This window comes from Symphalangus syndactylus, chromosome 16, assembly GCF_028878055.3.
Source record: "Symphalangus syndactylus isolate Jambi chromosome 16, NHGRI_mSymSyn1-v2.1_pri, whole genome shotgun sequence".
In the NCBI taxonomy this organism is placed as follows: domain Eukaryota; kingdom Metazoa; phylum Chordata; class Mammalia; order Primates; family Hylobatidae; genus Symphalangus; species Symphalangus syndactylus.
In genome coordinates, this window is record NC_072438.2 from 100,746,435 (window position 1) to 100,811,557 (window position 65,123).

Below are 65,123 nucleotides of genomic sequence, written 5' to 3' on the forward strand. Positions count from 1 at the left end.
ATATAAGATAAATCAAAACCACGGTGAGTTATTAAACCCATTTTCTGTATTCAAACACTAAAATTCCGAAGGTGGAATATCATCCAATGTGAGACACATCATAGCCTGGCCCATATGTACACAGCACACAGAGCTCTGTCCATATGTACACGGCACACAGAGCTCTGTCCATATGTACACGGCACACAGAGCTCTGCCCATGTGTACACGGCACACAGAGCTCTGTCTGCGCTCATCTGTGAATTGCTCATTTACATGTCACTGATAGAAAACCTGCAAGGGAACTTCTACTCCTCAGTTCTCCTCTTCCCAATACATCGTCACATATTTTTAAGGAACTTTAGGGATACGAAGAAAATGCATTAAAGTGGGCTTCTGCTAAGGGCTCTCCATGTTTTGCTCTGATCAATTATGCACTACATCTTGAGAAAAACTTGCAGTTCATTTCCAGCTAAGACAGCAGAAAACTCTAGGTCTTTGCCAATATGACATTGTCCAGTTTTAAATGCAAAAAAGAACGCATGGAACTCATCTGGAAGGTGAAATCTCAGTTTCTCTTTTACAGTTCGCACGTGCATCTGTCCTCAGGGACCCCCAGAAAGGAGGAAAAGTCCCACAAAACCAGTGTAGTGGCTGCTTTTATTCCACCTCCCAGTCACCACATTCCACCTTCTCGGTTACCACATTCCGTCGGCACCGCACCTTCCACAGGACCTGAGGAGGAAGGATGGGGGACCTGTCGCTGGCGTTTCCTCCCACTGGAAGCTGCTCTGCTTGAAGGGAAGGCGAGGCTGGGACTGCAGCGCCTCACCCCGTCCTGGCTGCGACCGGCCCTGTGGCCACCGTGAGCCTCGCCCATGCGTTCTGTTCAGGTTCTGAGCAGCGTTGGGCTCAGGGCGCCGTGGCTTGCGCTTGCAGGGGCTCTATGCCCGTCCTACCTTGCTTGAAAAACACAAGCTTAGTGATAAAATTGGTAAGAGTTTCAAGACAGCGACCCTGGAGCCTTAAACCCAAAGTGACTCTTGCCCTCCCCAGGCACAGCGGGGCACCCAGGGGCAGGCAGGTGGTCCTGGAGGTCATCTGGGAGGGGCCAGTGCCTCGGCCTTGATGCCCATGCTGTCCCCTCTCCACACATCCTCACTTATCCCTGAGAGCTGAGCGACTGCCAGGAGCCAGCCTGCACCCCTGCCGCGAGGCCTGGCCCTGCTCCTGGCACTGAAGGCTGGAGTTGCCTGTGGGGCTGCCCAGTGCACAGCTCCTGCACCACGCGGGCATGGGTCCTCATCTCCATGGGAGGGCGGTGCTGATGCCGAGTTTGCGCCTCATCCCGTGCAGATGCAGGGGCGCAGCCCAGCTCCTGCATGGGGTGCTGGGTCCCCCATGTGTGACCCCGTGGTTGGAGGCTTGCAGCCCTTCCTGCCACCTGCTGGCCTCTCCACGGCCATGTGCTTCCTTCCCACTCCCTGGATGGTGCAGGTGTGGCCTGGCCTGTGTCCTCCAATGTTGGGGCACATGAGCAGCCCCCAGGGGTGGCCCCCAGCCTTGCTCTCCCACCCTCTTCCCCCTGAGGTGGGGCTGGGACTCAGGACAACAGCATCTCCCCATGGCCCTCCTCGTCTGCACCACCGGGCCCTTGCACACACTTGCCAGGGTGGGCCGAGCGGGCAGCTCAGCGGGTGGTCCTGAGCCCTGGCCCAAGCCCAGGTGTCTGGTGAAACCCTTCCTGGCCTCAGCTCCTCATCTGTGCAGTGGGCATGACCATCACTCAGCCTCGGGCAGTCGTGGGCATGGAACTGAGTTAATCCACCAACAGGGCTCAGGATGGCACCCACTTAGGTCCATTGGTTTCTTTTACATCGTCTGACGCCATCTCTTGTCAAGTGCCTGGGCCACATCTCTGTGACATGGGGCTTCCTGCCACTGGCATGCACCTGGAAGCACCTCAGGCCCTGTCTGCACCTGCACCCCATGTCCCAGGAGCCCAGGGTTCCCCAGTAGCCTGGTCCGCTTGGCCCACAGGGGCGCTGCCTTGCTCTAGGAGGGCTGTGTGACCCGCTTTGTAATCGTACGTCACAGCTGTCACCGTTACACTGGTCAAGGAGGCAGTGACAGCAACAGTCAGGCCAGGGGCTGAACTCCAGCCACCCATCGGCGCAGAGCGAGGGGAAGCTGGATGAAGCAGCAGATGCGGCCGTGGGGAACTGACTTCTTCTGCCAGGAAAAGGGCTATTTCCATAAGCTGCTGGCTGTCAAAAGGCATTTAGCTCCCCCTGTGTTCCAGAGAACATAATCTATTATTTGTTCAAAAGTAGGTTTCCTGAGGTAACTACAAAACCCCCAATATTGATGCTAAGTCACATGGAGAGCTGCGGGAGGCTGGCTTGGCTTTTTGTAAGACAGTAGCAGGGCTTGTGTGCTCTCTGCTGAAACCTGCCATCCCATCCATTTCCTCCTGGGAAACTGGGCCATCGATGAGGGTGACAGCCCTGCCAGCCAGCGACATCCTCCTATGCTCAGTGCCCAGGCAGCGCGGTCAAAGGGTGAAAATCTGAGTGCTGGAGAGCCCTCTCCTCCCCGCAGTGCCTGCCACCCATCCCTTCCTCCTCCCGACACTGGCTCCCAGTAAGGACAAGGGCAGCACGATGCCCCTCCCTACAGCCCTGCCCAGGTGGGGACCCCGTGGGCGGAGTCCAAGGTCCTCCCTCTTCCTGCCTCCCTCCCATCACTTCCGGCCCTCATTACCCCCTTGACCCTCATTGCCATGAAGCTCACAAGGGCAGAGCCTGTACTGACCCTTGGGGAAGACTGGAAGTGAGATTGGAGGGCTGTGGAGGACAGTGGGCTGTGATAGGTGGGACTGTGCCTGCCTCCAGGTTTAAATGTTCAAGTCCTCACCCCCAGGACCTCAGAATGTGATGGTATTTGGAGATGGGGTCTTTACAGAAAGGATTTCAGTTAAATGAGATCATGAGGATGGGCCCGTTGTGACTGGTGTCCTTGTAAGAGCAGGAGATCAGGAGGCGGACACGCAGAGAGGGGCGACCCGGTGAGGACTCAGGGAGAAGATGGTGTCTGGAAGCCAAGGAGAGGCCTCGGGAGGAAGTAGCCCTGCCACACCTCGATCTGGGACCGCCAGCCTCATGGACTGTACTTTGAGCAATAAATGTCCTGCTTAAGCCCCAGCCTGCGGTCGTCAGAGGCGCTGGAAGCAGAGCGACTCCATCTCGGGTGAGGGCTGGAAAATGAGGCTAGGGCTTGGTAGGCTCCACTCCCAGAGAGTCGGGCATTCCCAGCCTCTCGATGTTTATGGATAAGGGAACAAATAAATAATGTTTATTAAACAGACCCAGACTTGAGAGTCCAGATACCCCGATATCCAGAGAACAAAGGCATTCCTAATTTTGCTTTAAAGATAAATAATATTGATTCTTGCAAAATATACTAATTAAGAAAATTCTTTATCACCAACCCTTGTGGCAGAGCACATCTCCCCATATATACCAGGATTGTACCCTGGGTGGGCGCCTTTCTCCTCTTAGTTTCGGGAGCGTCCTGCTCTGTCTATGGGGCAGCCGTCCTTTCGCCACTTTACTGTCTTAATAAACTCGCTTTCACATGGGACTGCGGACTCGCCCTGTTGTGCGAGATTCAAGAACCCTCTCTTGGGTTCTGGATCAGGACCGCTTTGCTGTAACACAGTGCTGCTCCATGGCCACGTGAGCCGACCAATGCAGAGAGATCCACGGCGGGCTCTTCGTTACCCTGGCCCGCCCAGGCTCCCACGCCCCCCAGCCCTTCTGTCCTCACGCTCTGACGGTGGCGCCATGTGGCCTGCCTGCGCGCTGGGCACTGCTCAGCTGCTCTGGGTCGTGGGCACTTCCTGACACTCTACAGAGAGGGGCCTTCCTGGAGTCATGAGACAGGACACTGAGAGCAGTCGCCTTGTCTGGAGACTGAGTCCAGTGTCAGGGACAAGCAGTGACTGCCTCCCTGACCTCTGCTTCCTCCACGCTGGCAACAAAGGCGGGAAGCAGGAGGCCGGCCTGACACCAAGGAGCAGATGGCAGGGGCCGCATTTCATCCCAACGCCCAGGAGCTGTTCCTGCGAGTTCTGCTTGTACGTAGGTGACGCCCAAACTGCATTGTCCACACTTCCCCAAGCCTACCAAGTCACTTCGTAGGATTTTATTTTTACTGAATGAATCCTACAGGGCTTGTCTCCCAAGTGCTGAGATGAATGGATGATGATTGCTGTCATCCCTGGAGCTCACACATCCCCCAAGGACACCACAGCTGCTGCTGCAAATAAGCCTGTTGTTTTCTTTTTTCTTTTCTTTTTTTTTTTTTGAGATGGAGTCTCGCTCTCTTGCCCAGGCTGGAGTGCAGTGGCACGATCTTAGCTCACTGCAACCTCCACATTCCAGGTTCAGGCAATTCTCCTGCCTCAGTCTCCTGAGTAGCTGGGATTACAGGCGCCTGCCATCACGCCTGGCTAATTTTTTGTATTTTTAGTAGAGACAGGGTTTCACCATGTTGGCCAGGCTGGTATTGAACTCCTGACCTCAGGCGATACGCCCACCTTGGCCTCCTAAAGTGCTGGGATTACAGGCATGAGCCACCACACCAAGCCAAGCCTGTTAGTTTTCATGATCAGAGAACCAGAAATGAAAACACTGAGTTACAACATCTCTCCTATCAGGTTGGCAAAACTCCACAAGGTCACCAGCACACCCTGATGGGGAGGCTGCAGGGAAACACACAACCTCATGCTTTGCTGCTGGGATGCAAACAGCACAGCCCCTGCGGGAAGAAGCTCAGAGATGCCCGGAAAGACGTGTGTGCATTCACAGCTGCATCCTTCAATTCCACTTCTAAGTAACTACCTTAAAGTCACAAAATATCAGAAAATTGATGTTCAAGGTCATTCAATGTAACCCTGCTTTTAATACCTACAGACATTTTTTTAACCAAAGGATATATCCTGGCAAAATATACTATGTATGTATATAACTAAATGGAACCTCTGAGATGAAAAATACATTTGAAATGAAAAATTCATAAAATGAGCTTAGCAGCAGTTTGAAAACTGCAGAAAAATACCAGTGAACTTGAATACAAGTGAGAACTTGAATACAAGCATTAGAAAGTATTCAAACCTAAGCAAGGAGACGGGAGAAAAGTTTCAACATAGAAATAAACAGAACCTCACTGACATTGAAACAGCATCAAGTGGCTCATATACATATAACTGGAGTCCCAAAAGGAAGAGGCAGGCAGAAAAATATTTGAAGAAACCTTGACTGCAACATTTTCAAACTTGATGAATCTTACAGATCGATAAGCTCAGTAAGCCCCAAGCAGGACAAACAAGGCAAAAGCAGCCAGACAAATACACATTAAACACAAAGAAACACGGAAGAACAGCTGCCAATCTGTCATCAGAAGCAATGCAAGTCAGAAGACAATGGACTGAACGATGTGATTTAACATGACAGAAGAAAAAGTGCCCATCAACCTGGAGAATTAGTGAAAATATCTTTCAAAAAACGAGGGCAAATTAAGGATATTTCCATACAAATGACAATTGGTAGAATCCATTTTCAGTAGATCTGCATAACACAAAATGCTAAAGGAAGTTATTGAGGCTAAAGGAGTATATATCAGCTGTATTTCAAGTGAAAGTGAAATGTATGACAATAAAGAAAGGAATAGAACAGAAATGGAACGTTACTGTTTAAAGTCATTAAAATCCATATGAAGGGTTATAATACCATCTGGAAGTAGACTAGCTTAAGTTTAAGCTGCAAATTGACAATTGTAGAAAAAAACACTGAACAAGTAAAGCGAAAAGATCTAGCTGAAAAGCCAATAAGACATATTTGAATCCAAAAAAGATAAATTTATAATTCTAAAGGAAGAAAAAAGAGGAAAAAGAACAAAGAATGAATAGGACAAATAAGAAAACATTGATAATTACATTAAATTTAAATGATGTAACACTCGAATTAAATGGCAGAGATTGTTGATTGAAATAAAGAACTAACTCTAAGCTGCCTACAAGAAACCCATTTTAAATATAAATACACAGATGGTTAAGGCCAAGCATGGTGGCTCACACCTGTTAGCACTTTGGGAGACTGAGGTGGGAGGATTGCTTGAGTCCAGGAGTTCAAGACCAGCCTGGGAAACATGGTGGAACTCCACCTCTACAAAAAATACAAATATTACCTAGGTGTGGTGGTGCACCCCTGTGGTCCCAGCTACTTGGAAGGCTGAGGTGGGAGGATTGCTTGAGCCTGGGAGGGTGATGATGCAGTGAGCCAAGATGGCACCACTGCACTCCAGCCTGGGTGACACAGCAAAACCCTGTCTCAAAATTTTACTTAAAAAAAAAAAAATAGGCTGGGCATGGTGGCTCACACCTATAATCGCAGCACTTTGGGAGGCTGAGGCAGGTGGATCACCTGAGGTCAGGAGTTCGAGACCACCCTGGCCAACATGGTGAAAACCTGACTTTACTAAAACTACAAAATTAGCTGGGCATGGTGGTAGGTGCCTATAATCCCAGCTACTCTGGAGGCTGAGGCAGGAGAATCACTTGAACCTAGGAGGCACAGGTTGCAGTGAGAGTTAGATAGCGCCATTGCACTCCAGCCTGGGTGACAAGAGCGAAACTCCATCTCAAAAAAAAATATGTATAGATAGATAGATACATGTGTATATTTAAGACACAGGTAGGTTAAAAGTTAAAGGAGAGAAAAGGGCATGCCAGGGAAGTGCTGTCAAAAGAAAGCTGAAGTAGTTATGTTGACATGATACAAAGCAGACGTCAGAACAAAGAACATCACCAGGGATAAAGAAAGACAACAGGATCAAGTCATCAAGAGGACACAATGACCCCAAATGAGTATGCTCCTACTAACAGAGCTTCAAAACACATACAGCAAAATTCAAAAACTTTTATCACTGAAACATGATTACGTTGGATGTAGTAAAAATGTTCAACTTTTCTCTTTGAGAGTCACCAGAAGGAGAGTGGTGTTGGCAAGAGGGCTGACTAGAACTGTCTGGCGCTCATCCCCTCCTACCCACAAGGAATGATCAAGGCAACAAACTGACAGTGACAATTTGACTGGAGTGTCGAAGGCGGAGTGCTGGACTGCAGCAGAGGCCTGGAGACACTCCTGTGGTGCTTGGAAGCCCAGGAGGCCTCTGCTGCCCAGTCTTCCCCACCCACCAGTTTGACCTAGAAGCAAAGAGGGACTTCCTGTGGCAAGGAAAAGGTAAGCAGATCTCCGACAGCTGCCACTGCTACAGCAAATGCTGACAGTCCTTGCTGCAGGAGAACCCACAGTCCTTGCAAGCCCTGAGCCCAGTTGGGAGCACTGCAGGGAATTCTCACAGCAGTGTTCCTCCGATTAGGAGCACAAGGTGTGCACCTCCCACCCCACACCCATGCCATGAGCCAAGCTGCTATTGCATCTGGAGGGGCTCTGCCCTGGAGCCAGTAGCACCTGTACCTCTCCAGCACTGGGGCTCCACTTTCATGCCGCCAAGCCCACATGGGCAGCGGAACACCACAACCCCAGCTGCATACAGCTTGGGCCCAGGCTCAGCTGTGGCTCTGGTCCTGCACAGCAGGGAAACCCATCCCCACTGCAGCTCTTCCAGCTGTCTGCTCCTCCCACCTGCAGCAAACCCACCCTTGAGCCAGCCAAACAGCTGCAGGTCTCCTCACGTAGGACCCGCCAGCCTCCAAGCAACTGATAGCAGGAGCTCAGGGCCTGATAAATCAGCCCTACAGCACCCCCACCTGCAGGTACGCCCCTGGCCTGCCTAGTGGCTCTGTGCCTCCAATAAGGGCCTAAGAAAAAGTCCCACAGGCTGCCCCTGGCAATATACAAAAATTAGTAGCAAACAAACAAAAAACTAACTGAAAAAGAAATCAAGAAGGCAATCCTATTTCCAATAGCAACAAAAAATATAAAATACCTAGGGATAAATTTAACAAAAGAGGTGAAAGACCTCTACAAGGAAAACTACAAAACACTGATGAAAGAAATTGAAGAGGATATGAACAAATGAGAAGACATCTCATGCTCAAGGATTGGAAGAATTAATATTGTTAAAACGATTGTGCTACCCAAGGTAATCTACACATTTAAGGCAATGCCTATCAAAATACCAATGGCATTCTTCGTAGAAAAAGAAATAATATTAAAATTTGTATGGAACCACAAAAGACCCCAAATAGCCAAAGCCATCCTGAACAAAAAGAACAAAGCTGAAGGCATCACACTCCCAGACTCAAAATACACTACAAAGCTACAGTAACCAAAACAGCATGGAACTGGCATAAAAATAGACACACAGACACACGGACCAATGGAACAGAACAGAGGGCCCAGAAATTAATCCACTTTCTACAGCCAACTAATTTCCAACAAAGGTGCCCAGCACACTCGCTGTGGAAAGGACAGATTCTTCAATAAATGGTGCTGGGCAGTGGCTCACACCTCTTACAGCTACTTGAAAGGTGGGAGGATTGCTTGTGCCCAGGAGTTCAAGACCAGCCTGGGCAACATAGCAAGACCCCGTCTCTACAAAAAGTTTAAAAATTAGCCAAGTGTAGTGGTGTCTGCCTGTAGTTTCAGTTACTTGGGAGGTTGAGGTGGGAGGATTGCCTGAGCTCAGGAGTTTGAGGCTGCAGTGAGCTATGAGCCACTGCACTCCAACCTGGATGACAGTGCGAGACTCTGTCCCTAAAAAAAATTTGTACTCTAGTGCTTACAGCAGACCAATTCATAGTGACTGAAAATGGGGACATCCTACTGCCTATCAACTGCCCATCAGCATCTGGGTGGCTAGCCTAGCTGTGGTACATTCACACCAAGGAATGCCACTTGGCAATTAAAAGGAACTACTGTTATGTGGAATAATGATGAGTTTCACAAACACCGTGCCAAGTAAAAGAAGCCAGATACAAAAGACTGAATGATTCCATCCACGTGAATTTCTAGAACAGATGCCTCCACAATGACAGAAAACAGTCTGGCTACAAAAGGGCAAGAAGGAGGTTTTGGTTTTTGTTTGGAGTCAGGGTCTGACTCTGTCACCCAGGCTGGAGTGCAGTGGTGAGATTGTGGCTCACTGCAGCCTCCACCTCCCAGGCTCAAGCAATCCTCCCACCTCAGCCTCCCAAGTAGCTGGGATCACAGGCATGTACCACCATGCCCAGCTAATTTCTTCTATTTTTGTAGAGATGGGGCATCACTATGTTGCCCAGGCTGGTCTTGAACTCCTGGGCTCAAGTAATCCTCTCGCCTTGACCTCCCAAAGTGCTGGGATTACAGGCATGAGCCACAGCGCCTGGCTGTTTTTAAGTAATGGAAATGTTCTATTATCTCCGTCGTAACAGGATTTGTATGGGTGAAGACATTTGTCAAAACTCATAGAATTGCACACTTAGAATGGGTTTTCTTTATATAAATTATTCATCAGAAAATTAAAAGGGAAAAAAGGCTAGGTGTAACAACAAAAATACTCTTTTAGATGAATATAAAATAATCCTTAGAGAACCATCATCTCCTTATCCTTGGCAAGCATCCCCTCAGGGAGAGCTGCTGTTCTCTTTCTACCCCTCTGATGTCAGCCCCAGTTCCTGGGAGGCCAGATTCACAGCGTTGTCAGCCTAAGAGAGAGGTTCTCTAGAAGAATAGATGTTAGCTTGAGAACAGAACATTACAAGGAGAGTACACACACCATAGTAAACCATATGCCTATTCAGGGAGGTCAAGGAAGACGAAGGTCTTTAAAGGAAAAATGAGCAGGATCACAATGGTTTTGAGATAATTATCCTTGGCTACAAACATCAGTAACAAAGGTGATTCCAGTCTGAGGTTGGACAGGCAATTGCTGGGCAGTTGTCCTTGCAGAAATATTTTTTGTGTAAGGGTGCGATGACCTCTGTGCCGGGCTGTGGTTTTTGTAGTCCTTTCTGGTATCAGGCATGCAAGCATAAGTGTCCTCTCTTCATGGCCTTCCCCACCACTCTTTGTCAGGGCTTTCGTAACATTAGTGACTCCATTTTGATTCTGACAACTTTCACAGCATGTATTTAGAGCAGCCACTAGGTGTTCATCCACAGAGGTGGCCGTGAGCAGTTCCTGGGATCATAACAAGAGTCCATTCTGCTTGGGGCTTACCACAAGTGAAGTAAAGACAAGCCCTTGGGGAAAGGTTGGGCAGACTGAACCCCACATGAGCAGGACAGGAGAGGGGCCTGCACCCCAACAGAAGTGTCAGGTGATCATCAGGTGATGGTCAAGCTGTTGTTAAACTGTCTAAAATAATTATTGGTTGCAGCTGGTGCCAGGGAAAGGCAGCCTCCCAATAGATAGAAAACACCTGAAGCTGGTGATGAGCCACTTCCCGATAAGAGCTCAGGAGTTGGCACAGGTGGGAATTGAACAATGAGAACACTTGGACACAGGGCGGGGAACATCACACACCGGGGCCTGTTGTGGGGTGGGAGGGATAGCATTAGGAGAAATACCTAATATAAATGACGAGTTAATGGATGCAGCAAACCAACATGGCACATGCATACCTATGTAACAAACCTGCACGTTGTGCACATGTACCCTAGAACTTAAATTAAAAAATAAAAAAAATCTCAGGAGTTGGTGAGTGAGGTCAAGCATGTGCACTACGAGGCAAAGTGGCAAAGTTTAACCAGCATGTGACCTTCCCCTAGGAACTGGTAAGGGCAGACTGCCTCAAGAGGGCACCACACAACTCCAGTAACCACACTGTGCACGTGGCCCTCCCAAGTGCTGGCAGGCCACTGCACATGCGGACAGCCCACCCCAAGGGAAGAATCAGGGGAGAAGGGACGCAGCCCCCCAGAAGCATGCCAACATATAAACCTCAAGTCAAAGGTCAAAACGGTGTACTTGCTCTCTCAAGATGCCCACCTGGCCCTCCTCCAAGTGTACTTTACTTCCTTTCATTCTTGCTCTAAAACTTTTTAAATAAACTTTCACTCTTGCTCTGAAACTTACCTCAGTCTCTCACTCTGCCTTATGCCCCCTGGATGAATTATTTCCTGAGGAGGCAAAAGCTAAGTTGCTGCAGACTCATACGGATTTGCTGCTGCTGACACCAGGAGATGGCGTTCTGGGCTCCCTGTGGCCCTGGAGAGTAGCAGCCTCCCCTCTTTCACCAGAATCCCCCCCCAACTAGGAAATGGCAGCAGGCACTCAGCTCGTTACAGCCCATGCCATCAATACCTGTGTGTGCATGAGCCCCAGTCTCACCCAGGGCCCTAGGAATGAGCCACGGCCTCCCTCTGGCACGAACGGTTAGCCTTTGGGGAACCCTCAGCAGATGCCCACATTCAACTGGCAAGATTCTCAAACACCGGCCCACAAGCCAGCACCTGGAGGGCTGCTCATACACATGGTGGCACTTATCAATCTTTTCAATGATGGAGAAATCTTATCAATAACTTTTTGATGATGGAAAAATGTTCTTGGGTGGGCTAGGAAGTCCTGTAAGAGCGTGTCCTTGCAAGAGGAGAGCCAGAAGCCGGGCACAGGGGTCACACCTTGGGCCTAGATGTCCCTGCCCCTGACCTGCTAGAAAGCTGGCTGGTCTGCCACAGAACGCTTCTGCTTTGCCTCCAGGAAAAGGCCTTGTTATCTGCTAACTCCCAGAGGCACCCATCGCAGGATACCCAGCTTTGCCTGAGGGCTCTTGTCCCTGCTTGCCTATAAATATTTGCACCTGGGACAGAATTTAATCCGGATCAAAACTCAGTCTGAGACTTGCTTTCCTAGAACTACGACCCCAGGGGCAGGTAGTGTGAGCAGTGACAGAGTCCCACCTCGCCCTGCCGACACAACATCTGTTGAATGAGACCAAATGTGGGTTTGTGGCCCTTCATCCATAAATCCTGAAGATGTGCCAGGCACGGTGGCTCACGCCTGTAATCCCAGCACTTTGGGAGGCCAAGGCGGGTGGATCACAAGGTCAGGAGATCGAGACCATCCTGGTTAACACAGTGAAACCCCGTCTCTACTAAAAATACAAAAAATTAGCCGGGCATGGTGGCGGGCGCCTGTGGTCCCAGTTACTCGGGAGGCTGAGGCACAAGAATGGCGTGAACCCAGGAGGCGGAGCTTGCAGCGAGCTGAGATCGCACCACTCCACTCCAGCCTGGGCGACAGAACGAGACTCCGTCTCAAAAAAAAAAAAAAAAATCCTGCAGATGTTAGAACGCGAAACCCAAAGAGAGAGAAACCCAAAGTGTGAACGAATACAGAGAGGCAGGATATACAACACCTTCCTCCCCAGGAAAGCCTGGGCACGAGGTCCCCGAGCTGAGCTGAGCCTGGGGGCGGGCTCCAGTCTCAGGACCCCTCACAGTAGGGTGTGTCCACATTCAGATGCCCTCCTCTCTCCCTCCATCCCCCTCTCAAGGCTGCATGGGCAGCTGTGGCCTCGTAGGGAGAGGTGTGGTTTGGGGGTGCCATTCCTATTTCCTTCGTGTCTGACCACTGCCCGAGGGCCTCACAAAGGAACCAAATCTCTTGGAGCCTGAATTTCCTGTCATCCTAAGTGGCCGTTGGAGTCCTCAATGTATAAGGACAGCAATGTCCTTCATGTTAGCTTTCTGGAACATTCCAGGCACTCCATGTACTAACAGGTTCCTTGCCAGAGGGCCCTCAAATGATGGAATTGATAAAAGCATTTTAAAACGTTGATAAATTCTCTAACCATAGACGTGGAGCTCAGTGAGTACAAATGCAAGATGTGACTCCCCCAGGCCTAGAAAGAAAGCCTTAGCTTCAGAGACGTGGGTAACCTTGGCTCTCCACGGGAGTGAGGCCGACAAGGCCAGCGGAACAGGGTCAAGCAGCCCCTGTTGCCCAAGCAGCCACAGCCGTCTGGCCTTCACTGCATCCAGCTGTGCAGTGGCAGAGAGGGCGCTGAGTGGGGACAGCAAGAGGAGAGGCCTTCAAGACCCAGGCCAGCTAAGCCTGGGGAGATAGAAGCAGCCACCACACTGGGGGAGTGTGGACGCAGGAGTTTGAGGAGTTCTGTGGGGTGCTGAATGGGGTCCTCCTCTGGCGCTTTCTCCAGGGAGTTCTGCAATGATCCACATTCTTTCCAGGGACTTTCTTTCAAGTGCTGTCACATGCTGGCGTGGCACGCCGGCAGCCCAGCCTCAGGCGGTCAGAGTCGGAAGGCGACAGATGCAGGGCTCCCTTTCCTCATCTGGTCTCTCAACAGGGCAGGGGGACGGCCATGAGTGTGCAAATGTGTCCAGACCACTGCAGAACCTCTCATCTGTTCGGCTGGAGAGGCCCTTCCTGTCTCTGTGATCTTCCCCAAGATGGCAAATGTCCTGTACCACCGGCCACCCCTTCCGTTGGCCACTGTGGATGACACTAGGGGTGGACACTGACCAAGGAGGCACCAACCTGATTCCAGCTCCTAGAGCTGGCCAGGTGCCTGACAGGAAAATGAGGCATCTGAAGAACACAGAGAGACGGGGGTAGGGTGGTAGGAAGGGAAGGAGATGAAGCCACACCCCAGAGCTCCTGGGTTTGCAGCTCCTTCCCGAGGCGTGGCTAGGTCCCTGCCTCTGGATGCCGTGAGACGTCCACCCTGGATGGCCTGCCAGTCCCCTTATGTTTGACAGCTGGAGTTGGAGTTTGCCTCCGGCAGACCACAGGTCTACAGCCTTCATTCACATGTTGCACAGACTGTGGCAGGACCAGCACCCGCTGCCGGTGTGGGACGCCTGGCCCTGTAGGGGCACCCCAGAGTGGCTGGAGAGCAGGGTGTGATGCCTCTTGGACCACCCTGCAAAGGGCTCATGAGCCTGCTGAGGAGGATGCATTTGATCAGGGTAACAGGAGTCAGCAGAGGGCTTTCCAAGGACAGGTTTGCCAAGAAGCGAGAACAGACTGAGGGGGGAAGGATAGAGGCACTGGGTGTAGTCAGACACCATTGCAATGGTAGACGAAAACCGCGCCGTGAGAAGACTCTGTGGGGAGGGTAACTAGGTGAATGAGAGTGAGAGGGGCGAAAAAAGCCTCGGACGGCTCCGAAGCTCCTGGCCCAGCTTCCAGGGGTTGGTGGCCCAGGACCGCCCCTGCTCGCGGCCTCGGGTGCCTGCTCCAGGCAGGCCTCCTTCTCGGGCCCAGTCTCGGCACCAATCACTGTCCCATCTGCCAGTCAGCCGAGTCCTCTGAGTTCTTCCCAGAGCCCAGCACCCTGATGCAATTGTCCCTGCTCTGAAAACCCTCAGCAATCTATTGGGTCTTCAGTAGCATCTACTCTTTCTAGAAATGTCGAACAAAGTTTCTCGATAGTGGTGCACGTGTGGCAGACACAGACAAGGAAACGGCCTTCCAGAGAACTGGCCAAAGGACGGGAGCTGCTCCAGTAACTGAAGGGCACAGACTGAGCGCTTCTGATGGAGTCGGGGAGGTCGCCGGCCCATCCACCGGCTGCCCGAGGGCCTCCCACTGACCTCTCCCAGCCGCCCTCCGAGGGGCCTTTGCTGACCTCGCCGTGCTGGGCACGCTCGGCTTTAGCGGGAAGCTGGGGGTCAGGTTCAAGGCTGTGAGGAGCCACTTCAGCCTGGGAATTTGAATTTTTTCTTCAAAAGCGCCTGTCTCCACAAGGGGTTTGTACTGGGGAAAAAACCCACACATGGGATGAGGTGCCCGGCTTCTGTGAGGGTTCTGAGCACTTCGTTTTTCTTCCCTTTAGATTTTGACAACTGTGGACTAAAAGGGTTGCAGGTCCAGTGCCGGAATTCCAGTACCACCCTCCACCAGGCTCCCCACACGTCGACATGGCCCCCACTTGGTGGTCTGGCAGGCGTCGTCGGTTGGGGGCGGCGCCCCGAGGACCCCGAGGCCCTAGCCTTCCCCGGCGCCCCGCGAACGCCCTCCGCGGCCCCAACAGCTGAGCGCCTGGGTCCCTGAGAGGCACGCCAAGAGGGCGGCGCGGGCGGGTGGAACGTCACACATGCGCCGCATCCCGGACGCGCGTGCGCGGCGGCGGCCGAGACTCCGCTTCCCAGGGAGCCGCGCGGCGCGTCCACTTCCGGCAGGCGGCGGGGCCCGGAAGCGGCGCGCGGGGCCGGCGAATCCCGCGGCGCCAGGTCGGAGCGGGGCCGGAGCATGCGGGGCGGCCGGCGGTCTGCGGCGCGCGGCGCATTCGTTCCCCCGCGGCGGTGGCGGCGGCGCGCGGCGGCTCTCCAGTGAGCGGCGGAGCCCGGAGCGGCGGGCTGGGCGCCGGGCGGGCGGGGCCCGCGGCTGAGAGGCGGGCGGGCCGGGGACGCCGGGCGCGGGGCGCGGGGCCGCCATGTGGAGCGGCCGCAGCTCCTTCACCAGCCTGGTGGTGGGCGTGTTCGTGGTCTACGTGGTGCACACCTGCTGGGTCATGTACGGCATCGTCTACACCCGCCCGTGCTCCGGCGACGCCAACTGCATCCAGCCCTACCTGGCGCGGCGGCCCAAGCTGCAGGTGAGTGTCCGCGGGGCCGGGGGCCGGGCGGGTTGGGGTGGGGGGCCTCTCCTCCAGGCCCCAGACGCCGCCGTCCCGTCTCAGTTCGGAGCTGTGGCCGTGCGAGTCGAGATGGAACCTTTCCTGGTCCCCCAGCGGCCAGGTCTTCCGCCCTCCGTCTGGCCGTGGGATGTGAGTGCGTCCTGCGAGGGCCTGGTCGAGCTGACTCGCGACGCCCCCTCCTTTCTAGCTGAGCGTGTACACCACGACGAGGTCCCACCTGGGTGCTGAGAACAACATCGACCTGGTCTTGAATGTGGAAGACTTTGATGTGGAGTCCAAATTTGAAAGGTATGGGCGTAGGACAAAATGCCAGTGAAAGGGAAAACATTACTCATGTTCAGATTGTTTAAAAGTTAGCTTTCTGTACGTAACATGTTTATCTTAGAAAACTAGTATTACTGAATGTCTTGAAGTGGTAGAATATCGTAACTGGAGGCCTATGCGTGTCCTGTAAACATTCAGCCTGGAAGGTGACAGGTGATGAATGTCGTTTAGGAAATAGCTCTCAGCAGAGTCTGATGGCAGTGGAATGTCCTGCAGGGGGAGGCTCCGAAGGAGCAGGGGCCACGCTTGGTGAACCAGTGGAGAGCAGACAGCTCTGCAGTTTCACTACCGGGGCCAACTTGTCTTTTCCTGGTGGAAGTAGTTCGCTTAAGTTACTTGTGAGGGAAAAGGGATGAGGATGGAGGAAGTAATTTTGTAGAAAATCATAAATAAGTGACGTGTGACGTTAGAGTAGATCAATGTCCAAATATGTAGAGTACCTTAAAAATTACATCTGACATGGCCTAATTTTTTTTAATTGAATGAGTATAATTTTAAATATGATTTGCTTCTCACAAGTCGACCACTTCCCTTCATTGCCTGGGAGGTGTCTGAGGAGAGAATAATGAAAGTTTGAGACTCATGCTGGACTCCACGCCATCTAGGCGGCCAGTCCCTGTGGGTAGCTGGAGGCACTGGCAAGCCGGTTTCTGCCTGGCCTCTTTGGGCCTGTGACCTCAAGCCAGTTACTGCCCTCTCTCTGCCTCCATGAAAGAGAGGCCAGAAGTGCTGGCTTGGTCACCAGTCGGTTGTAGCTGCCCACACCTTTCAAAAATGCTCAGGATTCATCTGCATTGGGTTTAATTTCCCAGACATGAATACTGCTTCTTCCATGCCGGGCCCTGTACCAGTTACCAAGGACAGCTAGTGAGGTTTTCCATTTGACCTGGCACAGTGTCAGCTTGGAGGAAGTGGGGAGAATGAGCACTCTAACACAGCTCCCACTCAAGTGTCTCCAAGTGCACATTCCACCAGAGATACACAGCCCTGCACCCCCTGCCTGAAGAGAGACACTTAAGATGTCCTGATGGAGACGTACTCTTCCCTGGGTAGTGAGGAGCCATAGATGCCTTTGTGTTTTTCATTATAACTTTGGCTGTAATTTTTTTTTTTTTTTTTTTTTTTTTTTTTTTTTTTTTGAGATGGAATCTTGCTCTGTTGCCAGGCTGGAGTGCAGTGGCGCAATCTCTGCTCACTGCGACCTCCGGCTCCCGGGTTCAAGCGATTCTCCTGCATTAGCCTCCAAAGTAGCTGAGACTACAGGCGCCGGCCACCACGCCTGGCAAATTTTTTTAGTTTTAGTAGAGATGGGGTTTCACCATGTTGGCTGGGTTGGTCTCAAACTCCTGACCTCGTGATCCGCGCGCCTCGGCCTCCCAAAGTGCTGGGATTACAGGCGTGAGCCGCCGCACCTGGCCAACTGTAAGATTTTTAAGGAGAGGCCAGGCACGGTGACTCATGCCTGTAATCCCAGCAATTTGGGAGGCCAAGGCGGGAGGATCACTTGAGCCCAGCAGTTCGAGACCAGCCTAGGCAATGTGACAAAACCCTATCTCTACAACAGTTTTCAAAGTTAGCTAGGCATGGTGGCATGCCCACCTGTAGTCCCAGCTACTCAGGAGACCGAGGCGGGAGGTCACTTGAGCCCAGGAGGTTGAGGATGCAGTGAGCTATGATTGCACCCTGCACTTTCAGCCTGGTGACAGCGAGACCTCGTCTCAAAAAAGAGACTTTTAAAGAGGAAGAAGAGCTCATGTAACCATAAACAGGTGGAATGTGAGGTTTCTCCATGGGGCTGTAGTATGGATGTTGGGCCCTGGTGTGCGGGTGAAGAGCCAGGCGCTTGGTCCGAGGCCTACAGTTGTAGCAGCTCACCGGGCCTTTCCTCAGCTCATGCTGGATGCCGCACAGTCAGGGCAGACAGGCTTGAAAGTCAGTCCTTTGTGGCTGATCATCTTTTTTATCCTTAAAACTACAACACCCAGAAAAACTACCCACAGTAAATTTCTGAGGCTCTAGTAGTGTGGGCCGAGGCACCTGGAGCCCTCGCAGCTGCTGCCCTTCCCTTCTGTCGCTTCAGAGTTGGGTGATTCAGTGTGTGTGGTCAGCTGGTATCCTGGCCAGGCCCAGAAGCTGCTTTCCGTGTGGCTGCTTCAGCCCTGTGGTCTCAGGTGGGTCATTGACCTCTCAGTCTCCTGAGATGGAGGCAGGAAGTGCGGGCCGTTGTGCTTTCAGTTGTAGGTGCCCACACCTGTGCCGAGTTCTCAGGACACCACCCCCCGCCCCCCCCCCCCCGCCAGGACTCGTAAAGCCCCGGGCAGGTGGGTTTCATTTTTAGTACTTCTGAGCTAAACTTAGTTTATTGAAACAGCTTTATAAAGGTATTTGAATAGTCTCTAGAGACAGAATATAATATGTATGTAGTGGAAATGATTGTTCTGTTTCAGGACAGTTAATGTTTCTGTACCAAAGAAAACGAGAAACAATGGGACGCTGTATGCCTACATCTTCCTCCATCACGCTGGGGTCCTGCCGTGGCACGACGGGAAGCAGGTGCACCTGGTCAGTCCTCTGACCACCTACATGGTCCCCAAGCCGGAAGAAATCAACCTGCTCACTGGGGAGTCTGATACACAGGTGAGGGTCTTCATGGGTTACTGACAACAGGCTGTGCCTCCCCGTCAGAACGGACATGTCTTTCTCCACACAGGCGGGCGATGTCTAGGGCTCCAGTGACTTTGTTGGGAGTAAAGCCAAAAGCCATGGGAATGTGACTGGCGTGCATTTCTGACTTTCAGCTGAATCATATCCATGACTTTGCAGACAAGTTTTATCTAGAATTAGGGACAGTTGAAGTGATCGCTGGCATTCTTTATGCAGAGTCCCTCAGGGAGTGGGCCCTCTCAGTCTCTGGCGGCATCTACTGCACCTGGTGGGATGGAGCGCTGGTCCTGTAGAACTGGCCTGCAGCTTCTCACCAGGAGCTCTGGGGATGAGAGCGGGGCTCATTCTGCATTCTGTGTAAGACTGGACTATTCCTAGATGTTTATTCTAAGAGTGTAACTGGAGATTATGGAAAAGGTAGAGGTACAAGTTGTAGTTTGTACATCTGTAGAAAGGTGTATGCGCAAATGAAAACTGGAAGTCACTTGAGTGATCGTGAACACAGGCCAAGGATAAAGCAAGGGAATTCTGACACCCACCTTTGTGTTGAGTAGAAGGTGAGATAATTTACAAAACAAGGCCGGGCGCAGTGGCTCACGCTTGTAATCCCAGCACTTTGGGAGGCCGAGGCGGGCGGATCACGAGGTCAGGAGATCGAGACCACGGTGAAACCCCGTCTCTACTAAAAATACAGAAAAAAATTAGCCGGGCGTGGTGGCGGGCGCCTGTAGTCCCAGCTACTCGGAGAGGCTGAGACAGGAGAATGGCGTGAACTCGGGAGGCGGAGCTTGCAGTGAGCTGAGATTGCGCCACTGCACTCCAGCCTGGGCGACAGAGCGAGACTCTGTCTCAAAAAAAAAAAAAAAAAAAAAAAAAAAATTTACAAAACAAGGCCGGGCACGGTGGCTTATGCCTGTAATCCCAGCACTTTGGGAGGCCGAGGCAGGTGGATCACCTGAAGTCAGGAGTTCGAGACTAGCCTGGCCAACATGGTGAAACCCTGTCTCTACTAAAAATACAAAAATTAGCTGGACGTGGTGGCATGCGCCTGTAATCCCAGCTACTCGGGAGGCTGAGGGAGGAGAATTGTTTGAACCGGTGAGGTGAGATGATGCCACTGCATTCCAGCCTGGGAGGCTGAGGGAGGAGAATTGTTTGAACCGGTGAGGTGAGATGATGCCACTGCATTCCAGCCTGGGAGACAGAGGGAGACTTTGCCTCAGAAAAATTTACAAAACAAGAAAGATGGCAGCTTTCCAGGAAGAGGCTGTGAAATTGTTCCAGACAGAGAGAAAGAGAGGTGCCTCGGAGTTGATGTGGTTTTGAAAGCCCTGCTAACACCTGCTCCTGCCTCTCCTCAGTTTGCATCTGTGTCTCCTTAGGAACATCCCTCACCTGCCCCTCTCCGTGTCCCCCTCATCTGGGGCCCACATCCCTCCTCACCAGTGTCCTGAAAAGTGGGTGGGGTGATGGGTATGTGGCATGTAGTGCAAGGAGCCTCCCTTGCAGGTAGCAAATGTGAGGAGGTGTGGAAAACCGTTTGTAATGTAAATTATTGCTAAACTGTATCTTTGGGTAGGAAGGGGGTGAGGCAATAGTGTTTACCGTTTGTAGTGTAAATTATTGCTAAACTGTATCTTTGGGTAGGAAGGGGGTGAGGCAATAGTGTTTCCTAGGATGTATCAGATCTGAAACGAGCTAAGATTTCCCTGTCAGTCAGTGTCCCTTACAAGTTTAACTTCATTTAAGAGCCATGCATAATCCTCAGTGTGTCTCCTCCTTTAGGCAGCCCCACACGCTTGGTTTTAGAAGCTGTCTCCCTCTCTCTCCTTACAGCCCACAGGGCTGTGTGAGCTCTGGACTTGCACAGTCTTCTGCCAGGGTCAGGGGGCTGTCACCCTCTCAACTTCTGAGTGGGCCCACTTAGTTTGAGGACCCCAAAAAAGGAATTGGTAAAGTCTGTGACCGCATGTTGCAAAGCGGCACCCCCCTGGCTTCCATGGAGATAAGGATGGGGGGGTGTTTGGCGAGAGTCGGGGAATTGGCAGCTGTGGGGCCGCTGTGCCCTCTCTGCTGGGCTCTCCCCGGTTGTGCCCGTGCGTGGCCATCTGTTCACAAGTTAGGGTGCCAATATGCTGTCCGGGTGTGGTTTTTCCATCTGTGTGGCCATCTGTTCACAGGTTAGGGTGCTGACCCTGCTGTCCCGGGCATAGTTTTGCCCGTCTGTGTGGTCATTCTGTTGACAGGTTAGGGTGCTGACCCTGCTGTTCTGGACATGGTTTTCTGTCCCAGCATTGGCCTCTGTTTTCCTCACTTAACAGCAGATCGAGGCGGAGAAGAAGCCGACGAGCGCCCTGGATGAGCCAGTGTCCCACTGGCGACCGCGGCTGGCACTGAACGTGATGGCGGACAACTTTGTCTTTGACGGGTCCTCCCTGCCTGCCGATGTGCATCGGTACATGAAGATGTAAGTGGGGCCCCAGAGCTGGAGCGCCGGGGGGAGGGTGCTGGGATCCTGGCTGTCCAGAACTCGCCAGCGGGCCACTCCTGCACCCTGGAGTCCCCTCTGTGGCGAGGCACTTGCTGCCCGGGCCTCCCAGCTCTTTCCCACTTCCTCGTTGAGGTTGTGCTGCTACCACAGGGCTGGAAGGGGGAGAAAGGAATTCAAGCTGGAACATCCTGCCGTTTGCTCCTGGCTGGCGAAGGCTTCCATGGAGAGAAAAATGGAAGGCGCTGACGGGAACGGGTTGCTTTGCTCCCCTTGTGATTTTTTAACTTGGCTCGTTTAGATTTACTTAGAAGTTAATCTTTAGATTATTACTTTAGTATCACTTGCCATCAGTTAAATACAATTATTGGAATTCACGTGTTTGGCCACCTGAGCTCACCTCATGTCTCCCATGTGTTGGGGATCCCCCCCAACTCCCGCGCCACAGCTCCGCCTCCCAGGTGGCTGCAGGTGACTCGCCCTTCCAAGTGTAGCGGCCACGTCCTGGGATTGCTCCGTGTCAGTACGCAGAGGGCCCTGGGCTCCACTGTACAGCCGTGTCCCTGTAGTTCCCCCGCTCCTAGTGGCCGTGGAGGCATTTTCCCACCTGTGGCCATCACTTCGTGGGGAGTGGGTCTCACAAACGTGCATATGTTGTCAGGCTCTCTGCTTCCGTCTGGGGAGGCTGTGCACTGGGGTCATTGTGACTGAGAAGCAGTTTAGGGTGGTGCTGGGGGCACTTCTCTGGGGTAAACCCCGTGTCTGGATGTGTTGATTCATGGAAAGGTAAAAGCCTTGGTGCTGACTTTGGAAAGTTGTGCTTTAATCCCAGGATCCAGCTGGGGAAGACCGTGCATTACCTGCCCATCCTGTTCATCGACCAGCTCAGCAACCGCGTGAAGGACCTGATGGTGGGTGACGCCTCTGCCCACTGGTTGTGCAGTTGGCGAGACACTGACCCCAAGACTGGCCCCACAGCCCCCGCACCCTAATGGACCGGTTCATTGCTGACATTTGACACAGAGCTTTTACCCATGCTGGGAAGCACTGCCTTCGAGTGTGTGAGGGCTGTGATGGGAGGGCCCTGGTGGTGCGCTGGGTTTGCTGTTGGCTGGCCGCGGGGTCCTGCTGAGCCTCTGGATTGACACTGGTGAAAGGCCCCTGAAAGATTGTTTATGCAGCACGTAGAGGGCAGCGCTTAGAGGGCAGGTGCATGAGCACCGTGTGAAACAGCGTCTGCGTGTGAGCTCCTAATGTGCCATGTAGATTAATTCACAGTGTCCTGAGCAAACTCCTGCTTTCCCCGCCAGGGCTGGTCCTGCACAGGGAGCCAGAGGAGCGGATGACAGCCCTTCCTCGGAGCTGGAGCCCCCGGGGTGGCCCCTGGCAAGGCGGAAGGCCTGTGCAAATAGAAGTGGCTGCTCTCTGGGCTCTGGCGCCCTGTGGTTACAGGCAGTGACAGCGCCTGCTCTCCCAGGGTTGTTTTGAGAGGAGATGAAATGTGGCCAACCTTTGGCCAGTATTGAGACTCACAGAAGCGGTTAATATTTAATGTCTCTTATTGCACATGAGGCACTGTGCTAAGCACTTTGTGAACCTTTCTATAATTGTGGTGCTGGGAGCTGTGGCGTTGTTTCACGGATGAGGTTATTTGGGGTTCAGAGGTGAACGCTCAGCTGGGGCCCTGCAGGATCGCTGCCGTGCCCTGCCTCCCTGCGAGCCATCGCTGTCACTCCGGACCACCCACTAGGAGCTGGCCACTTCCACTTAAGGCTTTCGGCATCTCTGAGGCGGGCCCTTTCCCCTTTTTTGTTGATGAGGAAACTGAGTCCTGGGGAGAGCAGAGAACTTGATGGCAGAGGGTGCAGCTGCGAAACGGAGAAGCAGGCACCTGGCTGCTTTGATCTCTGCCCAGGCCCTGCTGCCTCCTGCTGACTGCAGCTCTCAGAACAGGCCCTCTGTACAGCTGTTCCCTCAGACCCCTCGCGGTCCCTAACATACTGCCTCCTTCACTTCTGGGGTTACTGATTGCTCCTATACAACCTGCAGGCTGGGGGCTGCGCAGGCAGTGGCTGGCGAGCAGGTCTGGCGCTCCAGCCTCTCCCTGAATAGTTTCTCTGTCAGCTTCTGCAATTCCAACCTCTTTCTCTGTTTGCGGAAGTTTGCTGGTGTGCTGCTGACAAACCTCAGGACAGCAAGTTCTGCTAAAATGCCCCATACAGAGCTGTGTGAGCTGTGGCACCAGCTTGTGGTCACCTCTTGTGAAGCCTCATGCTGCTGACTCCTTGCAGGCGTTCAGGAGATGGTGGACAGGGGCAGGCAGCTGCAGAAGGCTGCCCTGTGTGTCTGTCTGCAGATCTGTCTCGTTAGAGGCCCAGGGCAGGCTTTGCGGCGCAGCTGTGCCAGTGGTGGCCTGCGCTCCAGTAGTTATGGAGACACGTGTGCCGACAGCAGCTTTTCCCCCGAATCACAGTCTCTCTCGTGTCGCTGTTGCTGTGTCTCACTTGGGGCCAGATTTGAGAGTTGCTGTCTTGAGAGAGGAAGCAGGCAGCTGGGATGCAGCAGGTGCAGGAAGTCAGCGCCTTCTGTGGCTGGGCCTAGCACCGCCAGATGGAGGAGGCAGTGACACCCTTCAGACACGCTTGGCAGCTCGAGGGGTGCCTGGAGGCCACCGTCCACGTGCACTGATGCCACTTGGCTGCGTGGGGCGCCCTGACAGCTGCTCTCAGGACAACCTGGCACCTGCTGGTTGTGGCTCTGATTCCACCACACCCTGACACCAGCAGTGCCTGCCATGGCAGGGCAGGTGGATTAGAGCACAGCCCTAGCTGGATGTTCCAGCACCTGGAGGGTGGCGGGTCAGGGTGTGAGGCAGGGCCGGTGGGTTAGAGCACAGCCCTCACTGGATGTTCCAGCACGTGGAGGGTGGCTCGGGTCGGCATGAGACAGGGCAGGTGGGTTAGAGCACAGCCCTCGCTGGATGTTCCAGCACGTGGAGGGTGGCGCTCACCGGGTGTGGTCACTGCCCACGTGCTGTAGGGTGTGGGCTCGCCCTCGTGAACCCATTCCTCACCCTCCTACCTCAGCACCCTGGGACGTGGCCCGAAGCCTGTGTGTGTGAGGCCCCGGCAGGCTGCAGGACTAAGCTCATGGTTCTGAGGCCTACACATCCACCCTGCTGCCCGTGCTAGATTTGTGTTCCAGAAGCTTTCTGTTGTCCCCATGGCCACCCCCTACTCTGTGCTTTAGGCCCTGAGGGCACTTTGCCCATGTGCTGCAGGGCTGTGCTTGGCCCGTGGTCTCCAACTCTTAGGACAGGCCGGGGCTCTGCAGGCCAAGCTCAGTGCTGTATGCTGCGCTGTGGATTCCTAGCAGATGGGTGGCAAGCACCACCTCCGGGGCACCAGAACTTGTGCGGCTTGAAATTGAAGGGGCACGTGCAGCAAAACAGACCAGGCACTGCTAGCACTGCTGAGCTCACGGGGTCCTGGTGGGGGTGGGAACCTCCCTGTGCTGGGACGCAGCACGCTGGGGCCTGAGGCCTGTGGTGACAGAAGGAGGGACCGGGGGATGCTTGCTGGGCCCAGTCATGGCTGACCTGGGGCCACACAGGGATGGGAAGGGGGATGGCAGGGTTGGCGAGGGCTGCCAGGCAGCTGGGCGCAAGGGTATGAGGGCAGGGCCCTCAGTGTGGCTTTCTTCATCAGGTCATAAACCGCTCCACCACCGAGCTGCCCCTCACCGTGTCCTACGACAAGGTCTCGCTGGGGCGGCTGCGCTTCTGGATCCACATGCAGGACGCCGTGTACTCGCTGCAGCAGTTCGGTACGTGCCACACACGGCCGGCGTCTGGGTGAGGCTGCCCTGGAGCCCCTCAGGCGTCCGAGTGTGAATCCTGACACAGGCCAGGGCCTCTGCGCCTCCTGCTGCAGATCCTTGCACAGATGTTAAGTCGGAGGCTCAGCAACGCCTGCCTCACTTCTCCTTGGAGATAACTGGTTGATTGTCTGGAAATTGGCTTTATTAAGAACATAATATGTGAAATGCCATGATTTTGGTCAAATGAACCTTAACTGTTGGAGAGATTTTATTTGTTTTTTTTTTGTTTTTTTTTTTTTGTTTTTTGAGACAGAGTCTCGCTCTGTTGCCCAGGCTGGAGTGCAGTGGCGCAATCTCTGCTTATTGCAGCCTCCGCCCCCTGGATTCAAGCAACTCTCGTTCCTCAGCGCCCCCAGTAGCTAGGATTATAGGCGCGCGCCACCACCCCCGGCTAATTTTTGTATTTTTAGTAGAGATGGAGTTTCACCGTGTTCACCAGGCTGGTCTTGAACTCCTGACTTCAAGTGATCTGCCTGCCTGAGACTCCCAAAGTGCTGGGATTACAGGCATGAGCCACTGCGCCCGGCCTAAATTTTTATATTGAAAACTGTATTTGTAATGTTAGGTAAGATTGATATTGCCTGTTTTATATTGTATGTTTTTTTTCCTTGACAGGGTTTTCAGAGAAAGATGCTGATGAGGTGAAAGGAATTTTTGTAGATACCAACTTATACTTCCTGGCGCTGACCTTCTTTGTCGCAGCGTTCCATGTGAGTCGTCCGCCAGCAGGGCTTGCCTCAGCCACTGGGGGGACTTCCTGGGCCCCGGGCCTCCTTCAGGGTCCCTGGACCTGGGGTTTGTGGGCGCCTTCCAGCCCTGTAGCCCTCAAGCGTCCACTCCCATCACTCAGCAGCCAGCACGCCTGACACCTGGCGACCATTGTCCCAGTGGGCAATTTCTCCCAGTTCTGAAAAGGGAGGGACCATAGAGCTCCGTCCACAGCCTTGGGGACTTGGGCTGTGCTGGCTTTGGGGGCGGTTTTGAAAAGGATCCAGGGTACTCTGAGCAGTGTCCACACCAATGAGATGAATAGGTGCAGGCATCTCACTCTCCCCTGCCCAGGCCCCGACCCCATGCAGAGCCAGGGGTGGAGCTGGGCAGCCTCTGGCAGAAAGTACTTCTCTTGTATACATTCTAACACACTGATTTTAAATGTAAAAAGTCAGTCCTGTGTGTATACAGTAGTTCCCCCTTATCTTCATCCGGTGTGTATATAGTAGTCCCCTTTATCCTCATCTGGTGTGTATACAGTATTCCCCCCATCCTCATCCGGTGTATATACAGTAGTCCTTATCCTCATCCGGTGTGTATACAGTAGTCCCCCCTTATCCTCATCCTGTGTGTATACAGTAGTCCCCCCTTATCCTCATCCGGTGTGTATACAATAGTCCCCCCCTTATCCTCATCCGGTGTGTATACAGTAATCCTCCCTTATCCTCATCTGGTGTGTATACAGTAGTCCCCTGTTATCCTCATCCAGTGTGTATACAGTAGTCCTCCTTATCCTCATCTTGTATGTATACAGTAGTCCCCCCTTATCCTCATCCAGTGTGTATAAGTAGTCCCCCCTTATCCTCATCCAGTGTGTATACAGTAGTCCCCCTTATCCTCATCCGTTGTCTATACAGTAGCCCCCCTTATCCTCATCCGGTATGTATACAGTAGTCCCCCCTTATCCTCATCCGTTGTGTATACAGTAGCCCCCCTTATCCTCATCCGGTGTATATACAGTAGTCCCCCCTTATCCTCATCCGGTGTGTATACAATAGTCCCCCCCTTATCCTCATCCGGTATGTATACAGTAGTCCCCCCTTATCCTCATCTGGTATGTATACAGTAGTCTCCCTTATCCTCAGGGGTATGTTCAAAGACCCTCATTGGATATCTGAAACCAAAACCTAGAAAGACTGGTTTCTTCTGTAAATATATGTATTATACAATGGTTATGATAAAGTTCAGTTTATAAATTAAGCATAGTAAGAGATTACCCACAATAACTGGTAACAGAAACAGGACAGGACGCTGTGATAAAGTTACGTGGGTGTGGTCTCACTCTCAGAATATCTGTCTCATCGCACTGCTCCATGGGTAACCGAATCCACGGACGGGAAACCATGGGTAAAGCAAGGCTGCTGTGCTCTTATTGTCGTCCGTGGAGCTGAGCTGCTAGAGGAGAGCCATCCTTGTGGCTGTTAGGCTGGCCTGTGGTTAGGCGGTACCCAAGAGTGCGGCCGGCACTGGTTCTGAATGCCTGGGAGTTTGGCTGCCAGTCAAGCTAAAACTTTCCAAAGCCGTACTAGAGAATTAAACAATTTTTATTAAAAGGTCAGTGTCTCTGAGGATGAGCTCATGCATGGTTAGGTTTTTGTAAGTTTTTTTTGAGATAGGTCTCACTATGTTGCCCAGGCTGGTCTCAAACCCCTGGGCTTAGGCGGTCCTCCGGCCTTGGCCTTGCAGTAGCTGGGACCACAGGCATGGGCCACCATGCCCAGCCCTTGCGTTTTTAGCACAGTTGAGAGATGAGGCTGCCCTGAGTGGGCACAACCCGAGAGCAGGGGCACCCAGCCAGGCCCACGATCCAGGGGAATCCAGAGCCTCCAATTGCCTGTGGGCCTTTCCAGCAATTCAAGTCAAAGATACGTATTATTTCAGAAGTGCCCCTGCAAAGCCCGCCTGGGCACTCTAGGTTCTGACATGGCAGGCCAGGCGCGTAGAGGCGTGGGTCTCGAGTGTAGACGTCTATCCTGATGCGTCCTGAGGCTGAGCACACCTGCGGTCTCACGGTCACACACAAGACCTCTATCTCTGTCTCACAGGAGATAGAAACAGCAGGAGATGTGAGTTGCTGTCCTGTGTGTTCTCTCTAGCTTCTCTTTGATTTCCTGGCCTTTAAAAATGACATCAGTTTCTGGAAGAAGAAGAAGAGCATGATCGGCATGTCCACCAAGGCAGGTAGGCGCCCCGAGCGTGGCCCTGCTCAGATGCTCTGCCCTGGGGGAGCTCACTGGAGTGTGCGGTAAAGGGCTGCCTGCCTCACTGCTGGCTGCAGACACAGCCCCGGGTGTGTGCTTGGCTCTTGAGAAGCCTCTGAGACCAGGCACCGTAAAGCCCAGGGAGCCATTGCGGCATTTGTGGTGGGACTATCGAGGCTGCGAGGCTCAGGGCCTCCAGAGGCTACACAGCTCAGGGCCTGGCTGCAGACTCTGGTGTGAATGGGGTCTGGGCCTGAACTGTGGAGAGTGAGATGCATGGACCTCTCGAGCCTTCCCAGCTGCTCATGGGCACTGAGCAGGGCTGGGGCCTCACATCCCCTGTTTTGGTTCCCTCACCCTGTTCTCCCGCTGGTGTTTCTTCCCCAACCAGCACAGGCCTGGGCGTGTGGGGCCTGCCAGGTGATGGCAGTTGATAGGCCCGTGGTGCTGTGCCTGGCAGTGGCGGGCGGTGCACAGCTGTTAGATAGGACAGTGGTAGGCCTGCGGTGCTGTGCCCAGCAGTGACAGGCAGTGTGCAGCTGTTAGGTAGGGCAGTCAGGGACCCCTGAGGCCAGCAGCCCAGGCAGGAGGCCTGCCAAGATCTGGGACCAGTGTTCCTAGCCAAGGGTGCCTGCCGTGGTTAAGGGGTCCAAGTGAGTGAGGGGTCCTCCTGACCTTGCAGGGGTGGAGGTTGTCACAGTGGGGTGGGGAGCGGCGGTCCGGACAGGGGCGAGGGGTTGACGGGTGTGAGGACGAGGAGTGGGTGTGTCCTGTTGGTTAGGAGTGAGGAGCATTTGGCTCCAGTATCAGACCCAAACAAGTTGTTTTTCTCACATGGAAAAGACGCCCAAGCAGGTGGCCCTGGCTGCTTGGGGGCCCTGCCATGTTCTGTGTTGTTGTCTCCTAACCCTAATGCCTTTCCCAGCGTCCCGGGTTGGGGTGGCCAGCAGACAGCGGCTGTGGCCATGACTACTGTTTGTCCTGTGGCTCCATGGATCTGGTTCCCCTGCCTGCCCTGGGGGCTTGCGGGAGGAGGAAGACGTGTTGAATAAGCTAGAGTAGTTCTTAAGGTACAGCTGGGGAGGAAACAAATCCAGACTTGAAAAGCCACGCGCTTATCACAGAACTGGCATAAGACCTGCCCGGAAGCAAAGCTGTGCTGGCCCCGTCATCCGACCTCTGCCCACGTTCCATGCTCGTTTGCAAGTGTGGCTCAGACACGTGTTTGTGGAGCTGGTGTGGGGCCAACTGTTCAGTTCAGCAGCCTTCAAAACACTTTCCTAGCTGCTGAATGCTTCATTGTTCTTTTTAAACGGGGTGACGTGGACTGGGGAGTACCTGAAGCTTCTTGGGTGTGGTGGGTTGGGATGGGGGACTGGGGGTATGTGTGTGACTTGGGGGGCACAGGTGGGGTCTGCCCTGGACCCCCTCCCAGCCCAACCATCCTGTCCCCAGTGCTCTGGCGCTGCTTCAGCACCGTGGTCATCTTCCTGTTCCTGCTGGACGAGCAGACGAGCCTGCTGGTGCTGGTCCCGGCAGGTGTTGGAGCTGCCATTGAGGTGAGTCCCAGGCAGTGACCTGAACCGTCTGAGGTCCATGGGCCTCTGTGCACTCAGGAAAGGCTTTCAGCCCCGGGACATGAGACCTTCTGTGGAAGCCTGCGTGCTTGTTCCTGATGGCCTTAGTGTTCTGGAAGCTGTGGGATGGCAGGCAGCAGATGTAAAGGCTTTGAACAAGTGGAGAGCAGGGAAATGGGTGTTCGGGTGGTATCGGCTCATGAGGCCCCGTCCACCAAGCAGAGAGTCCTGAGGCCCCGTCCACCAAGCAGAGAGTCCTGAGGCCCCGTCCACCAAGCAGAGAGTCCTGAGGCCCCGTCCACCAGGCAGAGAGTCCTGAGGCCCCGTCCACCAAGCAGAGAGTCCTGAGGCCCCGTCCACCAAGCAGAGAGTCCTGAGGCCTCGTCCACCAGGCGGAGAGTCCTGAGGCCCCGTCCACCAGGCAGAGTCCTGAGGCCCCGTCCACCAAGCAGAGAGTCCTGAGGCCCCGTCCACCAACCAGAGTCCTGAGGCCCCGTCCACCAACCAGAGTGTGTTCACGTGCTTGAGAAATCCCACCATGTGCAAAGCAGAGGTGTAAACTGTGGGTCCTTGAGAGGCTCGTGCTGTGGCTGGAAATCCGAGCACAGCGGCCAGGTGGGCAGTGATGGAAATCACTCGGTGCCCTGTGGTCCAGCCCTGGTTGTTCGAGAGCTCAGAAAAGCCAGCCAAAAGGGAACCTCGTGGGGCAGGGCCAGCTTGGGAGCAAAACTTGAGGGGGGCTATGGCCTTCAGGGTGAGAGGGCCCAGACATCTGCCTAGCTCCTCCCTGAGGTCTGTGCCACCCCAGTGGGAGCCAGAGTCTGAGGGCCCCGCAGATGGTGGCCCACCTGTGGGTGGGGGCCTGTGCGGCCGTCATGCCTGTAGAGGAGGAGCTGGATTAAATGACGCTGGAGCACCACAGACGGGCCCTCCATAGGTACAAGTCACAGTGCCATGCCCGGCTCGGGCACCAGTCCTGAACTCCGTGGGTGATGCCTTCCAAGGATGCAGCCAGGAGGTGGTGGCTCTCAGAGTGGTCCCAAAACAGGCTCCAGGGCTGCCCGAGTGCCAGGCAGAAGGAGGTGGGGGCTAATTTGGGTGCAGGCAGGGTGGCGTAAAGAACCGCACTCGCATGCTGGTTTTGTTGTCTGCTGGGCGGTGGCTGTGCAGCCCACCTGACCAGGTACACCTGCCGGGTGTGGGTTAGAGGCCCAGGTCCGGCCCCCATCGCTCTGGCCTGAGCTGTGGGAGGGACAGGAAGAGGACAGTGGGCTGGGCGGGGCCGTGGGCAGCAGGTCCTACCCGTTACTGTCTGGGTCATTCATTCGGGGGCTCCTGGCCTTGGAATATTAAAGGCACTATTTCCTGATTTCTCCCCTCAGCTGTGGAAAGTGAAGAAGGCATTGAAGATGACTATTCTTTGGAGAGGCCTGATGCCCGAATTTCAGGTAGGATTTAGTTGTAGTGGCTGAACCCCAAGCCTCTCTGAAGAGTGTGATTTTGCAGCCTGCGCAGAGTAAGGTGGCCATCTGCAGATGAGTCACTGCGCGCCTGTCAGGGGAGCCTCCGTGGTGGAGGCAGCACTGGTTTCTGATCGCAGCCACTCTCTTCACCTGAGGATTCCCCAGTCATATACCTAATTCTGACCCTCTTCAGTGTAGACGGCAGCACTTCTGGGCCTGAGCTGGCCTCTGGGAGACAGGATGCTGGCTGGCCAGCGCGGGTGCTTCGTTTTGGCACCTTGCCCAGAAGGCGCTCCCGAGGCTGGTGCTGAGTGGGGTCCGTACAGTCTTGGCAATCCTCAAGTGAGTGAGCCCCTGCCCTGAGCCGGTGGCTGCCCCAGTGCCTGGGCGCTCATAAGGTCCCTAGGCAGATGAGGGCTGGGGCAGAGCTGGAGTTGAATCTCAGTGCCCACGGATGGACCTTGATTGAGGTGGGGCCCTCAGCAGTCACAGGCTGAGATTTTCCTTGCTGTGGGCTGTGGGAGGCAGGAAGCCTAGCAGATGCAGCGCAGCCACTGTGTTCCACCTTGCCCCGTGGCTCGTGGCTGGCTGGTTCAGAGCGGTGTTGGCTGTGCCTGTGCACTCTGCAGTGTTCTCACTGAAGCAGTGGCACTGAAAACTGAGCCGCCTGAGCGAGGAACAGCAGTGAGGCCGCGTTGCCCCGGCTCGGGCTTGTGGGACCCAGGGCCAGGGTGAGGCAGGAAGGATCCGTGCGGATCCCTGTCCTCTGGGTCCTCTCCTCGCCCGGTAGGGACCTGAGCGCCCTCTGTAGCGAGGCCTGGGTCAGCTCTGCAGCCATTTGTGACGCCCCTTAGTCACAGCTCAGCTGTGCTCAGATCCTCCCTGAGTCTATTAATATCACTGTGTTGAATTTCACAACAGTTTGGCACTTACAGCGAATCTGAGAGGAAGACCGAGGAGTACGATACTCAGGTAAGTCACGTGTGATTCAGGGCACGTGCATGCCAGGCAAATCCAACACCCTCGAAGACGGGGCTCTTACTGTCATTGGTCAGTGCGGAAGTCTCCCCCGCCTTGAGCAGGGATCCCAAGAGCGAACACATAAAACCCAAATTTCTTACTGGGAAGGGCGGGGGCTCGCAGAGACTCATTTCCCAGTCCTTACAGGCACAGCCTACCTGTGTCACCGTATAGTAGGGATATTTTCATCGTTTGTAAGCCATGTTCACCAGGCAGCTGACGCAGGCCATGGTGTCTGCTGTGGTTGCTGGGAACACACTTCCCGTCACCAAGGCCATAATGGCCGCAGCTGCACAGTGGCCTGGAGGAAGGGCCCCAGCAGCACAGGGCGTCACCTTTCCCCATTGCTGTTGGGGGAGCTGAAATTCTCAGTTCAAGTTAATAGAACATTTCTGCACAGGAATGATTTTAGTGTGGTTTAATATTCACCAGCTTATATCTAACTTTCATGGAGTTGTAAAGCTGAAATCAGAATAGATACAGCTGGCGATGTAACTACATTACTTAGTAGGCAGTTTTTTCAGGTTTCTTTCCATTATGTTTATTGATCTGTTGTGGGTTGGTTGGTTTTGACCCACCAGAATTGATCTATTATTGTTTTTTTTTTTTTTTTCTTTTTTTTTTTTTTTTTTTTTTTGAGACGGAGTCTCGCTCTGTTGCCCAGGCTGGAGTGCAGTGGTGCGATCTCGGCTCACTGCAAGCTCCGGCTCCCGGGTTCACGCCATTCTCCTGCCTCAGCCTCCCGAGTAGCTGGGACTACAGGCGCCCGCCAACACGCCCGGCTAATTTTTTGTATTTTTAGTAGAGACGGGGTTTCACCGTGTTAGCCAGGATGGTCTCGATCTCCTGACCTCGTGATCCGCCCGCCTCGGCCTCCCAAAGTGCTGGGATTACAGGCTTGAGCCACCGCGCCCGGCCTGATCTATTATTGTTAACTAGCGCCTGTAGTTACACCCCGGCTCTGGCGTGTGCAGTGCCCTGCCTGTGCCCCTCACGCCACCCCCTGCAGAGCAGCCCTGCCGCCCCGAGTGCCGTAGCTCGTTCTGTGTGTCCCTGTCGGGGTGAGCTCCGTGCAGTGTGTTTACAGCGGCTCGGCGTGTGGGCCCCTAACGGAAGCCATCTTTGTTCCCTGCAGGCCGTGAAGTGCTTGTCATACCTGCTGTACCCTCTGTGTGTTGGGGGCGCCATCTATTCACTCCTGAATATCAGATACAAGAGGTAGGAGGCCGCACGTGCTTCACCTGCTGCGTCTTTCCCCTGAGAAAGCCATTTGGATGACTGAGCTAGAGCAGGGTGCAGCTGGAGGGCAGACCCGGGGCTGGGGCACTTGGGCGAGCGCCTGGGAGGGGTCCTGCCCCTGCAGCTGCACACGGTGGGCTCTGGGCCTCAGTGTCCCCCCTGGTAAGGTGTAGCTGAGAGGACTGACTCCGGCCACCAGGCTTCATGGGAGGCTTGGGCCTGAGCTGAGAGGGGTCCCGGAGCCTCCGGCCTCTGCTGCCCGGACAGGGTGCTGGCCCTGAGCTCAGAGGGGTCCCAGAGTCCCCGGCCTCTGCTGCCCAGGTGGGGTGCTGGCCCTGAGCTCAGAGGGGTCCTGGAGCCCCCGGCCTCTGCTGCCCAGGCAGGGGTGCTCAGCGCTGTCTCCAGCTTGAGAACCAGGCTCAGCACTGCTGCTCTTGCCTGCCGAGCTGCCGGGAGAGCACCTGGGTGTTTTCAGAGGATTTTTAATGAAAGAATTATTTTTCGTCAATTTAATACAGATATTAAGCTATGCGAGAAATGGGACTTCTCTTTTTTCCGTTTCAGCTGGTACTCCTGGTTAATCAACAGCTTCGTCAATGGTGAGTCCATGTGCTTCCCTGCTTCAGTAATAGTGTTTACAGCAGGCACCAATTTAATTGTTCTTGCATCGTAACCCAGTGTGGCAGGCCCCCCTGTGATGTGAGGCTAATCCCTCCGCACCCTGTTCAGGCGCCTGTGTGGTGCCCAGGGCTCCCCCCAGGCTGTGAGCAGATAAAGCCCCGCGTGGCTTCACAACAGTGACTGGTTCTGAGAAACAGGTCCTTGTACAAGCGACAGGGAGTGCATACACCAGACGTGGCAGCCCCTCCATGCCAGGCTGTGTGGTGCAGCCACCTGGTATATGTGTCCATCGCTGATAGAAACGGCATTGTGTGGTGCACGACTGTTGTCTGTTTTCTTCATGGAAACAAGTAAACCTAAGCGTCAAAACAACACCATCCACGTCTGGTTCCTTAGAGCAAATGGAAGCACCAGGCTCCGGTGCACGGCGCGCCCCCTCCTGCCGATGCACTGTGGGGATCCTGCAGGGCCCTGTGCTCAGGGCCACATGTCCTGGGAGGTCCGCCTGCCCCAGGTGGCACCTTCAGCTGCATGGGCTGCTGTGTCCATCCCCTGGCCCCACCAGACCAGCCCCGATCGCAGCTTTGTGGTCTCTTTGGGAAGTGGTCCCGTGAGCATTAAGGGCAAGGGCCTGTCTGGTGCAGAGCCGGTGGGTCCCGCACTGCCGTCCTCCCTGGTGGGAGTCCCACACCTGACCGCTGGGGCAGGACCTGTGGGTCAGGAGGCCGTGTCCTCATAGCCCCAGGGTGCTCCAGTGCTCACTCACTTGACCCCGTGGGCAGCAGTTACACTGATTAATAAATAAAAGAGCTTTGCTCTCCAAAGTTGTCATGGACTCTTGATAAACTTACCAGCCAGAAAGCTGCTTCACACCATGACAGACTCTGAAGTTGTCTGGATAGCTGACCTTGTTTTCTGCCCACTATGCATAGACGTGGCAGCCCGGCCCTCCGCACCTCGTGAGTGCTGTCTGTGCGTAGACGTGGCAGCCCGGCCCTCTGCACCTCGTGAGTGCTGTCTGTCTTTCTGCAGGGGTCTATGCCTTCGGTTTCCTCTTCATGCTGCCCCAGCTGTTTGTGAACTACAAGGTAAGGCGGTGTGTGCTGCCCACAGCCTGGCCCCATCTCCTATGCTGCCCACAGCTGACCTGTGCCTGTCTCTCCTGTTTCAGTTGAAGTCAGTGGCACATCTGCCCTGGAAGGCCTTTACCTACAAGGTGAGTGTGACAGCTGGTGAGGAGTCCCTTCTCTGAGCAGAGCGTGAGCAAGGGCGTCTTCCAGCCAACAGCATTACTGGGGCCATCTCTGCCCAGAGTGCATCTGCAGCTGTCCCTTTCATTGAAAAATATTAAGGAGGCTCCTTTAAAAAAAAGCGAAGAGCTGTAGAGTAACTTCAGACCCAGAAAGACTGGGGTGGTTCTCTCACTTGTCACAGATTTGGTCTTTTTTTCTTTTCTTTTTTTTTTTTTTAGTGTTTATGTTTCTTCTTAGTACATGTGTCAAGACACAGACCCCCTGTGGCCCGGTAACCGGTGCCTGGGGACAATGGATTCAGGCCTCCCAGGCAGGAATGGAACCCCCACGGGCCGTGGCCATTCCCTGCCGGCAGAGCTGTGGAGGCCCCCTTGGCTCCGTGTGGGATTAGAAGTGCCTCAGCACTGCAGGCGGAGCTGAGTTAATGGGACATGATTTGCACTTTTCTGAAGTCAGTTACAAGCTCCCAGAGGAAAGGGCAATGCTCGGGCGGCTCTAACCTTGGCTCTGGTTTCAGGCCGTTCTCTTTGGGTTCCCTGATGTGGGATCCTGGGCGAGACCCGCAGTGTGTCGGGTGCCAGCGGCTGTGGGGAGCCCATGAGGGAACAGAGTGCTGTGTCTCCACTTGCCAGCTTTCTGCTCTTTTCATTGTTGCCGTGAGGAGTTCCAGTTAGTTAGTTCCAAGTATCTGCCGAAAGCTGTTTGCTTGGTTAGGTTACCAAAAACAGTAGGATTCCAGCCCCAGCAACTGGGGTTCACCCTCCTCCTGTCTGGCCCTGCAGGCTTTCAACACCTTCATTGATGACGTCTTTGCCTTCATCATCACCATGCCCACGTCTCACCGGCTGGCCTGCTTCCGGGACGACGTGGTGTTTCTGGTCTACCTGTACCAGCGGTGGTGAGTGCGGCTATGCATGCTCGGCTCTTGGTCCGTCTCAGCGGCGTGGCACTGCTGCTAAGCGGGATGACAGCACCCTGTGCCTGTTTATCCATTTGAGGGAAAAGATAATTTGCAGGTGGTGGTTTTTCCTGTCTTGCCTAAACTTGGGTTCCGGTTGCCCATGGTATGTCCTGGCAAGAAACTGTTCCAGTTCTGTCTCCTCATTGTGCTTTAGAAATGCTCATTTCTATGTGAATTATTGATTAGCCACTGAAAGCAAATTTCTCTCCTGAAGCTATTTACCTATTCACAGTCATTGCTATTGAGCAGAATAGAGACCGTAGCATGGCTAATGCATACTTGGCGCTAGCCTTGAAGTGTCCAGCCGGCAGTCCCGGGGCCCAGGTCTCCAGCGTCGGGAACAGGCTCTGGGCCACTCTTGGGCTGTGTGTCCCTGCAGGGCAGAATGTCACTGGAGAGCTCGCTCACCTCAACGTTGGCCACACCCCTTAAACCAGCCACCCGGGCCTCTGAAGACTTCGTTGTGTTGACCTCCCAGCTTGGCCTTCAGGTTGAAGGCTGACGGCTAAGGAAGAGGCCTTGTGGAATTTTCTAAGCGCAGAGGCTCAGGCCCCACCCCGGGTCTCCCGCTTCCCCTCCAGGCTTACATCTGCCCTCTCTGTCAGCACTTCTAAATGCAGAAGCTCAGGCCCCACCCTGGGCCTCGGAATTTTCTAAATGCAGAAGCTCAGGCCCCACCCTGGGCCTCCCGCCTCCCTCCAGGGCTGACATCTGCCCTCTCAGTCAGCAAAAGCTCCCTCCAGCTCTGCTGTGCCAGGGTAGGAGCCAGGGATCTGGGGCTCCCCTCGGGGGGGGTTGTATCTGGACCACTGCAAGCACTGCCCTCACCTCCAGTCCCGGCCCCAGGGCCTTGTCCAGGGGTGGAAGGAGTGTGTGTCACCCCCAAGGCCTGCTGCCAAGTGTCTCAGAGCCTCCTGGCTGTGTCCTTTCTCTGGCCCTCGAGGTCCCTCTTCACATTTCCCCCCCACCCCCACCCCCGACCAGGAGACCAGCACTCACACACCATGGCTGTGACACTTCCCTGCGCCCTTCTTAGGCCATGGACCCCTTCAGGGCCTGGGGCCATCCTACTAGTGCAGGAGAGGGATCCTCTTCCCCCAGGCCATCCTGGTGGGTCCTGCCTAGGTCCAGGGTGCCAGTCCTTGGGGAGCGCAGTGCTCCCATTCCCGCCCTGTCTCCACACTCAGCCTCACCAGGTGTTTCAGAGCCTCTGTCCCAGCCAGCGTGAGGCTGGCATTGTTCTGCCTGTTTTACCTCTTTGTTTGGATGCAGTTGGCACATCCACACAGTGGCTCATGGCCGCCCTTGCCTAGCTTTCCAGGCCTGGCCGCCGGCTGCCCACCCACCCTGTTGCTGTCTCGTGTGGCCCCTGCACTGGAGCTCCAGCTTGTGTCTCAGCAGGAAGGGCTATTTCCCTATAAGCAACACTCACTCACACGGGGCTTGGTTCCTGTCCCCCGTTCACCATTCTCAGATCCCCCAGTTGGCCTCCTGCCCCCTGCAGAGCTTGAGGTTGTCCAAGCCACGGAGCCCCGGACGCTGCTGCGCCTGGTGTGGTTGTCACACTTCGGGGTCCTGTCTCAACAGTGAGCCCTTCAAGTGGCTCCCAAGTCCTCGCAGGTGGCCCGGGGCGTGCCTGAAACTGTGCTATACTCAGGCTCTGTGTGTTTCTAGCTCCAGACCTGCAAACGGTGTTTGGCCAGGATCACAGGGCCCTTGGTGGGCAGCAGGTCCGTTTCTAAGCTGAAACGCTGTACTTCTGTTCGCGGCCATGTAGAGCTGCCCCTCACACCACAGCTTCCTCATCCATACGTAGGGGTGATGTTGGCAAGGCCTCTGGGGCGCTCAGGATCAAAGGCGGTGGCAGTGTCCTGCCAAGTGTTCACAGCTGATGAGACGCGGTCCCTGAACACGGCGGTTCCTGTTCTGACCACTTGAGTCTATGATTCCACAGTTCCCAGAAGGCAGCCAGTGCAGCCTCTGGGTCCTCCCTTCGGCTGTGGCAGCCGGTGCAGCCTCCAGGTCGTCCCTTCGGCCAAGCTTCCCTTTCCTTGAGAGCAGCGCACTGGCCTGGCCATGCAGAACAAAACACAACTCAGAAATCCCTCCTCAGCCCTCGGCAGTAAAACTTCTGAGGATTTGACTTTTCAGTTAATTTGCTCACTGTGGCAGCTCACTGGAAAATAAATGAAGGATGCCAAGTCCTCCTCTTAGAAAAATAGCCCCCGCAGTGGGCTTTGCTGATGTGCTCGTTTCTGTCGTTGCAGGCTTTATCCTGTGGATAGACGCAGAGTGAACGAGTTCGGGGAGTCCTACGAGGAGAAGGCCGCGCGGGCACCCCACACGGACTGAAGGCCCTGGGCTGCCGCCGGCCAAGTGCAGCTTGAATTGTCAATGAGTATTTTTGGAAGCATTTGGTGGAATTCCTAGACATTGCATTTTCTGTGTTGCCAAAATCCCTTCGGACATTTCTCAGACATCTCCCAAGTTCCCGTCACGTCAGATTTGGAGCTGGTAGCGCTTACGATGCCCCCACGTGTGAACATCTGTCTTGATCACAGAGCTGGGTGCTGCCAGTCGCCTTGAACTGTAGTGGCTGCCGGCACACGAGTGTCCGGGGTTCGGCCATGTCCTCACGCTGGCAGGGGCAGGAGCCCTCGCAGGCAAGGGGGCTGTCGGATTTCCGTTTCAGGTGGTTTTCTAAGTGCTCCTTATGTGAATTTCAAACACATGGAATTCATTCCGCACGGACTCTGGGATCAGAGGCTCTTTCCTCTTTCGTTTGAGAGTTGGTTGTTTTAAAGCTTAATGTATGTTTCTATTTTAAAATAAATTTTTCTGGCTGTGGCATTTTTCTTGACCTGGTATAATGAAAGTATTCCAGATATTTGAGTTTAACCCTTTTCCAGAAAGTAATACATGATATGGATTTATTTATGCATTAAAAGAGCAAATTTAAAGAGCCTTTCCCAAGCCTTTGAGTCATGAGTGTTCTTAAATATGTAGCATCTCAGTTTTTTAAGACTAAATTATTGTACAGAGCCATGACCCATCAGGTCAAGCCTATGTTGCCCTAGGTTGAGGCAGAGAGGGAGAAATGGAATAGAAAGATGGGTGGAGAACTGCTGGACTCGGTGTGTAGTGAAGTTTAATGTTTGTTGAAGTTAGTTTTTGTGGGGTTTGTTGTTCTCAGCTCACAGCAGCCTCCACCTCCCATGTTCATGCGATCGATCCTCTTGCCTCAGCCTCCTGAGTAGCTGCGACTACAAGTGTGTGCCACCACATCCAGCTTTTTTGTATCAATGTTTTTAGTAGAGATGTGGTTTTGCCATGTTGTCCAGGCTGGTCTCGAACTCCTGACCTCAAGTGATTGCCCGCCTCGGCCTTTTGAAGTGCTGGGAGTACAGGCATGAGCCACCACACCTGGCCTCTAAATATATAATCTTTTTTTATTCCTGGTCATTTCCTTGCTCTAAGTCTCCTTTGCGGATAACATCGCTTTTATCCTCGTGTGTTTCTGGAACAGGCTCCCCTCTCATGGGCCTGGCTTCCTCGTGGCTGAGGGGCTTCGGGAGCCCTGCTCAGAGCCCCAAGCCTGCAGGAGGCCTGTTCCATGTGTCTCCACGTAAATGGACGAGACACACTATTCCAGGATGCTCATTCAGGTTGAGAACCAAATCCAGATGCTCTCAGGCCATTCGCAGATGACAGTGAATTTCATGCGTGTCCGTGTGAAGAGACCACCAAGCAGACTTTGTGTGAGCAACGTGGCTGTTTATTTCACCTGGGTGCAGGCGGGCTGAGTCCGAAAAGAGTCAGCAAAGGGTGGTGGATTATCATTAGTTCTTATAGGTTTTGGGATAGGCGGTGGAGTTGGAGCAATGTTTTGGGGGCAGGGGGTGGATCTCGCAAAGTACATTCTCAGGGGTAGGGAGAGTTACAAAGAACCTTCTTAAGGATGGGGGAGATTACAAAGTACATTGATCAGTTAGGGTGGGGCAGAAACAAATCACAATGGTGGAATGTCATCAGTTAAGGCTATTTTTACTTCTTTTGTGGATCTTCAGTTACTTCAGGCCATCTGGATGGATACGTGCAAGTCACAGGGGATGCGATGGCTTGGCTTGGGCTCAGAGGCCTGACATACCTGCCTTCTTATATTAATAAGAAAAATAAAATAGCGTTGAAGTGTTCGGGTGGCGAAAATTTTTGGGGGGTGGTATGGAGAGAGAATGGGTGATGTTTCTCAGGGCTGCTTCAAGTGGGATTAGGGGCGGCGTGGGAACCTAGAGTGGGAGAGATTAAGCTGAAGGGAGGTCTTGTGGTAAGGGATGATATTGTGGGGATGTTAGAAGAAACATTTGTCGTATAGAATGATTGGTGATGGCCTGGATATGGTTTTGGATGAATTGAAAAACTAAATGGAATAAGAGAAGGAGAAAAACAGGTATAAAAGCTCTAAGAATTGGGACGACTCAGGACATCTGATTAGAGAGTGCCTAAGGAGATTCAGCATAGTCCTGCCAGCAAAGATTATTTACTTCAAGAGTTACGAGTGGCAGTTTGGGGATAGCACCAGGAGATATCAGCTGTGCTGGCTTGGAGAAACAGTGTAAACCGGCAGCGTAAACAAGAGCAGGGCATGTATGAGTAGTTGAGAACGGTGAATAGGAGTATGACTAGACGGAAGATAGTAGGGATGACAAGTTTTTTTGGGGCACAGTCCAAGTTGGTCCGGTGTCTGGAATGAGACTGGGGCCTAATAAAAAGGAGCTCAAATGGGCTGTACCTTGTAGCATTCCAAAGACAGGCCTGAATTCTGAGAAGCGAAAGTGGTAAAAGTATTGTCCAGTCTTTTTTAAGTTGGTGGCTGAGCTTGGTGAGGTGTGTTTTTAAAAGACCTTTAGTCCATTCTACTTTTCCTGAAGACGGAGGACCATAAGGGATATAAAGATTTCACTGAATACTAAGAGCCTGAAAAACTGCTTGGTTGATTTGACTAAAAAAGGCTGGTCTGTTATCAGACTATAGAGGTGGGAAGGCTAAACTGAGGAATTGTGTCTGACAGAAGGGAAGAAATGACTGCGGTGGCCTTTTCAGACCCTGTAGGAAAGGCCTCTACCTATTTAGTGAAAGTGTCTACCTAGACTAAGAGGTATTTTAGTTATCTCACTCGGGGCATGTTGAGTAAAGCTAATTTGCCAGTCCTGGGTGGGGGCAAAACCTCGAGCTTGAAGTGTAGGGAAGGGAGGGGGCCCGAATAATCCCTGAGGAGTAGTAGAATAGCAGATGGAACACTGAGAAGTTATTTCCTTGAGGATAGATTTCCACAATGGAAAGGAAATGAGAGATTCTAAGAGGCGGGCTAGTGGCTTGTACTATAGCATAGCCTGCCTTTGCTGGTGTGTGGCGATTAGGCCTGGTGGAACTGCCTTCAATAAATCAAGCGTGATCAGGGTGAGGAACAGGAAAGAAGGAAATATGGGGAAATGGGGTGAATGTCAGGTGAATCAGAGAGAGACAGTCATGAGGGTCAGGTGTGGTATCAGGAATAATGTGGGAGGCCGGATTGAAGTCCGGGCCAGGAACAATGGTAATTGTGGGACTTAACAAAGAGTGAGTACAGCTGAAGGAGCCGGGGAGCAGAAAGTATATGCGTCAGGTATGAGGAAGAAAATAGATTTTGGAAGTTATGAGAAATGTAGAGACTAAGTTGAGCATAGTTTGTGATTTTTAGGGCCTCTAAAAGTATTAAAGCAGCGGCAGCCACTGCACACAGACATGAGGGCTAGGCTAAAACAGTAAGGTCAAGTTGTTTGGACAGAAAGGCTACGGGGTGCGGTCCTGGCTCTTGTGTAAGAATTCTGACCACACCAACCATGCCTAGGAAGGAAAGGAGTTGTTGTTTTGTGAGGGATTGAGGTTTGGGAGATTAATCGGACACGATCAGCAGGGAGAGCACGTGTGTTTTTATGAGAATTATGCTGAGATAGGTAACAGATGAGGATGAAATTTGGGCTTGACTGAAGTAATGGGGGCTGTCTGTGAAGCCTTGCGGCAGTACAGCCCAGGTAATTTGCTGAGCCTAATGGGTGTCAGGGTCAGTCTAAGTGAAAGCAAAGAGGGGCTGGGATGAAGGGTGCAAAGGAATAGTAAAGAAAGCATGTTTGAGATCTAGAACAGAATAATGGGTAGTAGAGGGAGGTATTGAGGATAGGAGAGTGTATGGGTTTGGCACTATGGGGTGGATAGGCAAGACAATTTGGTTGATAAGGTGCAGATTCTGAACTAACTTGTAAGCCTTGTCTGGTTTTAGGACAAGTAAAATGGGGGAATGGTAAGAAGAGTTTATAGGCTTCAAAAGGCCACGCTGTAGCAGACAAGTGATAATGGGCTTTAATCGTTTTAAAGCGTGCTGTGGGATGGGATATTGGCGTTGAGCGGGGTAAGGGTGATTAGGTTTTAATGGGATGGTAATGGGCATGTGATCGGTTGCCAGGGAAGGAGTAGAGATGTCCCGTACATGTGGGTTAAGGTGGGGGGATATGAGAGGAAGACGCGAAGGAGGCTTTAGGTTGGGGAGAAGGGCGGCAATGAGATGTGGCTGTAGTCCAGGAATAGTCAGGGAAGCAGATAATTTAGTTAAAGTGTCTCGGCCCAATAAGGGAACTGGGCAGGTGGGGATAACTAAAAAGGAGGCCTTAAAAGAGTATTGTCTAAGTTGGCACCAGAGTTGGGGAGTTTTAAGAGGTTTAGAAGCCTGGCCGTCAATACCCACAACAGTTACGGAGGCAAGGGAAACAGGCCCTTGAAAAGAAGGTAATGTGGAGTGGGCAGCCTCCATATTGATTAAGAAGGGGATGGGCTTACCTTCCACTGTGAGAGTCACCCGAAGCTCGGCGTCCGTGATGGTTTAGGGGGCTTCCGAGGCGATCAGGCAGTGTCAGTCTTCAGCCGCTAAGCCGAGAAGATCTGGGAAGGAGTCAGAGAGCCTTGGGCCAGAGTTCCAGGGGCTCTGGGAGTGGCTGCCAGGTGAGTCGGACAGTCCGATTTCCAGTGGGGTCCTGCACAGATGGGACACGGCTTAGGAGGAATCCCGGGCTGCGGGCATTCCTTGGCCTGGTGGCCAGATTTCCAGCACGTGTAGCAAGTTCCTTGGGGAGGAGGTTCTGGAGGAAAGCCTGGCTGCTGTGGTTCGGGTGTTTGGAAGTTCTTGTGTGCTGGAGATGTGGCTGGGGTTTGTCTCACAGTGGAGGCAAGGAATTGAAGCTTTTTTCTATTATCGTACACCTTGAAGGTGAAGTTAATTAAGTCCTGTTGTGGGGTTTGAGGGCCAGATTCTAACTTTTGGAGTTTTATTTAATGTCGGGAGCAGATTGGGTAATAAAATGTATATTGAGAATAAGACGGCTGGCCGGGCGCGGTGGCTCACGCCTGTAATCCTAGCACTTAGGGAGGCCGAGGCGGGCGGATCACGAGGTCAGGAGATCGAGACCATCCTGGCTAACACGGTGAAACCCCGTCTCTACTAAAAATACAAGAAATTAGCCGGGCGAGATGGCGGGCGCCTGTAGTCCCAGCTACTCGGGAGGCTGAGGCAGGAGAATGACGTGAACCCCGGGGGGCGGAGCCTGCAGTGAGCCGAGATCGCGCCACTGCACTCCAGCCTGGGCGACAGCGAGACTCTGTCTCAAAAAAAAAAAAAAAAAAAAAGAGAATAAGACGGCCTTTTGACCTTTTAGGGTCTATGGCTGTAAAGCGTCTCAGAGTTGCTGCCAAACAAGCCATGAACTGGGCTGGATTTTTATATTTGATGAAAAAGAGCCTAAACGCTCTCTGATTTGGGATAAAGAAAAAGGAGCATTAACCTGGACTATGCCTTTGGCTCCAGCCACCTTTTTAAGAATAAATTGCTGGGCAGGTGGGGGAGGGCTAGTCACGGAACGAAACTGTAAGCCAGACCAGGTGTGAGGAGGGGAGGTGATAAAAGGATTATAGGGTGGAGGAGCGGAGGCTGAGGAAGAATTGGGACCTAGCTCAGCCTGGCGAGGAGGGGAGAGGTCAGATGGGTCTGTAGAAAAGGAAGATTAGAAAGACTCAGCGACGCTTGGGGTTGGGACTGAGGGGACAGGCGGGAGGGAAAGAAGGAGGATCTGGGAGGAATCACATTGGGAACAGAGACTAGGGAGGGAACTAAGTGTGAAAAATGCCTGGACGTCAGGCACCTCAGACCATTTGCCCATTTTTCGACAAAAATTATTGAGGTCTTGTAGGATGGAGAAATCGAAAGTGCCATTTTCTGGCCATTTAGAGCCATTGTCAAGTTTGTATTGGGGCCAAGCGGTGTTGCAGAAGAAAATAAGGCGTTTAGGCTTTAGGTCAGGTGTGAGTTGAAGAGGTTTTAAGTTCTTGAGAACACAGGCTAAGGGAGAAGAAGGAGGAATGGAGGGTGGAAGGTTGCCCATAGTGAAGGAGGCAAACCTAGAGAGAAGAGAGTAGAGACACGGAAGGGGTTCGGGGGTTCTTACCCTCCAGAAAAGCGGGAAAGGGGTCGGGGCATGGAAATAAGGGATTGGGGCACAGAGATAAGAGGTCGGGGTGCGGAAGTAAGGGATTGGGGGTCCTTGCCCCCTAGAAAAGCGGGACTTGCCACTAAGGGTGAAGGAGAAGGGGTTGAGGGGTACTTGCCCCTGCCCCAGGAAAGCAGAGAAGGGGTAGAGACACGGAGAGAAGGGGTTGGGGTACTTGTCCCTTCCCCAGAAAAGCAGGACTTGCCGCTAAGGGTGAAGGACCAAGGCAGGCGTCCCTGCGTGGTCTGACACCTCTGAAACGTGGGTGAACAATCAGAGAGGCGTCCCTGCAATGATTAAACACCAAGGGAAGGCTGCCTTCCCAGTCAGTGACCAGCACCGGAGTTTTGGGTCCACGGATAAAACGTGTCTCCTTTGTCTCTACCAGAAAATGAAGGGAATTGAAATTAAGAGAAGGGAGAGATTGAAGTGTGGCACCAAGATTGAAAGAGAAAGAGGTTGAGGGATAGTGAGGGAGGTTGGAGAAGAGAGTAAGAAGAGGCCGCTTACCGGATTTGAAATTGGTGAGATGTTGCTTGGGCTGGTGGGTCTGAGGACCTGAGGTCGTAGGTGGATCTTTCTCACGGAGCAAAGAGCAGGAGGACGGGGGATTGATCTCCCAAGGGAGGTCCCCCGATCCGAGTCACGGCACCAAATTTCATGCATGTCCGTTTGAAGAGACCACCAAACAGGCTTCATGTGAGCAACATGGCTGTTTATTTCACCTGGGTGCAGGCGGGCTGAGTCCGAAAAGAGAGTCAGCAAAGGGTGGTGGATTATCATTAGTTCTTACAGGTTTGGGGATAGGCAGTGGAGTTAGGAGCAATGTTTTGGGGGGCAGGGGGTGGATCTCACAAAGTACATTCTCAAGGGTAGGGAGAATTACAAAGTACCTTCTTAAGGGTGGGGGAGATTACAAAGTACATTGATCAATTAGGGTGGGGCAGAAACAAATCACAATGGTGGAATGTCATCAGTTAAGGCTATTTTTACTTCTTTTGTGGATCTTCAGTTACTTCAGGCCATCTGGATGCATACGTGCCAGTCACAGAGGATGTGATGGCTTGGCTTGGGCTCAGAGGCCTGAAAGTGAAGTTTCTGTACACTCTGCTTTCTTTCAGATCAGAAAAATCTTTTATAATTAAGGTGTTGTAAACTTCACTCGATTTGAGAGGGATGCACTGGGGCTTCAAGTTGTCATCTTTTAGTTTTATCCATTAAAATACGAAGATACCAGATGAGCTGGCACAGGAAAACAAATAGGAATACACGGCCTGTACTGCGTTGCTTAGTCGTGTGTTGTAAGTGGGGTCTGGAAGGGTGGCTGGGAGAGAGGGTGAACTGCTGGTTCCAGATGGGACGCACAGCACCTCAAGGGGCCTGGGGGGGCACACAGGAGGCAGCTCCAGAGGCAGGGCAGCTGGTGGGGACCTGTGGGCAAGTCAGCGGTGGGGGAAAGACAGCAGAAGGCATGAGGGGCTTCATTGGTGTGTATGAAGGTCACGAGGTCACAGGGCCCTGTCCGTCACAGGTGCGTCGGTCTGCGGGGAAGTTGAGGCATCAGGGAACAGGAAGTTTTAAACGTTTACAATGTACCTTACCCACACAGGCCGTGTCTTTGCTTGTGGTGTCAGATTACTAGGGCGGGGTGCGGTGGAGGGTGTCCCTTCCACACCTGTGGTTTTATTTGTCTTTGGGGGAGGGAAGCCTTGCTTTATAAAACACACAACTGGCTGTGTTCTGTAAGGCGTCACCCAGCATGTCCTGTTGGCAGCAGCTAAGCACACAGACGGGAAAGGAGTATCGCCCAACTCCACCGATGAACTCAAAGTGCCTGGCTTTGCCTGGGGGATGCTGGCGAGGTCAGGTGCGGTTCCCAGCGTTTCTTCTGCCTCCTGGGGCACATCCCGCGGTGGGTCAGCTCCCGCGGCCGGCTGCCGCAGAAATAGCATCATTCGGCACTTGCATCAGCAGCCAAAGCCGGGCCTAACTGTCAGGAGCTCTGTGGACAGCTTTGCTGCTCTCGCTTTTCAGTTTCAGTATCAAAAATAGTTGCTACAAGAACTCATTTCTGCCATAGCACCTGCTCTTCCGTCTGGGCTGGCGTGCTGAGCAAAGGTGGGTGCAGGAGCCTCATCAGCCTGACAGCAGAGTCAGCTTAACCTGAGTTTTCAGGAAGCACCATGGCAGGGCCCCCAAAAGGGGCAGATGTCCACTGTGCACTGCGTCTGCTTCTGCAGTCGACCCTCCAGTGCCGTTTTCTTTCACCTGCAAAGGGCATTATGCGTGAACCGGCTGCTGGCGACTGTTAGTCTTGCTCTGTTTAAACAGTAGCAAGTTGCAGATTGTTCCTTTGAAGACACCGCAAGTCACGTGTGTCAGTTACTCCTGAGAGATTGTTGGGGCGCCTGCCTCTCCATTTTTTAAGACGAGCAGAGATTTTAAAAAAAAATGAGTTTGGGGAATGAGGCCTTGAAAGTCCTTCCAGCTTCAGAACCAGCGCTTGCTCTGACAGTCTTGACTTCTGCCCTGTGGGCCGGCGCTCCTGCAAACGGGCAGTGTTTCAAGAGAGGACTAAACCCCATGCAGATCCATCTCATGGGAATCCTGAAGCTTCACTGCCCAACAGAGGCTCCAGCTGGGCGACTTGAAACGCGCTTAAAGGGTTTATCCATCATTCATCCCGATGAGTTTAGTTTTCCTCTTGGATTTCACTGATATTTCTTCATACTATCAAGGCCCTGTCTTATGATCGATCATGAGGTGGGACTTAGAAATGCTCTAAGTACCTGTTGATTTTAGAATGTGTCAAAGCCCTCGAAGCTGAAACAGAGGACTGACATGGCGAGGGCCCGGGGTCCCCCATGGTAGAACTGTAGTGTCCTGATCGCAGCTGGTGGGCTCCGGACCTGGGCAGGACGGGCTCTACTGGAGCAGCCAGTGTCCAGAAGGAGCTTCTGTCTCTACCCCTTGGCACTGGCCACTCGTTTTATAGAAGACATTTTCTTTAGACCAGAGTTTATTAGAAAGCCCAGGAAAATGAGAACACGTCCCCCTGTGAAGTACCTGCCACACAGCCCTATCGAAGCCAGTTTGGTGGCTGTCGGGTCTTTGGCGTTGAGATCAGTCTGTTGGCCTCGGCCCCAGTGACCCCGCAGACCAGGGGTCTGGAGGAAGGATGGGGTGCAGCCCGTGATAGGTGAGGCTACAATACCCTGACAAAGCGGGGGCTGTGTTTGAGGAGTGATCCATGCGGAGGAGGGAAACCAGGAGGAGGTCTTGGCATATACCACACTGCTTACCCCTTTCCTGAAGCAGGCACAGGACCCAAGGGGGCGTGGCGCCCTGTGGCCCACCGTGCTTTCAGAGCAGCAGCCTCTGCAGAGACGCTGGTCCCGGAAAAGCCACCGCCTGAGTGTCCTCCAGCCATGGCCACAGTCCCTACAGCTTCCATGCTTCAAGCAGCATATTTGTTCTCTGACAGTTCTGGAGGCCACAAGTCCAGACCAGACCTCCCTGGGCGGCCGCTGGGGTGTGGGCAGGCCATGCCCTCTAGAGGCTCCAGGTGCTCCGTTCCTCGTGCTCACCACCTCGAGAGCTGTGCTCCTTGCATTCCCGGACTCGTGGTGCCTTCTTCGCCTCACCCTAACCTTTGCCTCCGTGGTCATATCCCTGATTCTCACCCCGACCCTCTGTGGTTCCATCAGTCCCAGACGATTACCCAGCATCATCTCCCATCCAAGATCCAAGTGTGATGGTGGCCACTGAGTCCTCTCCGGCGCGTGGGGTCACATCCGCGGTTCTGGGGCTGGACCGGGATGTCTGGGGGGACATGCCCACCTCTCCCTCATCCTGCCATTTCCCTTGTTAAACCTTCAGTTGTGATGTCCCAGTAGCTTCTGTCCTGCTGGCTGGACTCAGCTGGTGCACTGAGAGGCAGACACTTTTTTTTTTTTTTTTTTTTTTGAGATGGAGTCTCACTCTGTCACCCAGGCTGGCACTGCAACCTCTGCCGCCCAGGTTCAAGCGATTCTCCTGCCTCAGCCTCTCGAGTAGCTGGGGTTACAGACATCTGCCACCACGCCCGGCTCATTTTTGTATTTTTAGTAGAGATGGGGTTTCCCTATGTTGGCCAGGCTGGTATTGAACTCCTGACCTCCGGTGATCTGCCCGCCTCGGCCTCCCAACGTGCTAGGATTACAGGCATGAGTTACTGCACCTGGCCAGCAGGCACTTTTTAAAAACTTGTTGCTATACAGTTTCCACACAGCGTCGTGGCAGATGCACCCTGTGCAACTCAACAAGCCCTGCATGCTTCCAGACTCCAGCACCAAGCACCCGAGTCAGGCTACAGATGGACCCCGGCCCCACGGGGCCCTCTAAGTGGAAACCAGGCGGGTGAACCCAGCCCATGGGTCACTGGGTCCAAGTCCCACACATGAACAGTCACGCTGGGAGCTCTGGTACCCAGGTTCTCGGGCTGGGCTCTGGCTGGCGCCCATCGTGACTTTCTTCCATGTGGCATTCCATGGCGTGAACCGGGGCCGTTACGGATCAAATCGTGCACGTGGCTGTGCCTGCCTTTGGGCACAGACCCAGGGGGGACATGGCTGTCGTGGTGCATGTGTGCTGAGCTCCAGTACATGTCACCCGTGTCCTAAGGGGGCTGTGCCACTCTGGCTGTGCACCGTGGCATGTGAGCCCCATGGCATCACCCCTTCTCCAGCACACAATGCTGCTGTCTTTAATTTTAGCCACTCTGGTGGGTGTGTAGTGGAGTTTTTTGAGGTTTAAATGTGCATTTCCCTGCTGACTAGTGGCGTTGAAAACCTTTTTGTATCCTCACCGACCATCTGGGTGGCTTCCGTTTGTGTTTTCTGTTTCCTGTTCCCTCCAATCACACCTTGCAGAGCCGACTGTGCAGGGCTGGCTCACTGAAGCTGTCGTGGCCACAGACGGTGAGGCTGAGACCATTTCCTCTTGTCTGTTGTCTAAAATCATCCCCTAAGGCACTTGTAGATGCAACTGATGAAACCGCCTAAGTCTGCGGTTTCCTTTGTGGGATATTTTTTTTACTACTGTTTTAATTTCTGTAACTTCTGTGATAATAATACTATGCAGATTTGCTATTTCCCCTTGACGTTTTATTACATTTTGTTTAAAGAATTTGTCCGTTTGACCTAAAATGACAACCGTCTTTTTTTTTTTTTTTTTTTTTGAGACAAGGTCTAACTCTGTTGTCCAGGCTGGAGTGCAGTGGTGCATTCTCGGCTCACTGCAGTCTCAACCTCCCTGGGCACAGGTGAACCTCCCACCTCAGCCTCCTGAGTAGCTGGGACTACAGGCACACCCGGCTAATTTTCGTATTTTTAGTAGAGGTGGTTTCACCATATTGGCCAGGTTGGTCTTGAACTCCTAACCTCAATTGATCTGTCCGCCTCAGCTCCCCAAATTGCTGGGATTACAGGCCTGAGCCACCATGCCCAGCTAATTTTTGTATTTTTTCTTTTTTTTTTTTTTTTTTTTTTTTTGAGACAGAGTCTCGCTCTGTCACCCAGGCTGGAGTGCAGTGGCGCGATCTCGGCTCACTGCAAGCTCTGCCTCCCGGGTTCACGCCATTCTCCCGCCTCAGCCTCCCAAGTAGCTGGGACTACAGGCGCCCGCCACCACGCCCGGCTAATTTTTTGTATTTTTAGTAGAGACGGGGTTTCACCGTGTTAGCCAGGATGGTCTCGATCTCCTGACCTCGTGATCCGCCCGCCTCGGCCTCCCAAAGTGCTGGGATTACAGGCTTGAGCCACCGCGCCCGGCCATTTTTGTATTTTTTCGTAGCAATGGGGTCTTGCCATGTTGCTTAGGCTAATCTCGAACTCCTAGGCTCAAGCAATCCACCACCCACCTCGGCCTCCCAAGGTGCTAGGACTACAGGTGTGCACCACTGCGCACGGCCCAAATATCAACTGCCTTGGCATGACGTTGGCATAGCACTGGCTTGATTTACGTGACACCTGTGGCAACGTCTGCTTCTCCACCCCTGTGTGAGCTTGTGGGGGCGGCCACAGCAAAGCACTGCGGCTGGCAGCTTCAATAGCAGACATTGGCCAACTCAGTTCTGGAGGCCACAGTCCCAGATCAGGCGTGGGCAGGACGGGCTCCCTCTGAGGCTGCGAGGGATGCTCTGTGTCAGCCTCTCCTTGGCTTGCACACGGCCGTCTTCCCCCTGTGTCCTCACATCATCTTCCCTTGATGCCTGTCTGTCTCTGTGTCCAGATTTCTCCTTCTTATAAGGACACCAGTCACTGCCTTAGGGCCACCCTAATGACCTCATCTTAACTAATCACAAGTGCAAAGATCCTATGTCCAAATAAGGGCACATTCTGAAGTCCTGGGGGTTAGGACTTTAACATGTAGATTTTGGGGAGGACACAGTACAATCCGTAACAACTTCTTATGAGATCAGAGGTGGGACTTGGACCCCAGACCCAATTGAGGATTAGCTGAAACAGGGCCAGGGAGGAAGCTGCTTTCCATAAGACACGCCCACCAGGGTTTACCATTGCCGTGGCAACCCCTAGGCGTTACCACCCCCTTCCATGGCAATGACCCCTCTACCCAACGGTTACTACCCCTTCCTTAGAAATTTCTGCATAAACCACCCCTTAATCTACATGCAATTAAAAGTGGGTACAGACCTGACTACAGACATGCCCTGAGCTGCTGCTCTCAGCACACCAGCTATGAGGAGCCCTGCCTGGCAGGAGCAGCCCCGGGGCTGTCACACCGCCTGTGGGGAGCCCTGCCTGGGGCGCACTGACTTCGGGAGCCCTGCCCCATGGGAGCAGTCCTGGGGCTGTCACACTGCCTGACCTGTAACCCTGCTGCTTCCATACAGCTGTTTCCTTCCACCCTACTGAGGCAGGAGAATAGGGTCTGGAGGCGGGGGACCTAAGGCTGATTCACACTGGCTTCCTGGAACTAAATCAAAAGGAAAACCCCAACTTTCCATGCCCAAGTAACCGAAGGACCAGAGGCTACTCCCTTTGCAACCCCTCCCCCTTTTTTCTGAGTGGCAGATGAAAAATTGAAAGTACCTCTGATGAGTCCCCTCCTGCAACCAATCAGACTGGTTGTGGGCCAAGTCTTCATTTGCATAGGAGTATAATGCTGTAACTTCACTTCAGCCTCTGATTGTTCACTTCCCACAACCAAGCCAATCAGCTGTGGGTCACTACTTCATTTACATAGGGCATACACCAAGTAACCAATGGGAAGCCTCTGGAGGGTACTTAAACCCCCAAAATTCTGTAGCTGGGCTCTTGAGCCACCTGCCTGAGCTCACTCCCACTCTGTGGAGTGTACTTTTGTTTTAATCTGTGCTTTTTTTTTTTCATTGCTTTGTGGATTTTGTCCAATTCTTAGTTCAAAACACCAAGAACCTGGACACCCTCCACCCAAAACACCAAGAACCTGGACACCCTCCACCAGTAACACTGCCACCGGCTCATCCTTGAGGGAAGCCGCGAACCCTCACCTGCTAAGCCCCACTTTGGGGCTTGCCTGTCCTGCATCACTTACATAGTTACTTGTATCTTTATTTTTCTTGAATGACCTGTTTTTGTCATTTTCATTATTATTAGTCTTTCCTAGAAGAGTAAATGTTTAGCTTTGCTGATTCTTGATATTTTGTTTTCTCCTTCACTAATTTCTGCTCAGATCCATTACTTGTTTCTTTGTACATTCATCGGTCTATTTTCATATTTCATTTCGTACCTTTAGAGCTGGTTAATGAGCTCATTAGTCTTCAGCCTTGTTCTAGGAACTTTCACTTCTGGACAAAAAATGGCTAATTTTTGTATTTTTAATAGAGACAGGGTTTCACCATGTTGGCCAGGCTGGTCTCAAACTCCTGGCCACAAGTGATCCACCCATCTCGGCCTCCCAAAGTGCTGGGATTACAGGCATGAGCCACCGCACCCAGCCCTAATTCACCAGGTATTGACTGGAGTACTCAGTAGATCCTGGCCTCAGAGACCGGGTCTCACTGTCACCAAGGCTGGAGTACAGGGGTGCAACCTTGGCTCACTGCAGCTATGACCTCCCCAGGCACAGGTGATCCTCTCACCTCAGCCTCCCAAGTAGCTGGGACCACGGGCACATGCCACCACATGTGGCTAATTTTTATATTTTTTGTAGAGACAGAGTTGCACCATGTTGCCCAGGCTGGTCTCAAACTCCTGGGCTCAAGTGATCCTGACCAACCTACCTCAGCCTCCCAAAGTGATGGGACTACAGGCGTGAGCCACCGCGCCCGGCCCAGATGTCAATTATCTTGGCATGATGACTCTTTGGAGTACTCCAGTCAATACCTTGTGAGTTAGAAAAGCTCAATTCACAAGGTACTGACCGGCGTATTCAGAAGGGTCTGGCCTCAGTAGTGGAGAAAAACCTTCCTCATGGATCAGCCCCTGCCCTGGTCCCACTTACTGGAACCCAAGCACAGGATTCAGAAGGATCGAGTTTTTCCGAGGAATGTAACTGTTTCCCAGGAAAAAAACTAAACAATATTTTTAGGAGCACAAAAATACACATCACCAAACAAGATGAAACTCACACTGTGTGCATCCATATTACCAGGCATGCGAGGAAGCAAGGAAACAATTCCTGCAATGGGGAGAAAACCACCCAGAGCTGACCCGGGAACGACAGACATGACAGAATTAGTAGAAAAGGACATTAAACCCGTTATTAACCTTTATTCCGCGTGTTCAAGTAGCTAGAGGAAAGATTAAGATGTTAAGCAGAGACATAGAAGATAGCAAAAGATCCTTGTCAAACGTCTACAGATAAAAAGTGTAATGTCTGAGAAGAAAAATACATTGGATTCGATCAATGGAAGATGAGGCATTGCAGAAGAAAAGATTAGTGGATTTGAACACACAGCAACAAAAACTACGTGAAGTGAAACACAGGAAAACAAGATAAATAAATGAAAAAAGGGCATCGGTGAGCTTCAGCAGAAGTTCCATTGGCCTTACCTATGTGTCAGCAGAGGCCCTGTAGAAGCACAGGCAGGGGGAAAACACTTTGAGAAATAATGTCTACAAGTTTTTCAAATATGAGGAAAAACATGAAACCACAGATCCAAGAAGCTCAACAAAACAAAGCACAAGAAACAGGAAGAAATTAAAAGTTATATCACAGTCAAATTGCTGAAAACCAGCAACAAAGAGAATATCTTAAGAGTATCAGAGGAAAAGAGATTAATGACAGACCAAGAAACAATGAAAACAATACAGATTTCTTGTAGGAAACAACACAAGATAAAAGACATTTTTTAAAACCAAAAGGAAAAAAAATGCTATATTAAAATTTTTTTTACCCACTGAAAGTATATTTCAAAACATATTTTAGGCTAGGCTTGGTGGCTCACACCTGTAATCCCAGCACTTTGGGAGGCCAAGGTGTGTGGATCTCTTGAGGTCAGGAGTTTGAGACCAGCCTGGCCAGTATAGTGAAACCCCATCTCTACCAAAAACGCAAAAATTAGCTGGGTGTGGTGACACATGCCTGTAATCCCAGGTACTCAGGAGGCTAAGGAAGGAGAATCGCTTGAACTGGGAGGCAGAGGTTGCGGTGAGCCAAGATGGTACCAGTGCACTCCAGCCTGGGTGACAGAGTGAAACTCCATCTCAAAAGCAAACAAACAAACAAAATACATACATATATATATATGTATATATGAAAAAAGAACTTTTGTCTGGGCACCTTTGCAAATCTCATGGCACATGTAAGTCTCACAGTAACTTCAAATCAAAAAACATATAACAGATACACCAAAAATAAAAACCAATAAATTAAATCATACCACCAGAAGAAATCACCTTCACTAAAAGGAACACAGGAAGCAAAGAAAGAAGAAGAGAAGACCACAAAACAACCAGAAAACAAACAACAAAATAGCAGGAGTAATTCCTGACTTATCAATAATAACGCTGAGTGTAAATGGACTAAACTCTCCAATCAAAAGACATAGGGTGGCTGAATGGATGAAAAAAACAAGACTCAATAATCTGTTGCCTACAAGAATATACTTCACCTATAAAGGTACACATAGACTGAAAATAAAAGGATGGAAAAATATTCTATGCAAATGGAAACCAAAAAAAGAACAGGAATAGCTATACTTATATCAGATAAAATAGATTTCAAGACAAAAAGTATAAAAAGAGACAAAGTATATAATAATAAAGCAAAAAGATATAACACTTGCGAATTTATATGCACCCAACACTGGGACACCCAGATATATAAAGCAAATATTATTAGAACTAAAGAGAGAGATAGATCCCCATACAATAATAGCTGGAGACTTCAACACCCCACTTTTAGCATTGGACAGATCATCCAGACAGAAAATCAACCAAAAAATTGGACTTAATCTATAATATAGAACAAATGTACCTAATTGATATTTACAAGATATTTCATCCAGTAGTTGCAGAATACGCATTTTTTCCTCAGCACATGGATCATTCTCAAGGATAGACCATATATTAGGCCACAGAACAAGCCATTAAAAATTCAAAAAAATTGAGCCAGGCATGATGGCTTATGCTTGTAATCCCAGCACTTTGGGAGGCTGAGGTGGGAGGATCTCTTGAGTACAGGAGTTTGAGACCAGCCTGGGCAAAACAGTGAGACCCTGTCTCCACAAATTTTTTTTTTTAATTAGCCAGGCATAGTGGTGTGTGCCTGTAGTCCCAGCTACTTAGGAGGCTGAAGTGGGAGGATCACTTGAGCCCAAGAGTTCAAGGCTACAGTGAGCCATGATTGCAACACTGCAGGCCAGCCTTGGTGACAGAATGAGAACCTGTCTCAAAAAAAAAAATTCAAAAAAATTGAAATAATGTAAAGCATCTTCTCTGGCCACAGTGGAATAAAACCAGAAATCAACAACAAGAGGAATTTTGAAAACGATACAAACACATGAAAATTAAACAATATACTCCTGAATGACCAGTGAGTCAATGAAGAAATTAAAAAGGAAATTGAAAAATTTATTTAAGCAAATGATAACGGAAACATAATATCCCAAAACCCATGGTATACAGCAAAAGCAGTACTAAGAAGGAAGTTTATAGCTATAAGCAGCTACATCAAAAAAGTAGAAAAGCCAGGCGCAGTAGCTCATGCCTGTAATCCCAGCACTTTGGGAGGCCAAGGCAGGCAGATCACCTGAGGTCAGGAGTTCGAGACCAGCCTGACCAACATGGAGAAACCCCGTCGCTACTAAAAATACAAAGTTAGCTAGGCGTGGTGGCACATGCTTGTAATCCCAGCTACTCGGGAGGCTGAGGCAGGATAACCGCTTGAACTCAGGAGGTGGAGGTTGCAGTGAGCCGAGATCGTGCCATTGGACTCCAGCCTGGGTAATAAGAGTGAAACCCTGTCTCAAGAAAAAAAAAAAAAAGTACAAAACTTAAAAATACAACCTAATGATGCACCTTAAAGAACTAGAAAAGAGGAGCAAACTAAACCTAAAACTGGTAAAAGAAACGAAATAATAAAGATCAGAGCAGAAATAAATGAAACTGAAACAAAGATAATAATACAAAAGATCAACAAAATTAAAAGTTGGTTTTTTGAAAAGATAAACAAAATTGACAAACCTTTGCCCAGACTAAGAAAAAAGGAAAGAAGACCTAAACAAATAAAGTCAGAGATGAAAAAAGAGACATTACAACTGATACCACAGAAATTCAAAGGTTCACTAGAGGCTACTATGAGCAACTGTACACTAATAAATTGAAAAAACTAGAAGAAATAGGTAAATTCCTAGATGCATACAACCTACCAAGATTGAACCATGAAGAAATCCAAAGCCCAAAGAGACCAGTAACAATAATGGGATTAAAGCCATAATAAAAAGTCTCCCAGCAAACAGAAGCCCAGGACCCAATGGCTTCCCTGCTGGATTTTACCAATCATTTAAAGAAGAATGAATTCCAATCCTACTCAAATTATTCTGAAAAATAGAGGAAAGAATACTTCCAAACTCATTCTACATGACCAGTTACCCTGATTCCAAAACCAGACAAAAACACATCAAAAACAAACAAACAAAAAAACAGAAAGAAAAGAAAACTGCAGGCCAATATCCCTGATGAATACTGATACAAAAATCCTCAACAAAACACTAGCAAACCAAATTAAACAACAGGTTCGAAAGATCATTCATTGTGACCAAGTGGGATTTATTCCAGGGATGGAAGGATGGTTCAACATATGCAAATCAATCAATGTGATACATCATCCTAACAGAATGAAGGACAAAAACTATATGATTATTTCACTTTATGCAGAAAAAGCATTTGATAAAATTCAGCACCCTTCATGATAAAAACCCTCAAAAAACCAGGTATACAGGAAACATACAGGCCAGGCACAGTGGCTCAACCTGCGATCCCAGCAATCTGGGAGGCCAAGGTGGGATGACTGCTTGAGTCCAGGAGTTTGAGACTAGCCTGGGCAACAAAATGAGACCTGGTCTACAAAAAACTTTTTAAAAAAATTAGCCAGGCATGATGGCACATGCCTGTAGTCCCAGCTACTCTGGAGGCTGAGGTGGGAGAATCACTTGAGCCTGGGAGGTCGAGGCTGCAGTGAGCCATGAACATGTCACTGTACTCCAGCCTGGACAACAGAACAAGACCCCATTGAATAAGAAGAAGGAGAAGGAGAAGGGAGAAGGGAGGGAGAAGGGAGGAGGAGAAGGAGGAGGTGGAGGAGAAGTGGAAGGGGAAGGGGAAGGGGAAGGGAAAGAGGAAGAAGAAGAAACATACTTCAACATAATAAAAGCCCTATATGACAGACCCAGGTAGTATCATAAGGAGAAACTGAAAGCCTTTCCTCTAAGATCTGGAAAACGACAAGGATGCCCACTTTCACCACTGTGATTCAACATAGTACTAGAAGTCCTAGCTAGAGCAATCAGATAAGAGAAAGAAATAAAAAGCATCCAAACTGGAAAGGAAGAAGTCAGATTATCCCGTTTGCAGACGATGTGATCTTACATCTGGAAAAGACTTAAGACACCACTAAAAAACTATTAGAATTGAAATTTGGTAGAGCAGGATACAAATCAATGTACAAAAATCAGTAGTATTTCTATATTCCAACAGCAAACAATCTGAAAAAGAAATCAAAAAAGCAAGGCTATTTACGATAGCTACAAATAAAATTAAACAGCTAGGAATTAACCAAAGAAGTGAAAGATCTCTACAATGAAAACTATAAAACATTGATAAAAGAAATTGAAGAGGACACACACACAAAAAAAGAAAAGATATTCCATGTTCATGGATTGGAAGAATAAATACTGTTAAAATGTCCATACTACCCAAAGCAATTTACAAATTCAATGCAATCCCTATTAAAATACTAATGATGTTCTTCACAGAAATAGAAGAAACAATTCTAAGATTTGTATAGAATCACAAAAGACCCAGAATAGCCAAAGCTATCCTGAGCAAAAAGAACAAAACTGGAAGCATCACGTTACCTGACTTCAAATTATACTACAAAGCTACAGTAACAAAAACCACATGGTACTGGCGTAAAAACAGACAACACATGGACCAGAGGAACAGAATAGAGAATCCAGAAACAAATTCATGCAGCTACAGTGAACTCGTTTTTGACAAAGGTGCCAAGAACATACTTTAGGGAAAAGATAATCTCTTCAATAAATGGTGCTGGAGGGACTGGATATCCATGTGCAAAATAACAATACTAGAACTCTATCTCTCACCATATACAAAAGCAAATCAAAACGATTAAAGACTTAAATCTAAGACCTCAAACTTTGCAACTACAAAAAGAAAACACTGGAGAAACTCTCCAGGACATTGGAGTGGGCAAAGACTTCTTGAGTAATTCCCTGCAGGCACAGGCAACCAAAGCAAAAACAGACAAATGGGATCACACCAAGTTAAAAAGCTTCTGCCCAGCAAAGGAAACAATCAACAAAGAGAAAAGACAACCCACAGAATGGGAGAAAATATTTGCAAACTATTCATCTAACAAGGAATTAATAACCAGTATATATAAGGAGCTCAAACTACTCTATAGGAAAAACACCTAATAAGCTGATTTTTAAAAATAAGCAAAAGATCTGGGTAGACATTTCTCAAAATAAGTCAAACAAATGGCAAACAGGCATCTGAAGATGTGCTCAGCATCACTGATCATCAGAGAAATGCAAATCAGAACGACTATGAGATATCATCTCACCCCAGTTAAAATGGCTTTTAGTCAAAAGGCAGGCAATAACAAATGCCAGTGAGGATATGGAGAAAAGGAAACCCTTGGACACTGTTGGTGGGAATGGAAATTGGTACCACTATGGAGAACAGTTTGAAAGTTCCTCAAAAAACTAAAAATAGAGCTACCATACAGCAATCCCATTGCTAGGTATATACCCCAAAAAAGGAAATCAGTGTATCAACAAGCTATCTCCACTCCCACATTTACTGCAGCACTGTTCATAGCAGCCAAGGTTTGGAAACAACCTAAGTGTCCATCAACAGACGAATGGAAAAAGAAAATGTGGTGTACGTGCACAGTGGAGTACTATGCAGCCATAAAAAAGAATGAGATCCTGTCATTTGCAACAGCATATGGGTGGCACTGGTCAGTGTGTTAAGTGAAATAAGCCAGGCACAGAAAGACAAATTTTCATGTTGTCCCTTATTTGTAGTAGCTAAAAATTAAAACAATTGACATGGAAATAGAGTAGAATGGTGGTTCTAGAGGGGTGGGGGACAGGGTGACTAGAGTCAACAATAATTTATTGTATGTTTTAAAATAACTAAAAGAGTATAATTGAATTGTTTGTAACACAAAGAAAGGATACATGCTTGAAGGTGATAGATACCCCATTTACCCTGATGTGATTATTACACATCGTATGCCTGTATCAAAATATCTCATGTACGCTATAAATATAAACCCTACTATATTAAAAATTAACATTTTAATGGCCAGGCATGGTGGCTCATGCCTGTAATCCCAGCATTTGGGGAGGCCAAGACGGGTGGATCACTTGAGGTCAGGAGTTTGAAATCAGCCTGGCCACCATGATGAAACCCTGTCTCTACTAAAGATACAAAAATTAGCCAGGAGTGGTGGCACATGCCTGTAGTCCCAACTACTCAGGAGGCTGAGACAGGAGAATTGCTTGAACCTGGGAAGTGGAGGTTGCAGTGAGCTGAGATCATGTCACTGCACTCCAGCCTGGGTGACAGAGCAAGACTCCGTCTCAAAACAAAAACAAAAGAAAATTAAAATTTTAATTTTTATGTACCCTATAAATACATACTCTACTATATTAGAAATTAAAAATTAAAACAATTATAAAAGGTAATTAACCACTTAATCTAAAATAAGAACAATGTATTGTGGGGTTTCTAGCTCCTGAAGAAGTAAAAGTTATGGCCACAATGACAGAAATGTGAGGAGGGAGCGGTGGAAGTTACTGTTGTTAGACGCTTATACTCTCTGTAAGTGACTTAATTTTAACTAAAGACAGGCTGGGAGAAGTTAAAGAGGCATTCTATAAACCCTAAAACAACCGCTAATAATGGTGAAAGGTAATCTTTATTAATTACCAATAATTACAGAGATCTCTAAAATTGAGCTGCAGAATTGGTGTATCTGATTACACTGTGTTTTTGTGTTCGTCTTGTTTCTTCCACCTCTCATTCATGGTGCTTTTTTTCTTGTATGCTTGGAGATTTTTGATTGCATGTTCATGTTTGGTTAAACTTAATCTGTATGAATCCTGAAACCAAAAATGTTGGTGATTTCCTCCAGAAGAATTAGAGTACCAGGTAGGAAGCAGGTGGCTCTGTGGACCCGAGCCACTTCAGATCTTCAAGGGTCCCTGGCCAAGACCCAGGTGCAAGGCGGAGGCCTGATGACCCGAGGGCAGGAAAGCTAGGGTGGGAAGGGGCGATGAGAAGGCTGCCTCGTTTGGTGAGCAGCGCATGAAGTGCCCTTATTTATGCTTTTCAAAGATTGCTCTGGATGCCACCTGGAAAAGGCAGCCGGCAGGAACGCAAGGAGTCAGAAGCCTCAGCTCAAACCCAGGGCAGCAGCTATGGCGCTCACCCGGGCGCGTGCCAGAGGGAAAGGAGTCAAGGCACCTGGAAGTATGGCTTAAACCTTTTTTTCGTCTGAAGCAGTGACCGAGGTATATTCTGAAGGAAGCTTGAGTTAGGTGCCTTCTTTAAAACAGAAAGTCACGAAAGCACCTTCTCAAGGGAAAACCAGATGCCCAGCTCTGCGGTCATTTCCCTCTTTCCTCTCTTCCTCTCTTGCCCTTGCAGTTGCTGATCAGGACAGAGGTGACCCCACGGAGCTTCTCCGAGTCCCTGCTGAGGACCCTCTTGCAAAGAGTTCCACAGACCCCCGCCCTGGAGAGAGGAGTCTGAGCCTGGCTTAATAACAAACCGGGATGCGGCTGGGGGCGGCCAGCGACGGCGGGATTGAAAGACTTAATTCCATGAGTAAATTCAACCTTTCAACATCCGAATGGATAATTTTATCTTACTATTTTCTTAAATTTCATCAAATAACATTCAGGAGTGCAGAAATCCAAAGGCGTAAAACAGGAACTGAGCGATGTTTGCCAAGGTCCAAGGATTTAATGACCACGTTCAGAGGGATTTTTCACCCTAAGTACTTTTTATTGGTTTTCATAAGGTGGCTTAGGGTGCAAGGGAAAGTACACGAGGAGAGGACCGGGCGGCAGGACTATGAGCACGGCAAAGCCACCAGGGAGAGAGTCCCCAGCCTGGGAGGCCGACAGCAGGACCACTGACTGTCCTCCCTGGGAGCTGCCGCATTGGACGGCCACGCTGTGTGTGACTCAGGACCCCACACCAGCTTCCCGGGCCCACCCGCACTGACCCAGGAAGTCACGGAGCCCTGAACCTGTGGAAACGAACATGACCCTTGCCTGCCCGCTTCCCTGGGTGGGTCAAGGGTAATGAAGTCGTGTGCATGAAATGGCCATGTAAATTATACGCCTCTATTGATGGGGACGGTTACTTCCATCATTATTCATCTTCACCCCTAAGGATTGAACGATTCCAGCAACTTCTTCAGGCGTGACAAGCCATGACAAAACTCAACACAAACACCATTCTTTGGTGTTTGTACCAGAGCCCGGCCCACACCCCTGATGTATTAGAATCCAGGAGAGATGAGGCTGCTTTCAGCCACCAGGCTGGGGTGACAACAGCGGCTGGAACAATCTGTTCCTTTAGACTAGTAGACCCTGGGAGACAGAACCCTGAGGCTGCCCTGGCAGGCAGTCCCCCAGATTCTAGGGCCTGGTTGCTGCTTCCCGAGGGCGCCATCTGCCCTGGAGACTCATCCTGGGGTGCCACACTGAGGCCAGCCCTGTCTCCACACCCTCCGCCTCCAGGCCTCAGCTTCTCCAGGCCTCAGCTTCTCCAGCAGCTTCCTAAACCCTGGGTGGGCCGTGTTCCAGCACTGCCGTCTCACCTGTCCCACTGTGTCTTGTCTCAGCAACGTAGCTCGCACGGTTCCTCCTCACATGGGGTGTCTGTCTCCTTCCCCAACACTCACACGCGTTGAAGGGAGGAGATTCTGCGCCTCCCAGACTGGCTCCTCTGAGCCTGAACCTGGCTCGTGGCCCCCGATGCAGGTTCCTGGCGTCCGGCTGCACGCTGACCTCCATTTCCAGGCGCTCCCCCCTCTCCTGTCATCTGCCGGGGCCTGCCGGTGTGTTCTTCTGTTTCTGTGCTCCTTTCCACGTCCAGCTGCGTGTGTCTCTGCCCGCTAGGCGTGGTGGGCCAGGGTGCTCCTGGGAAATGTAACATTTGGGTGTGAAGGTATGAGTGCCTGTCCTCACCTAGGTCCGTGGGCACAGGCCCGGGGATGGAGCCCTCGCCAGGGACCCGCCCTTCTCTGCCCAGCACTTTCCTGCCCCCCTCCCTCTGGAACACAGAGTGGCAGTTTCCACAAGCACTAAGCATCCTCTTCCCAAAAGACCCAGCAATCGCACCCCTGGACATTTATCCCACAGCCCTGGGAATTCATGCAACTATGCACATCATGTACAAACTCCTGTCCATGACCGACCCCCGCTGTTTTATTTTAATAGCTACAAAGCGGGGAAATCCCTGCTAAAATGTCCTTTAACAAACCGTTTAAACAAACGGGTCCGTCTGCACCGTGGACAGTTCCTCAGCAGTGAAGAGGAACACGCCGTTTATAAAGCCTGCAGGCATCTCAAGGGAATTACGCCGAGTCAAAACTGCCACATCCGTGGGCTAGGACTCCACATACGCAACATGTTCAAAAAGAGAGAATTTCACCCCAGGGCAGGGGAGTGGTTAGGGGTTTAGGGACAGTGGGGACAGCAGTGGGGGGCTACTGCACACACCTTTTACTAAAGCCAGTTTCCTGGTTCCGACAGTATTGGCTCAGTTATGGGAGACTAACCATAGGGGAGTGGGGATGGGGGAACCCAGAGGCTGTGCCATCTTTGCCATGCCCGAGTGTCCTGGGCAGGATAATGCTCTAGAGATGCCCGCCTCCTGATTCCCCCAGACCTGTGGACAGAACCTGCCCGGCCCCAGGGCCTTTGCAGGTGTGATCACCGTGAGGACCCTGAGGTCCAGGATCCTTTGGGATTACCTGCAGGCCTGAAAAGTAATCCAGGGGTTCTGGGAGGAGGCAGGCAGGAGGGTCAGAGGGGTGCAGCCTCGGGACGATGGAGGCAGAGTCAGTCTGAGGCTGAAAAGGGAGGAGGGGTCTCGAGCCCAGGCCTGCAAGCGCCTCCAGAAGCTGGAAAAAGCGGGGAAGGGACTCTCCACGGAGCCTGCAGCAGGAAGGCACGGGTGGCCCTTAGCCCACCAGGGCCCATCATGGACCTCCGGCCTCTGTGCCATAGGAGGGCACCCGCGTTGCCCTTCTAGCACAAAGTGTGTGGGGATTTGCAGAAGCAACAGGAAACCATGCACTGTGAATCTAGGATTATTTCAAAACAAAAGTTTACAGAAACATCCAAGGACAGGGCTGAAGCGCCTCCAGGCAAGGGCAGGGCAGGCACGAGTGATTTTATTTAGCTATTTTATTTTATTTACTTACTTTTTGAGACAGAGTTATGCTCTTGTTGCCCAGGCTGGAGTGCAGTGGCATGATCTCGGCTCACTGCAACCTCCGTCTCCTGGGTTCAAGCAATTCTCGTGCCTCAGCCTCCCAAGTAGCTGGTATTTCAGGCGTGCACCACCACACCCGGCTAATTTTGTATTTTTAGTAGAGATGGGCTTTCACCATGTTGGTCAGGCTGATCTCAAACTCCTGACCTCAGGTGATCCGCCCACCTCAGCCTCCCAAAGTGCTGGGATTACAGGCATGAGCCACTGCACCTGGCCTATTTAACCATTTTAAAACTTCCCTGGGCTCAAGTCACACCCACTGGTAAGGAGTTCATGGAGTTCAATTTCCCCTTTACTCAGGAGTTACCCTCCTTTGATATTTTCTGCAATTCTTCGTAGACTGGGGATACACCGTCTCGACATATTCACAGTTTCTGTGACCACCTGTTACGCCATGGGACCCACTGCACGGGCTGCGATACCCCCACCCTGCCAGCAGCTGGGAGGCTGCAGCCCTCAGGTCCCAGTGGGGTTGCCATCTGCCAGTAGAAACCTGATGTAGAATCAGGGCACGAGTGTGGACACCGTCCTGAATCTCAATGTCTCAGTGTGTGCTGAAACATGTAGAAATTAAAGTCCATCCCTCCCACTCTACTGGGATTGAACCCCTTCCCCCCTCACCCCCCCACCAGGGGCAGAGGAGTTTCACTCCTGTGGAGGAAGGAATGATACTTTGCTATTTTTCACTGCTGGTACAGAATCCACTGCTTCATTTGTTTGCTTGTTTGTTTTGTTTTGAGACAGGAGTTTCACTCTTGTTGCTCAGGCTGGAGGGAGTGCAATGGCGTGATCTTGGCTTACTGCAGCCTCTGCCTCCCAGGTTCAAGTGATTCTCCTGCTTTGGCCTCCCATTTGGCTGGGATTACAGGCACGCGCCACCATGACCAGCTAATTTTTTGTATTTTTAGTAGAGATGGGGGTGGGGGGGGTGGTTCACCATGTTGGCCACGCTGGTCCCGAACTCCTGACCTCAGATGATCCACCCGCCTCCACCTCCCAAAGTGCTGGGATTACAGGTGTGAGCTATCATGCCCAGCTCAGAATTTACTCTGTTTAGAAACATCTGGGTCTGAGGTAGGAAGCTCACCCCACTCAAGTGTTGTGGTGTTTTAAGCCAATGATAGAATTTTTTTGTTGTTGTTAGAACATTCTTGTTTTACACTGTGATGACTAACACATCATCAGCTTTTCAAAGACAGACTAACTGCACCCATAATACTGGGGTGTCTTCTGGGTATCAGCGATCTT

General features: G+C 51.5%; 1 protein-coding gene and 1 long non-coding RNA gene across 3 annotated transcripts; one reads left to right on the plus strand and one right to left on the minus strand.

Annotated features, from left to right (window-relative positions):
• Window positions 1–15,121: 15,121 nt before the first annotated feature.
• CLPTM1L (CLPTM1 like) lies at window positions 15,122–38,902 on the plus strand. 2 transcript variants are annotated; one of them, XM_055245536.2, is made up of 17 exons: window positions 15,122–15,549; window positions 15,779–15,879; window positions 18,363–18,552; window positions 20,901–21,046; window positions 21,900–21,978; window positions 24,775–24,892; window positions 25,562–25,656; window positions 27,814–27,898; window positions 29,374–29,477; window positions 30,878–30,943; window positions 31,880–31,930; window positions 33,114–33,196; window positions 33,782–33,816; window positions 34,871–34,926; window positions 35,010–35,054; window positions 35,874–35,989; window positions 38,320–38,902. In XM_055245536.2, exons 1-17 carry the CDS (start codon window positions 15,388–15,390, stop codon window positions 38,402–38,404), a joined length of 1,617 nt encoding a protein of 538 aa, XP_055101511.1. In that variant the 5' UTR covers window positions 15,122–15,387; the 3' UTR covers window positions 38,405–38,902. The 2 variants fall into 2 exon arrangements, with proteins under 2 accessions (XP_055101511.1, XP_055101512.1); XM_055245537.2 differs by having other exon boundaries at window positions 15,126–15,549; window positions 20,904–21,046.
• Window positions 38,903–39,805: 903 nt separating this feature from the next.
• Window positions 39,806–47,300, minus strand: LOC134732774 (uncharacterized). Its single transcript, XR_010116278.1, has 2 exons — window positions 45,133–47,300; window positions 39,806–43,116 (listed from the first exon to the last, which is right to left on the minus strand). It is a non-coding gene; the product is annotated as an uncharacterized lncRNA (long non-coding RNA).
• Between the last annotated feature and the right edge of the window lie 17,823 nt (window positions 47,301–65,123).

Bases quoted from the DNA above. Each gene is read 5' to 3' on its own strand.
- CLPTM1L (XM_055245536.2), top strand. From the start codon at position 15,388: ATGTGGAGCGGCCGCAGCTCCTTCACCAGCCTGGTGGTGGGCGTGTTC. The intron at 18,553-20,900 runs GTGAGGGTCTTC...CTCACTTAACAG, and splicing joins CTGGGGAGTCTGATACACAG to CAGATCGAGGCGGAGAAGAA. The intron at 30,944-31,879 runs GTAGGATTTAGT...ATTTCACAACAG, and splicing joins GCCTGATGCCCGAATTTCAG to TTTGGCACTTACAGCGAATC.